Below are 72,089 nucleotides of genomic sequence, written 5' to 3' on the forward strand. Positions count from 1 at the left end.
TTGTTCTGTCATCTGCCACCACTGAGAACAGCCTAGCTCCATCCTCTTTGGAACCTCCCTTCAGGTAGTTGAAGGCTGCTATCAAATCCCCCCTCGCTCTTATCTTCTGCAGACTAAATAACCCCAGTTCCCTCAGCCTCTCCTCGTAAGTCATGTGCCCCAGCCCCCTAATCATTTTTGTTGCCCTCCACCAGACTCTCTCCAATTTGTCCATATCCCTTCTGTAGTGGGGGGACCAAAACTGAATGCAATACTCCAGGTGTGGCCTCACCAGTGTCGAATAGAGGGGAATAATCACTTCCCTCGCTCTGCTGGCAATGCTCCGACTAATACAGCCCAATATGCTGTTGGCCTTCTTGGCAACAGGGGCACACTGCTGACTCATATCCAGCTTCTCATCCACTGTAATCCCCAAGTTCTTTTCTGTAGAACTGCTGGTTAGCCAGTCAGTCCCCGACCTGTAGTGGTGCATGGGATTTTTACTTCCTAAGTGCAGGACTCTGCACTTGTCCTTGTTGAACCTCATCAGATTTCTTTTGGCCCAATCCTCCAATTTGTCTAGGTCACCCTGGACCCTATCCCTACCCTCCAGTGTATCTACCTCTCCTCCCAGGTTAGTATCATCTGCGAACTTGATGAGGGTGCAATTCATCCCATCATACAGATCATTAATAAAAATGTTGAAGAAAACTGGCCCCAGGACCAACCCCTGGGGCACTCTGCTTGATACCGGCTGCCAACTAGACATCGATGAGTTGATCACTACCCGTTGAGCCTGACAATCTAGTCAGCTTTCTATCTACCTTATAGTCCGTTCATCCAATCCATAGTTTTTTAACTTGCTGGCAAGAATTATGTGGGAGACCATATCAAAAACTTTGCTAAAGTCAAGATATATCACATCCACCACTTTCCCCGTATCCACAGAGCCAGTTATCTCATCATAGAAGGCAATCAGGTTGGTCAGGCATGACTTGCCCTTTGTGAATCTATGTTGACTGTTCCTGATCACCTTCCTCTCCTCCAAGTGCTTCAAAATCGATTCCTTGAGAACCTGCTCCATGATTTTGCTGGGGACTGAAGTGAGGCTGACTGGTCTGTAGTTCCCCGGGTTCTCTTCCCTTCACTTTTTAAAATATGGGCACTATATTTGCCTTTTTCCAATCATCCGTGACCTACCCCGATTGCCACGAATTTTCAAAGATAATGGCCAATGGCTCTGCAATCACATCAGCCAACTCCCTCAGCACCCTTGGATGCATTAGATCTGGACCCCTGTACTTCTGGACCCCTGTACTTGTGCACGTCAAGCTTTTCTAAATAGTCCTTAACCTGTTCTTTCACCACTGAGGGCTGCTCACCTCCTACCCATACTGTGTTGCCCCATGTAGCAGTCTGGGAGATGATCTTGTCTGTGAAGATGAAGGCAAAAAAAGCATTGAGTACTTCAGCTTTTTCCACATCATCTGTCACTATGTTGCCTCCCCATTCAGTAAGGGTAACATTAAGTTTTTTTTTTTCACCTTCCCCACAGCAGGATCATGGAGGAGGAGGGGTGTTAGTTGGGGGAAACATGAAACAGGATTTTGGCTATGATTTCACAACTCAGTATGCTAATGTAGGGTGGATCTCCAGTGCAGGTACTCCATAGGGACAGGATACACCAATCAGATAAGTGGTTTGGTAACTGATTTAAATGAGTCTTTGTTGAAGGAGTGGATATGGGGCAAGAGGGCAGTTTAGGGCTCCTATGACTGGCACTGTAGAAAGGCCCCCCCTTGCCCTTTGTCATAAACATACAGTTAAGGGTTAATTCCTCCTTTACCTGTAAAGGGTTAAAAAGTTCACATAGCCTAGCTGACACCTGACCAGAGGAACCAATGGGGGGGGGGGGCAAGATGTTTTCAAAGAGGGAGGAGGGAAATCAGTCTTTTGTCTGTTCAGAAAAGTTTGTGCCAGAGTGAAGGATCTAGGAATCAGCCATCTAATGTTTCTTAAAAGTAGTAAGTGTTTAGAGAAGGAATGTATTAGATTATGTTTATTTTCTTTTGTGACTTTCTTTTTGCATAGAGGGAGAACCAAATTGGGTTTCTTTGTGCAACTAAGATTTTGCCCAGAGGGACATCCTCTGTGTTTTGAATCTGTTGTCTGTGAGAGTAGCTTGCATGCTAATCTCACAGAGGTATTCCTTTCACCCTTTTTCTTTAATTAAAAGTCTTCTTTTAAGAACCTGATTGATTTTTCCTTGTTTAAGATCCAAGGGTTTTTTGGATCTGGGCTCACCAGGAATTGGTGGGAAGTGAATCAGTCTCAATCCTGCCAGGAAAAGGGGGATAAAGACTGGGGAAATATTTGCGGGGAAGACAGAGTTTCCAAATGACTCTCCCATAAACATTTGTTTAAACTATTTGGTGATGGCAGCTACTAGATCTAAGCTGGTAAATAAGCTTAGGGGTTATCTCATGCAGGTCCCCACATCTGTACCCTAAAGTTCAGAGATGGGGTGACACCTTGACACCCTTTATAGCCAATTTTAACCCTCATTTAGGGGGAAGGAGCAGGGGGAAAGTGCAGTCACAGAAGAGGGTGGACAGGGGACCAGGATGGGTAAGATGGAGAGCCAATGGAAGCCTTCTGGATATATATTGAAATGATCATGTAATTAGTTACACTGTATGTGTTTATCTGCCAGGTACTCCCAAACAGTTAATAATAAAATTGTGGCCTAATTAAACCACATTCAGGGTGTCCTGTCCTTCTTCCGCCACAGTCAGATAACAGAACATGACACAGGAAAGCACAAATGCTTCCTCTTCCCAGTTGTATTGATAGTCTGACATTTACATTACAAGGAAGAATTGCTGTTAAGGGATGTCAGTTTAGCCGACAAAAGCTCTCACTTGGTATCCAATTTAATTGGAAGCTAAAAAGCCCTCCTTTTAATCTAAGGAACAAAGATAGTTAAATTTTATACACAAAATAATCATGCATTGTATTTAGAGTATATAATCTAACAGTATGTTTTTAGGTATTAAAGACTATTAACTCAACTAATTATCCTCGTATAGCTTACCTATTAAAAATTATTATGCACTAGCTAGAGGAGATTCCCCAGTTTTTCCCTAAACTGCATGCATTTTATATTCCTTCTTAAAGCTGGTAAAGTTATTATTAAGAGAAGATTAATGGTTAACATCTATGGCAGGGGTCTCAAACATGTGTGTGTGGCCCGCCAAGCTCCCCGCGCTCCCCTCGCCGCTCCCCCCCCCGCCCCTCTGCCTACCCATGGGATTGCCTCCTGACGCTGCGAGCCTCACGCTGCTCTCTGAAGCAGCCGGCAGCATGCCCCTTCGGGCCAGGGGGGAGGGAGAAGGAGGCAGAGGGCTCCGGCATTGCCTCCTTCCAGGCACCACCCCCCGCAGCTCCCATTGGCTGGGAACAGGGAACCGCGGCCAATGGGAGCTTCGTGGGAGATACCTGGAGGAGCGGCAAGAGCAGCACAAGCAGGGAACCCTGAGCCCCTCCCCCTCCCCCAGGGGCTTCAGGGACATGGTTCCAGCTGCTTCCTGGAATGGAGCAGCGTGGAGCCGGGGGCCAAGGCAGGCAGGGAGCCTGCCCTGGCCCCAGTGAGCACCGCTGCCACCCCGGAGCCACTCTAGGTAAGTGGCACCAGGCTGGAGCTCACACCCTGAACCCCTCCTGCACCCCCAACTCCCTGTCCTGAGCCCCCTGCCACATCCCGCACCCCTCCTGCACCCCAACTCCCTGCCCTGAGCCCCCTGCCGCATCCCACACCCCAACTCCCTGCCATGATCCAACTGCTGCACCCTGCACCCCGACCCCCTGCCGCACCCCTCTTGTACCCCACACACCAACTCCCTGCCCTGAGCACCCTGCACACCTCCTGCACCTCAACTCCCTGCCCTCAACCCCCGCTGCACCCTGCACCCTTTCTATACCCTTTCTGCACCCCGTGGGGGCAGCATTGGGGTAGGGACTTCAGGGAAGAGATTGGAATGGGGCAGGGAAGGGGTGGGAAGAGGTGGGCGGGGCGGGGCCTAATTGGAAGGGGTGGGGTGGGGGCGGGGCCAGAGGAAGTGTGGGGGGGTCAGTGATGCGGCCCTCAGTCCAATGCACTAGTCCTCATGCGGCCCTCGGGGTCATCTGAGTTTGAGACCCCTGATCTAAGGCAAAGTTTCATGCTACTTTAAAATCCAGACAGACACAATTCATATAAAACCTTAAGCTATCTCTCATGCAGCTGTGGGAAAACACATTTGTTTTATAAAGTGTATCATTTTTATGCTTCAGCTAACTCCCTTCCTTACACGCAGGTTGACAAGTGATATGGTGTTCCTCATGGAATACCCTGTGAACATGCTAGTTCTCCAGTATGTCAAAGAATGTAAGTTACTTAGAATCACGATTGAGATATTGGGAATTATCAAGAAGATAATTGAGGTTTCTACAAGGGTATCAAAAAGGTGTGGCAATATATTAAATTAGGCAGATATTTCACCTGAGATCAATGTTAAGGTGCAATGATAAAGGAATTGTAAATATGACATTATGGAGCATAGTTTGTATTGTCTCTTGCTGACTCCACATTGAATTTGCTCATTTTACAGGAAAAATAATGTTTGTTTTTCACTTAATTGCTAGCCCTGGAAACTAAACTTCAGAACTTAAAGTGAAACTGATTTCTTTTCAATTTCTGAACCACCACCATTAAGAATTTGTAGTCAGAATGTAGGTTAACAATTCTGTTGATGAGGCGTGAGCCAGGAAAGAATTCTTTCCAATCTGCAATGGTTGTATTGGCTCCGTAATGGTACCAGAAGTTCTTCAAAAATTTGTCATATACAATTGATCACCCTAACATTGAGAAATATGCAATGATGTTAAAACAGAAACAGCCAACATTTTTTCTAATGTTAATGTTAATAAGTTAAGAAGCGGGGAAATACTGGATTTTTGATGTTGTTGCAAAAATGTTGAAACTTCTGTTTATATTTGCAGTATATTCATGAAATTAGACACAGGAATTTATCTCAAAACAGAATTTTTGTATACTTTTGCACTGAAAAACCAAAAGTGCTTAAACACTTGTCCAATCCAAATGAAAATAGTCTCACTTTACACACAAAATTATTTAGAAAAAATAAGATTAATCTTAAATCCATAATTTGAATGAGACAGTACTCAAATTTAAAATTTGTAAAGTGCAGCATTTATTTTCACAAATTCTAAATTACACAAAAGAATATGCAAGCCGCAGCTTCTAATATTCTTAAGCCTGTTTTCTTTGTTCCAGGACAGTCTACAATCTAAGACATTTTCTGTGAGCATATGTTAGTGGTTCTTTAATTTATTTATCTAATTTATTTTATAACCCAGAGATTTTGTTTGGCTGAATGGCTTATCTTGCAGAGATGGAAGAGAGAAGGAACAATAAATGCAAGTCTATAGAAGCTAGGCTCTGATGAATTTGTAGACACCATTTTCTGACTCCAAGAATCCTTTTCTCTCTCCTTCAGATCACCTAGGTCAGGGGTTCCCAAACTTGGTTTGCAGCTTGTTCGGGGTAAGCCTCTGGTGGGCTGCGAGACACTTTGTTTACCTGAGCATCTGCAGGTATGGCCGCTCGCAGCTCCCAGTGGCCGCGGTTTGCCTTTCCTAGCCAATGGGAGCTGTGGGAAGCGGCACGGACCGGGCCACCACTTCCCGTAACAAAAGTACTCAACAAAAGTATTTTATCCTTTTCTCGTCTGAGAAAATTCAAATAGGGTTGGGAGAGACAAGGGAAGACCAACATAAAAGAGACTCTCAAGGACATGGATTTGATTTAAATAAATCATTTCTATATATTTCCTAACAAAGAGGCAAGAGAAAGACAGACAGATTTCCATGTGTTTTTACTACAGAAACTGGAGTGCAGAAACAAACATTAAGCTCCAGCAGATCAAGACCTCCATTTTGTATTGAGCAATTTCATGCTCCAGAAGTTGTTTCCTTGAAATTTCAAGGTAAAATTATTTTTATTCTTGTTGTTGTGCATCTGTATTATAGAAGTTCTGACCAGAGGCCCTAAGCAGGATCAGTGCCATGTTGCAATGAGAGCTGTCAAACATATTTAAGAGGCAGTGCCTGCTCAAGAAGTGCTTGTAGTCTAAGCTCTGATCCTGCAATTGGCAGAAACTTACAGAGATCCACTGAAATCAATCAGGCTCCAAAAATGTTCAGTTCACCAATGTAGATTCATAGATTATAAATCCAGAAGGGGCCACTGTGATCATCTAGTCTGACCTCCTGCATAGCACTGTTTGAACTAGAGAATATAGTTTAGAAAAACATCTAGTCCTGACTTAAAATATTGCAGAGATGAAGAAATTAAATTGTTCCAATGGTTAATTACTCTCACTCTTAAAAAGGTGTGCCTTATTTCTAGTGTGAAATTATATTGCATCAGCTTTCAGCCACTGGATCTTGTTATACCAGGGGTCGGCAACGTTTGGCATGCGGCTTGCCAGGGTAAGCACCCTGGCAGGCCGGGCCAGCTTATTTACCTGCTGATGCAGCAGGTTCAGCTGATCGCGGCCCCCACTGGCCGCGGTTCGCCATCCCGGGCCAATGGGGGCGGTGGGAAGCCGCGGCCAGCACATCCCTCACCTGCGCCGCTTCCCGCCGCCCCCATTGGCCCAGGATGGCGAACCGTGGCGAGTGGGGGCCGCGATCGGCCGAACCTGCTGCGTCAGCAGGTAAATAAACTGGCCCGGCCCACTAGGGTGCTTACCCTGGCAAGCCGCGTGCCAAACGTTGCCGACCCCTGTGTTATACCTTTATACGCCAGACTGAAGAGGCTTCTATCAAATTTCTGTTCTCCATGTAGGTAACTTATAGACTCATCAAGTTACCCCTTGAAATATTTTTTTCTTTCTTAAGATAAATCGATCAAAGTCCTTGAGTCTCACTGTAGAGTATATATTCCAATCCTTTAATCAATCTTGTGGTTCTTCTCTGAATCCTCTCCAATTTATCAACATCCTTCTTGAATTGTAGGCGCCAGAACTCAACACAGTATTCCTCTAGTGGTCCCATCACTATGGATTTCAGATGCTATATAACTTCCCTACTCAATATTCCCTTGTTTATACATCTAAGGATCGTATTAGTCCTTTTGGCCACATACCACCCAAGTATTTTATACAAAGTGAAACAGCTTCAACAGGGAAGTTTGAAAAAGAGCCACTCCGGCACACTGAGTAGTCTGGTGGCTAGTAGAGTTGCCAACTCTTCAGGATTGTCCTGGAGTCTCCAGGAATGAAAGATTAATCTTTAATTAATGATTGTGGCATGTGATGAAACCTCCAGAGGTATTTCCAACTAAAATTGGCAAACTCACCCACGTTAGGGGGACGCCAAGGAGAGCAGGGATTCAACGCTCAATCTCCCACATCCCAGGTGAATGTCCTTATGGCACAAATGGGGTGCCATCTCCTCCTCTTTTATGAACCCCACCTGAAAAAACGAGTTTTCCAGAACTATTCCACAAGTTTGTGCCAAATTCACAAATAGTGCAGTCAGCCCCAAACTGCATTTTTGGCAAATAAAGTATTTGCCCCCAAAATTTTCCACCCAGCTCTACTAGTGATGACTGTTTATGGAATGAAAGGTCCAAGGTTCGATACCTGCTCCTGAGTATGTGTAAATTAAATTACCATTTTTATTATTTTGCAAAAATTGTATTTATAAGAAACAAAAAAGGTACCTATTCCAGGCTTTCAGCAATTATTTCTTTAAAACACACATATAGAAGGAAAAAATAAAGAAAACAAATACATGCTTACCCAGAACCCAAACTCCTAACTTAGTGGAGATAAGGAACTACTACAACAAGGTTGGTCAATAGGTGGACTGTGGACCACAAAAACTTCTTATTTATTTATTATTATAATTATTCTTATTGTGGTGTGAAAAATGTTTCTCTCAAGTCTGGATCTTGACTATACCTTGACCAAAAAGTTTGGACTATGACAAAAAATAATTTACTACTCCTGTACTACAAACATGTACAGTAATGAGATGAAAGAAAACCATACTGCATTTATGTTGATCATGCTATGGAGTCATTATATGATTGCATGCACTATAAGACACTTGAAGTCACCCATGCTGCTCACAAGAACATGCTATAATTCCAAAAAGACAGAGAGGCAGCCCTTATAAACAAACTCAAATGAAACACCTTAGACTCTGAATACATTATCATGAAAATAATTTGTTTGCAATAGTTAGAGGGGTAAAAATATAGAGCAACCCTTCCAATCAATTGATTTTATAAAGTGAACAGTTCAGTCTATGTGAGCACAAATATGGAAGTGCATACACTAAGTTGCATTAACAACAGTTTCCCACACAGTTATTTCCTATCCTAAGTATATAAACAAAAGTGTAGTACAGTATTGTATATACGCATGTGAAGGCAAACTCTGACTTTTTAAAATGATGAACAGCATGTGTATCCATAGTTTTGATTTTGGGTGTCTATTGCAATGTAGTGCAAATATACCCCCTGGTGTTTTTCATGGATTTTCAGTTTTGTAGCTTTAAGTATGATTAATGGTATTAATGGGCTGCTTTTTGTAACATATTCAAAACAGATTTCCCCACTACTAATGAATGCCTTATTTCTTTAACTGTTATGATTGGCCTTCAAAGGCGGAGAAATAGTCTTTGAAAATGTGATGGAATTGTGAAGATTTATTTTGATATTGTGATATTGTAGCAGTGCAGCATTTGAATAGTGTGACTGAAGAGGCACATTCAGTATTAGTCCTCATCTCAGTTGTGAATAAAATGCTTTAAAACATAACAGTCGTTTGCAGCAATGGTACAGCAGATGAAAAGTCCTTGAAAGACATGCACAGAATGGGGGAGGGGAAGTAAAATGAATTTATATATATAAAATGAAATATCAACCAACATCCCTATTAGGACAAATCTGATGCTACTTTTAGTGAGAATTCAAAATTCCAAACAGATACGGACAGTAGGGAAAACTGTATCTCAGATTGTCCTAAAAGATTTTCTGTGGCTATTTCTATAGTCCAAATACTTTGAACAAGACTGGTCCTATACCAGGGATCAGCAACCTTTGGCACGCGGCTCGCCAGGGTAAGCCCCATGGCAGGCCGGGCTAGTTTGTTTACCTGCCGCGTCCACAGGTTCGGCCGATCGCGGCTCCCACTGCTCGCGGTTCGCCGCTCCAGGCCAATGGGGGCTGCGGGAATCGGCGCAGGCCGAGGGATGTGCTGGCCGCCACTTCCCGCCGCTCCCATTGGCCTGGAGCAGCAAACCGTGGCCAGTAAGAGCCACTATTGGCCGAACCTGCGGACGTGGCAGGTAAACAAACTGGCCCGGCCCACCAGGGGGCTTACCCTGGTGAGCCACGTGCCAAAGGTTGCCGATCCCTGCATTAGGGTATTTGCATACACCATGGGAAAAGTTAGATCAGGGGTAGGCAACCTTTCAGAAGTGGTGTGCCGAGTCTTCATTTATTCACTTTAATTTAAGGTTTCGCATGCCGGTAATACATTTTAACTTTTTTAGAAGGTCTCTCTCTATAACTCTATATTATATAACTAAACTATTGTTGTATGTAAAGTAAACAAGGTTTTCAAAATGTTTAAGAAGCTTAATTTAAAATTAAATTAAAATGCTGATCTTATGCCGCCAGCCTGCTCAGCCCGCTACCAGCCTGGGGTTCTGTTCACCTAGGCCAGCAGCGGGCTGAGCGGGGCCTGCGGAGGGCAGTGGGGATGTGTGTGTGGGGGGGGTTCAGGGCAGAAGGTTGGGTGTGTGTGGGGGTTCAGGGGTCAGGGCAGAGGGCAGTGGGGATGTGGGCAGGTTCAGGACAGAAGGCCGGGGTGTTGGGGGGTTCAGGGGTCAGGGCAGAGGGCTGGGGTGTGTGGGGGGTGTAGGGCAGAAGGCTGGGTGAGGGGGGTTCAGGGTTCAGGGCAAAGGCCTGGGGTATGTGGGGGGTGCAGGGCAGAAGGCTGGGGCTGTGGGGGGGTTCAGGGGTCAGGGAAGAGGGCTGGGGTGTGTGTGGAGGTGCAGGGCAGAAGGCTGGGTGTTGGGGGGGGGTTCAGGGCAGAGGGCTGAGGTGCTCGGCTCATGGGGGTGCTCCCAGCCCCGTGCCCTGAGCGGCTCATGGCAGGGGGCTGGAAGGGATATGCCCTGTTCCACCCCCTTCCCCAATTCCCTTTCCCTACCTCTTCTCTGTCTCCTCTACGGAGCAGCGACTACGCTGCCACTCCTCTCCCTCCCCCTCGCAAAGGCCATCAGATGATTGGTGCAGGGAAGGAGAGGAGGAGGGCAGGAAAGCACCACGCTGGGGGAAGAAGCAGGGGAGGGGGGAAGCTTGGCTGCCGCAGGATCAAGCTTCTGCCTCCTGCCCCCGCAGGGGAGAGCGGTGGGCGGGGGGGCTGAGTGGGGCTGGGGACTGGGACCCCCCCACACTGCTCTCCCCTGTGGGGGCAGGAGGCAGAAGCTTGGTCCTGCGGCAGCCAAGCTTCTCCCCTCACCCACTTCTTCCCCCAGCATGGTGCTTTCCTGCCCCTCCTCCCCTCCTCCTCCTCCTCTCACCGGGCAGGCAGCAGCGTGCCACTCAAAATTGGCTTGTGTGCCGTGTTTGGCATGCATGCCGTAGGTTGCCGACCCCTGAGTTAGGGCAGGAATTATAATTAGCTCAATTATATTTATTGTAATAGATTACTCTTTTCCTATGGTGAGGTGTAGGATGGTGCAGTCACTTCCCAGGTCTCCACTGGCAAAGAATTTCACACCATCTTTTGCACAAGAGATTATAAGAGCGCGCTCCAATATGGCTGAGATCTCTGCAAATAAGCTTCAAGTCAGCACAGATCATTCACTATACATCTGTACTCTTGCTCTGAAAATCCAAGTTGTTCAACATCCAAATCCATTACCTTCATGCTGTACTCTGAATTTTTCTCTTGACCTGATGTCTCAAATCCCAGAATCTGGGTATCTGTATGTGACAGTCTGTATCCCTATGTTCTCCCTTTTTACAAGACTATGATACATTTGTACAAAGTATGCGTTCTGAGATATCGTTTGAAAACTCATAATTTGCTGCACATTATTGTCCTGGTCAAATATGTGTGGCAACATTGTATGTAAATTTCTTAAATTCTACTGTATAATATTGCTGAGACGTGTTCCAAATTTAGAAAATCAGGCACAGACCAATTCCTCAGAGACTAAGGGCAAACTGACACCTGAGCCAGATGTCTCCAAAATCAAATGGACTATCACATGCTTAAGCAGCCATTCTTTGGCAGGAAAAAGGGTGTGGGTGAGAAATCTATATTTTCACAAAGAAACACCCAGAATTTCCCATCCCACAGACTTGCTGTCTCTTGAACCTCGCTGGAAATGATTTTCAAAGAAAAAAAGATCTATAAGAAAGGGGAACAGATGCCCCAAAAGATCTCTGCCTTCATCTGTACTCATGGCATCAACAACACTTGAAGGACAAAGGAAGCATTGTTGGACTGGGGAGGGATCATTGCAGAAAGAAATTCAGCCACTAAGACTGCTAAAACATGTGGTAACAGAGAGACTTTTGCTAGGTGTTGTATCTTTTATTTCTTTGTAACCAATTCTGAATTTTATTCCTCATTATTTGTAATCACTTAAAGTCTATCTTCTTATAGTTAATAAACTTGTTTTATTATTTTATGCATGTGTTTGGATTGTAGTGTTTGGGAATCTCCATTTGAGATAATAGGATTTGTGCATATCATTTTCTATAAATAAATGATGGACTTTCTATGAACTTGTATTGTCCAGAAGGAGAGAGCTGGGCCATATAAAATGCACATTTCTTGAGGAAATCTGGGACTGCAAGTTTGCTGGTGTTGCCCTGCATTGTAATTCAAAAGTGGCTGGCTATAACACTTATACATTATAGCTGGGATTAATTTATATGTTGGAGACTGTGTGTAAACAGACCAGGAGTGATTACTCTCATAGCAAAGCAGTGTAAAAGGTACCTCGGGTTGGAGAATTGAGGTAATACAGCTGGCCATCAGTCCAGATTGAACCCTGGGTAATGTCAAATGAAATTAAGATGATTCCTAAATAAAATGCCACCCTATGATTTCTTAGCTGCTTATTCTATATATCCATAACCCATGACTATAGGGAGAAGTTCTAAAAAAAGCAACATTCATCAAAATACTCCACCACCTCTACAATTTTGGACAATTTTCTACAGAAGGGGAAGTCTTAAAACAGTGTGCAAAACCTGGCCCATTGATGCACAAGTAGCATCTGCCTAACCTTCAACTCTTTATTATTATTTTTTTTACAATAAATGTAATTTCCATCATTTGGTCTGTTCCTGTCTATGACGTCTTTAGAAACAGGGTGAAACCTGTTCCAAAATAGGACGTATTTTGCTACAGCCTATTATTTCTATTCACAATTGCTTTTGTTAAATCATCAGGATGTATCTCCTGAAATCACAATAACCTGATTCCCAAAAAGCAGTAAAATCCCTCTTATTTCATAGTAGGCAATGTTTCCAACATATCTTCTCCTTTATGCATTCTGGTATTTTAATTTTCTTGCAATGGCTGGGCATAGAGGCATTTGGTGATCACTCTCAAGAGTAAATTAATGAAACAGAAAACAGAACTAACCACATGTGCCAATCATTCATAACCTTAACCCCTGTGGCTTCCCTTCTATTTCCTTGTTCTTTTTTCTTTCTCCTGCCACCACATCCTGTTCTTTTTTTCAGAATTTTTAGATTTTTATCTAGATCAGTTATTTAATACAAACACTTCCCCCCCCACACACATCCCATTGTTTCTTGTGATTTCCTTTCCCCCCCCCCCGCATTCATCCTTATTCAATGATACATGAATTTTTTTTTAAGTTTCTGTTTTATTTTATTTTTTTTCAATTATGACAGAGTTCTACAATGACCCCTTAAAGATATTTTTCAGGGTTTCATTCAGTAACAATAGAATGCGTTTTCAACAGAGACTTTTATTACTTGCATTTGGGTGCCAGAAAGTTACCTGCTACAAAAAAATAAATGGAGAATTTCAGATATACCCCTCTATACACTCAATTCAAGTTGATTTAATTGGGCAATGACAATAGGAGGATTGAAGAATATACAGTAAGACATTATTTTGTATCTGTCTTTCCAAAAGTCATACTTTTAAGATAAACTGATATGGCATAGGCATTAATAAATGTTGAAAATGGAAGATTTCTAGAAATCACTAATAATTATGGAACTATTAACTCCTACTTTCTGCCCCTGAAATAACCATTTATATATCAAATTTGAAAGCATGTGTATAGTGCTCATAAATGATGCTAATCAAAACATATACATATGGTATTAGTGACAATTTGCATTATATTTGAAAACAAGCTATTTTTAAAATTATCATCATCATGAGAGCCTCCAAAGGCATAAACGCTTTACTGGAAGTCTTGATAGATACATATGTGTTGACTCACACAAGCTATTTTTTGTTAATGGAAGGAGCATTCCCCTTTTAACAAAGAACAGTAGAATTAACTAACACCATATTTAAATATTGAGAAGGAAACATCATAGTTTTTTACCCAGCAGAATACCTGGCTTTTGCAGGCATCAAGGGATGTTAAAGAGCACCTACGGGGTTTAGTTGTGATGGAAACTACCAGTAATTTTCCCATCAGAAATGAAGCATTTAACATTTCTCCTTGCTCATGTGCAGACATCTGAAATTATAACTTTGCTTTTTTGATTTGCCTTCTTTACAAAATCTGGCTCTATATCTAAAATACTGTAACTGAGTTATGATTTTCTACATATTACAAAACCATTGTTTCAGTTAAATATGAAACCACATCTACTTTGTAGGCACTATTTTGTTACCAACCCTTCTAGATCCCTCCCCCCAAAAAGTCCTCTGTATTTGCAAATTTTGGCTAGAGAAACATTTCAGGAGACATTTGGAGATATTTTAGACCAGGGATCAGCAACCTTTGGCACGCGGCTCACCAGGGTAAGCACCCTGGCAGGCTGGGCCAGTTTGTTTACCTGCCGCGTCCGCCAGGAAGCGGCACAGGCCGAGGGATGTGCTGGCCGCCGCTTCCCACAGCCTCCATTGGCCTGGAGTGGCGAACCGCAGCCAGTGGGAGCCGTGATCGGCCGAACCTGTGGACGCAGCAGGTAAGGAAACCAGCCTGGCTGGCCAGGGGGCTTACCCTGGCGGACCGCATGCCAAAGGTTGCCGATCCCTGTTTTAGACTTTTATTAGAGATTACACTTAGGGAAAATATAGTTCTTAATATTTTTTTTTGAAAATTCAGATGGTTTCTTGCCATGTCATATCTCAAAAATAATTTGGTTTATCAACTACAAATATGTTTTATTCAAGAATCCTTGAGAGCCTATACTCCATAGGACTAGCTTTGAAAGGACTGGCTCTTCTGGAATTTTTCACTAGTCATTTTTCTACAGGCCTTAAAACTTCATAATATTAAAGGCCTAGCTCTCTCTTATCTCCCCCTAAATTTGTCCCTCGCTTTTCCCCTGCACCACAACACACTCAAAATACAAACAGTGTACTCACTTCTTAGGAACTTCTAATTTTCACAGGGACTAAATAGAGTCCTTATAAGAGACTACCTGATTCACAGACATTCTGAAGCACACAAACTTCGCAAGTCCACATCTTACTAGCAGGGTTGAAAGAAGATTGTATATGCAGTTTTGAAGAAAATTCTGGTGCAGCTGTACCAAGATGAAGCTCATTTATGCTAATCCTCATTTGTAATCTTAGATACAATATAATTTACTAATTTGTTCCATATGGAAATGATCCCAATAATTTTATTTGACAATTTAAAAAAAAATAACTAAGGAAGATCCCACATAACAAATTTTCCTTAAATTGAAGTTTAGACTGAGAAGGCATGATTAACCAGAAAGCAAACACCATAAGAAGAATCTAGTTAAAAAAATTAACCAAGCTCTATAAAGCCAGTACATTCTAATTTAAGATTAAATTTAAAAATACTACTACTATTGTAAGTATGGAAATTCATAATATACTGAACAACTTTAATTCTCTCCTTTAAAAATTCCGTTGGTAATTCAAAATACTTGGCAACTTTTGGCTCATAAGTCTATCCGACTCCCAAAGACTGTAGTATGAGTAGGGAAACCCTTGGGGACCATTTTCTAATTGCTCTTCAGAAAGTTGATTGGATGCCTATGGAAACCTCTGTAACATAATTATAAGTTATGAAAGGATGTGAAGTACACAAACCCCTTCACATTACTACAATATTATAACTATCTTAAAACTTCAAATGAAAATAATTTCTGAGTTCAGGTTTTCACAATATCTTTGTTGCAGGTGATCAGCATCTCTCTGTCTAGCACTTATATATAGCTTCTCTAACAGCAATGAATCTTAGTGATTCTTCTCACTACTGTAGTTTGGTAGAGTTGGTATATAGACAGATCTGTGTATCTCTACACTATCTATATCTGTACACTAACTCTACGAAACTATATATTGAACTGCAGTACTGTGAAGAATCACTCTGATGATAAAATATCACCAGTACTTGTGTATATCTGATGGAAGAGTATATGGAATACAAACTAGATGATTGTGTTGTGGAAGTAAGCAACACTTAGAATTTCCTTGTTTTTGTGAGATTAAATCAGAAGCCTAACATGTTTAATTTAGTATTTATATTTAATTTTAGAAAGGCTCTTATGCTGGACACTTTGGTTTGTAGTTTGTTTCATGGAGACTTTTCTATGACATGAAACTAAAAATTCCATGCCACTAAAAAAATAATACAAACACAATGCAAACTGCTGCAGGGGGAAATCAAATCTATTTTTATGCTGGAAAAGAAAACAAATACTTTACTTGAAGACATTTTATATGCTTCATAAAGCTTTGACTAAGCATAGCTTAGTGCCTAAGTTTTATAGTATTTGAGAGTTCTCTTAGGCATCATTAGTCCTAAAAGTGATACCATGTTTAAATTAAAGTTAAATGACTTGTTTCTGGAAAAATAATAGATTAAATATGTAGAGGATTAGAGAAAATGGAGATCAGTTTGTTTTGTTTTTTACTTTGTTCTCTGAGGGGTATTTTGGGGCATATCATATTTGTTTAGTCCAATGTCTCTGTTTCCCATATGGAGAAAACTGCAAACCAAGCCAACCAAAGGACAACATATGTCTGTGTTGGATTGGTTATGGTGAATCTTGGAAAGACAAGTTAATTTAGTGAAATAATTTGGAATATCCAGTTTATTTTTACTTCCTTATCTCGGTCAACTTCAAGAAGTTTTTTTTTTTTTAATGTAAGGTCCCTGAGAGAATATAAAATATATATGTTTTTTGCTTATTTCTGTGTCTGGTGTTACTTTTTTCTTTAATTAAAGATTCACCTATAGGAATACAATGTATCTTTGGAGCCAGTGAATAATCCCATCCCACTCATATCATTCTGATCCAGAGGCACATCAAATTGCTGACAGCCCATTGTGATATGACTCCTGGAAATATTGACTTCAGACGGTAGAGCAGGGGTCGGCAACGTTCGGCACGCGGCTCGCCAGGGTAAGCACCTTAGCGGGCCGGGCCAGTTTATTTACCTGCTGACGCGGCAGGTTCGGCTGATCGTGGCCTCCACTGGCCGCGGTTCGCCGTCCCGGGCCAATGGGGGCGGCGGGAAGCAGCGCGGACCGAGGGATGTGCTGGCCGTGGCTTCCCGCCACCCCCATTGGCCCGGGACGGCGAACCGCGGCCAGTGGGGGCCTCGATCAGCCGAACCTGCCGCATCAGCAGGTAAATAAACTGGCCCGGCTCGCTAGGGTGCTTACCCTGGCGAGCCGCGTGCTGAATGTTGCCGACCCCTGTGGTAGAGTTTTCTACAGTGACAGCATAGCATCCATCTGTCAGTGTTTCCATGCTTTGATCTCTCCTGAGAAAACACACACATACACTTGTGTGTGACATATCTAGGAATGATGGAAAATAAGATTGTACCATTACAGCATTCAGTATTATTATTCTGGGCCCAGAGGAGTGTGAGGTGCTTTATAGGCAATTTTAAAGAAAAAAAGTCAATCCTTCAAAAGAGACCACTGAATTTAAACAAGACTCAAACAAGTGCAACAAACTGTGACAATAGGTAGAATAGGAGAGATAGGAAAGGCTTACAAAATTATAATTGTGCAGTTATATATGATGGACTTGTCTTTATGGCTCAAGAGGGTGTGCACATATATTGTTTTAAAATGTATACAGGTTGCTTAAAAGACAAAGGTCTTTTTGGTAAATGTTGATGTGGGGATCCAAGTATTTGGCACTGAGGAAGATGGGAAGGTATGTGAGAATAGGAGGAGAGGACTTTTGGGATGGCAAAGGGTGGGAGAGGGGAAGATACAGCAATAAGGATCAGATATGTGAGAGGAGATCTAGTTGTTCAAATGTATTCTCAATTTATTGAGTGGTTTTGCTTGTCACTTGAAGGGTATATACAACATAACAACTAATTCAAACACTGAGGAAGGAATTCTCCAGGTGAATCCCCTCATTGAGTTTTCCTTTCCCCAGTGCTGTGGAGATCTGAAACAAGTTCCTCCGCCCCCATCCTTACACAGTAGGCCTCAGCATCCAAACATGAATCTGGTAGATCAGGGATCGACAACCTTTGGCACCCTGGCGGGCCGGGCTGGTTTGTTTACCTGCCGTGTCCGCAGGTTCGGCTGATCACAGCTCCCACTGGCCACGGTTCGCCACTCCAGGCCAATGGGGGCGGCAGGAAGTGGTGCGGGCCGTGGGATGTGCTGGCCACCACTTCCCACCGCCCCCATTGGCCTGGAACGGCAAACCATGGCCAGTGGGAGCCGCGATCGGCCGAACCTGCGGATGTGGCAGGTAAACAAACTGGCCCAGCCTGCCATGGTGCTTACCTTGGCGAGCCGCATGCCAAAGGTTGCCGATCCCTGTGGTAGATCATGGGGGATCCACAGGACCATTCACACCAAAATCCTCTAACCACATTGTCATGGGTTCCCCGCGGGATGCCACCTGGAACTGGGGTACCACTGGGCCAATGTCACGGGGCAGGACTCACCCCTGTGGCACCTCCTGCTGGTCGTCCAGGGAGTTAGCATTTCCAGCCTCCAGAGTGCCCTCTGCAGGCCGGTGTCCCGCTTGCCACTGGGCCTAAGTCCCTCCTGGACCCCGGTGCCCCTTTCAGGCCGGGGTACTGCCCACTGGCAGTACCCCCACAGATCTGGGTCTCCCCGGGGAACCCCCACCCTCTATCCCCACCTGGCCTCAGACTATGGCTACTGCCAGGCTCGATCTAGCCCCTGTTCACTGGGGCAGACTGCAGTGTAAATGCCACTCATCACCGGCAAGGGGGGTTTGGACCTGCTGCCTCTGCCTACCCTTGGGCTGCCCCTCTGCAACCCCAGTACCCTTTCCAGCCTTTAACAAGGCCTGCAGCCTGGAGGGTTTCCCTCAAAATCCCCACCCCTAGGGGAAGGTGGGACTTATGGCCTGGGTTCCCCGAAGTTGGCCCTCGAGGGCTGCCCCTCCAGGGCCGCACGCTTCCTCTCCGAGGCCTCCCAGGCTCGGGCCATCTCCCCCGTGTTGGCCTCTGCTTTCCTGCGGGCCAACTCCACGACCTCCAGCCACGCCCTCAGGTCCGTATCTCCCAGACCCTCCACCCTCAGGGGCTGGGTCCATTTGGTCTCCTGCCCCATGACCACCTGGGTCCTGGTCTCTTGCTGGGCCAACTCGGTCTGGGTTTTCTTAGTGAAGACCTACGCGGTGACAGTCCAGGTCCTGTCCTACTGCGGGGTCCCCTCCGTCCTGGTTGAGGCTTTCACCACCTCTTGTGGGTGGCCCACTGGCTGGTCAGCCCCTCTCTCAGCCACCCCAGCTGAGCTTGCCCTCCTCCAAGGGGGCAGTTCAGACTTGCCTCCCCTTTGCTGCCCCAACTTCTTTTGTTTGTCCCTCGTCAGACCAGCCCTCCCTGGGTTACCCTGGGCTGTGTTCCTTGGAGCAGGGCACTCCCGCCATAGGTGCCCCCTTCACCCACAGGCCCAACAAGCCTGCAGCCACCTGGGTTCCCTCACCCAGCGGACTGTCTGAGGGACTTGCCTTGTCTGGGTGAGGCGCCCTGCCCCCAGCCCAGTAGGGACAGTCCCATCTTATATGTCCACGCCTGGCACAGGCATAACATGTCCAGCGCTCAGCCACAGGCCTCCTGGCCCTGGCTCTCAGCCTCTCACGCCCTTCTCCACCACTCCTCTGAAACTCCTTCCCAAGGAGTTTTACCAGGGCCCACTGCTCCCGTACCAGCTGGCCCAACTGTTTCTGGAGGGCCTTCTGCACCTCCCATAGTCGGCTCTGGGTCTCATGGCCCCCTTGCAGGTCATCAGCCCCCTTCGTCCGGGGCGCTGACACCGGGGCCCACCCAGGGACAACACCTGGGGTCTCCCCATAGAAAATCCTGGCATACCCGGGATCCATCGTCCCTTCTTGTTGCTCCAATCTCTGGGAAATAGTCCTGCAGTCCTTGTGCCAGCTCCTTGTATCAGGGGCGGACTGCCTATGCCCGCGTTCTCCACCACGATATCACGGGGCAGGACTCACCCCTGCAACGCCTCCTGCTGGTCGTCCAGGGAGTTAGCATTTCCAGCCTCTGGAGCGCCCTCTGCAGGCTGGTGTCTCGCTTGCAGCTGGGCCCGAGTCCCTCCTGGACCCCGGTGCCCCTTTCAGGCCAGGGTGCTGCCCCCTGGCAGTACCCCCACAGATCTGGGTCTCCCCTCCACGGGGGACCCCCACCCTCTATCCCCACCTGGCCTCAGACTATGGCTACTGCCAGTCTCGGTCTAGCCCCCGTTCACTGGAGCAAACTGCAGTGTAAATGCCACTCATCTCCGGCAAGGGTTTCCAGGTTGGAGCTCCCCCAGCCTTCCCCCAGCCCTGCTCCACTTTAGGTACTCTTTCCCAGCTCCCAGGAAGCCAGGCCCTTCTCCCTCAAGAGCTAGAGGGAGAGTCCTCTCAGCTCCTGACTTCACTGGCTTTTATAGGGCCAGCTGCAGTCTGATTGGGGCGTGGCCCAGCTGCGGCTGCTTCCCCAATCAGCAAGCCTTTAGCTCGTAGCCCCAGCCCTCTCCCAGGGCTGGCTTCAAGCCCTTTCAGGGCAGGAGCGGGTGACCACCCCGCTGCAGCCCCCCAACCCACCAGCCTGGGCTCCCTTTTACACTGCACTTCTGTGACAAGCTGCAAAGCCCTCTCTTGCTTGCACTTTCACCAGCATACATACAGGTAGGGACACAGCTGCAGTTACATGCAGGCTCTCTGACCAGCTCCCGCATGGGAAGGCTACAGCTAGACCAACTACCAGTTCCTTAGTCATGCACCCCCTCTGGAATATATACGCAAAATTATACCATCTTGTACTGAACGGAGAACTGTGCAGCATAAGCTCATAAAATTCACCCCATCCCTCAATGTGGAGAGGAATATGCAACAGCCTTTTGCCCCTGAGTTATGATTCCCACTGGTTTAAATAAAGCAAAAACATGTTTATTAACTGCAAACAATCAATTTTAAGTGATCATAAGTGATAGCAAACAGTTCAAAGCAGATTACCTAATAAATAAACAAAACCACAAACTGAGTTTAACATACTAGATAGGTAGCACATAAATTAGTAAATTCTCACTCTGAGTGATAAATGGGCTGGCATTCTTAAGGGGCAAGCTGCACTTGCTTACTGCTTGCAATCCCCAGGTGTTCCAATCACAGGCTAAAAATTATTTTAGCCTGGGGTCATCACTTCCCCCGGTATAGGTTTTGTTCCTCAGGTATTTCCAGGTGTGTTGCTGTAGGGAGAGTGATTTACCATCATGATGTCATTTCCCCCTTTTATATCTTCTTCCCACTTGCTGAAAAGCTCTTTTTCTGTGACCTGGGTCAAACAGTTCCCATTGTGTAGTACTATCTCTGAGAGGTTTCTATAGTACACAGTTCCTGGGGTAATCCTTGTGCTTGTGTGAATTTCCTCAATAAGCCATTAATATTGTTTGGCCTTTTTATTGTTGTACCCAAAAGGCTGCTTATCGGTGTTTTCAACCTTACAACATGTTTCAGTAACACGTATATAACCAAACTTCATACCTTCACATACAATGATAGTACATAATATCTTGTTGGATTGTAAGATCTAGCAGATCAAGACATTTAGAATGATACCTCACAAGGCATACTTTGTACAAAACATATCCTAATTACATGACAGTGGTGAGTATTGGGATTCCAGGGTGTCACACCTCCCCCTCTAGTTTTCTACAGGAGTGTTAGTCTCTGACTAATGAAAAGGCCGTGCAACCAATGCTTTTTTTAGGTTTTGGCCATACAACTTCTAAGCATTACCAAACATTGTACTGTCATCCACAAGTGTTCTTGCAAAGTTCTGTGTTCACTTTTCTGGGTTGCCTGAAAACATTTGTGTGTGTAGCATTGTTAACATAATGCAACTATCAATATCTCTAATGTGTATGTGTCTTGGCATTTAGCTACTAATGCCATGAGGTGGTGTGCCTCAGTTTCCCCTTCCAAACAGCAGACTAGGTTTGTTATGCTTACCTTCCTGTTCCAAGCTCTAAGACAGGTATTAGCTGAGAAGCAGTATCATTACAGGACTTCCTGGATACCACTCCTAGCACGTTTAAAAGCTTTTTCCAAGTATCATACATGTTACACCTTTCCAAAGGATTTACCATCAGTACCAAATTATTTGTTATAATGTTTACCATTAACAACAAACTTTGGGTCATAAGAATCAACAGTATTGGCAAATCTTTTATTACGAGTAGGCGTTTCCAAGTATTTTCATCATACCACACTTTTGGTTTAGACCAGGTGTCGGCAATGTTCGGCACACGGCTCACCAGGGTAAGCACCCTAGCGGGCCGGGCCAGTTTATTTACCTGCTGACGCGGCAGGTTCGGCCGATCGCGGCCCCCACTCACCACGGTTCGCCATCCCGGGCCAATGGGGGCGGCGGGAAGCCGCGGGCAGCACATCCCTCGGCCCGCGCCGCTTCCTGCTGCCCCCATTGGCCCGGGATGGCGAACCGCGGCCAGTGGGGGCTGCGATCGGCCAAACCTGCCGCGTCAGCAGGTAAATAAACTGGCCCGGCCCGCTAGGGTGCTTACCCTGGTGAGCCGCGTGCCGAACGTTGCCGACCCCTGGTTTAGACTGTCTGCTTTGTCTAATACTCATTGTGTTTTGCACCTCCTCCCTGAACCATAGCATGAGTTCATATACTGGTCTTTTTCCCCCTTTAGTGTTTTGTCCAGTGTCCTCTTCAGTAGAGGTTTTCAGTTTATGTAGATCTTAGGTGTTTTGGAGAGGTAAGGATGTGAGGGGACCTTGCATGATGGCCAGCCCTCTGTGGGGCTGTGTTACAAACCCAGGCCTACAAACACTTCCTCATTATCCACAGAAGTAAGTTCTGAAATCTACTATTCCCACAGTTCATGCTAAACAATACATGATTTTATTTATTTATTTTATTAACCTTGGCTAAGGAATCCTGCTATGTTCTGCATTTAAATTAAACCACTCTCATTTAATAAGTTATTCTTCAAATATATTTTGATAATGAGTTATTCTCATGACGTCATTTTGCATTGTTACTGAAGATAAGAATGCATTTATAGATTATAAATAGAGCAGGAAAAATATATTTAATAAAAAGTGACAATCATTCTTTAAGCCCAATTTTTGTCATTAATAGATATGACACCTGACGTGTGGTTTGAGTAAGCATAAACATTTACCATTCACAAAAGACAGTTAATATGACAGTCTCAGCACAGTTTGCTACACCTGAAATTGCAACAATATTAGACATCATCCTATTTAAAGACAAAGACCGGCATAATTTATAAACTTGCCAGCTGTACTGTAGCTTATTCTTCTTGTTTCTCCTTGCAAGGAGGTTTGAATTAGCAGCTTTAGCTTTGAGGTTAGGTTTTCTCTAGGTCAAATATAAATGCTTTGGTTTTGATTGGTTGCCACACTGTGCTTTTTACACTAATTCAGACTTTTCCTGAATTCTTTCCTCAACTATTTTACACAAGGGAACTGTTAGCTATGTGGCCAACAAACTGTTTCATTCTTTCTCCTTTCTTCCTCCCAGTGAAGATATTATATGGGTTGAGTTCATCCTAGCAAGTGGCTTAAGCCTGGATTTTACAACAACCTGTGGCATGGGTACCTTTCTACCTGGGACATTTGCAATTGATCTCCCAGGAATCTTTTATTCAAAATCATTCTATTTTCCCCTTCACTTAGCATTGACATTAAATGAACTGGATACACTGGTCTACAATTTTTGAGAATTCGTCTGCTTCAGAGATAAAATGTGCTATTTATTATGTATTTTGATGTGCTGAATTCAAATATGACAATTAAAACAACTGATTGGCTACTGTTTCTAAGATATTTAAGTTTTTACATTTTATGTCTATGTATATTGTGTAGATAGTAGAGTTTTAATCATAACTTGAAAACCTAGGTCTTTTCATGTGTTTATGGTTGCTTTACATGATAATATTTCACCTGTCCTGTTTATGTAACACTTTAAAAATCAGCAAAAGGGTTATATAAATAAAATTTATTATGAAACAAAAGGCAAAAAACTATTCTGTACATAGTTTAGTCCTATTCAGTGTCTACTTGGCGCTTCTTGGCTTGTCTCTTGTATTCATTAAATGGAGCATCTCTTGTCACTGTCCAGCAATAGTTTGCAAGTATTGATGGGCTCCATTTGCCCTGATAGCGTTTCTCCATTGTTGCAATGTCCTGGTGAAATCACTCGCCGTGCTCGTCGCTCACTGCTCCGCAGTTCGGTGGAAAAAAATCTAGATGAGAGTGCAAAAAATGTATCTTTAGTGACATGTTGCATCCAAGGCTTTTGTATGCCTTGAGGAGGTTTTCCACCAACAACTTGTAGTTGTCTGCCTTGTTGTTGCCGAGAAAATTTATTGCCACTAACTGGAAGGCTTTCCATGCCATCTTTTCCTTGCCACGCAGTGCATGGTCAAATGCATCATCTCAAAGAAGTTCACAAATCTGAGGACCAACAAAGACACCTTCCTTTATCTTAGCTTCACTTAACCTTGGAAATTTTCCACTGAGATACTTGAAAGCTGCTTGTGTTTTGTCAATGGCCTTGACAAAGTTCTTCATCAGACCCAGCTTGATGTGTAAGGGTGGTAACAAAATCTTCCTTGATTCAACAAGTGGTGGATGCTGAACACTTTTCCTCCCAGGCTCCAATGACTGTCGGAGTGGCCAATCTTTCTTGATGTAGTGGGAATCTCTTGCACGACTATCTCATTCGCAGAGAAAACAGCAGTACTTTGTGTATCCAGTCTGCAGACCAAGCAAGAGAGCAACAACCTTCAAATCGCCACAAAGCTGCCACTGATGTTGGTCATAGTTTATGCACCTCAAAAGTTGTTTCATGTTGTCATAGGTTTCCTTCATATGGACTGCATGACCAACTGCAATTGATGGCAAAACATTGCCATTATGCAGTAAAACAGCCTTAAGACTCGTCTTCGATGAATCAATGAACAGTCTCCACTCATCTGGATCCTGAACGATGTTGAGGGCTGCCATCACACCATGGATGTTGTAGCAGGCTACAAGATCACCTTCCATGAAGAAGAATGGGACAAGATCCTTTTGACGGTCACGGAACATGGAAACCCTAACATCACCTGCCAGGAGATTCCACTGCTGTAGTCTGGTGCCCAACAGCTCTGCCTTACTCTTGGGTAGTTCCAAATCCCTGACAAGGTCATTCAGTTCACCTTGTGTTATGAGGTGTGGTTCAGAGGAGGAGGATGGGAGAAAATGTGCTCCTGTGACATTGATGGTTCAGGACCAGAAGTTTCATCCTCTTCCTCTTCCTCGTCTGACTCAAGTGAGAATGATTCTGGTGCATCAGGAACTGGCAGTCCTTCTCCGTGGGGTACTGGGCGTATAGCTGATGGAATGTTTGGATAATGCACAGTCCACTTTTTCTTCTTTGACACACTTTTCCCAACCGGAGGCACCATGCAGAAGTAACAATTGTTGGTATGATCTGTTGGCTCTCTCCAAATCATTGGCACTGCAAAAGGCATAGATTTCCTTTTCCTGTTCAACCACTGGCGAAGATTTGTTGCACAAGTGTTGCAGCATATGTGTGGGGCCCACCTCTTGTCCTGATCTCCAATTTTGCAGCCAAAATAAAGGTGATAGGCTTTCTTAACCATAGTGGTTATACTGCAAAAGTCACTTCACCACAAACATAGCAGAAGTTATCTGCACTGTTCACACAAGTACGAGGCATCTCTGCTCACTTTGGCTAAACAGAAATGTGTCCCTTTACAAAATCAAACACTGACAAATAAGAGAGCACGACACTGTATGATTTCTAGAGCTGATATAGGGCAATTTGTTCAGCAGAGTGATGTAAGCTTCGTTATGATTGCATCATCCATGACTTCTAGGAATAACATGATGCAATTCATATCATGTATGATGCAATACCAGCTTCAGATTGCATCATTCATTGTTTTGCCTAAAAAGCAAGTACTGTCCAAACCCAGTCATAGATTTATTCATAGATGCAGTCAAAGATGTATTTTAGTCATTTCTGGTTGAAATTGAGATCCCTTCCCTTTATAACTCACTTATCCTCCGCCATTCCCAAGTCAAGGGTCGTATATACTGACCCAATAGCATATCTTGAAAACTAGAGCCAATCAACAATTTTAAGCATCATTTTCGTTCTCAGTGACCCAGAATTAGTAAAGTTTGACTACATTTATTTCAGAAGCATTTTGGCTGTAGAGCAGTGACATCAGACTATCAAGTCCTCAGAATGATGCAGTCAAAGTTAACCCCAACATTTCAGGCTTTTAACTATCCGGTGGCTCTCTTGTGTATTCTCATTCTTTAAAGTATTTTACATCAAGACAATCCTATATCATAGAAGAAAAACATAAGTCATTGTTGAGGACAGTACACCCAGACCTGGATGTGTTGACCTGAATTTCTATTTTAGCATTTGAACCTCATATTGCATAGTTTGGGTTTTCTTGTTCTTCTTCTCATAACTTTTATCTGTCACTGTTGTCTATTATGTACTATAAATATGATGTTTTTTCTAGAGATTAATACTTTCTCTCACTGTCTCTATCAAAGAGTTCTGTTTTGTTTGTCCTCTGTTAATACAAAAATGGTAATAAATCAAATGTTAAACTTGGGAGATCAACTTGTCCTTAGATTAAGACTAAGCATTGAAAGAATTAATCTCAAAGACATTTATGTTTTCTTTTCAAATATAAATATTTTGGACACTTACCTATGTAACTGCAGATCAAAAATAAGTTTTTATAACAGGATAGAAGGGCAGTATTTTTTCGAGAATTAATAATCCAGTTATAAAACAACAATCTATCTCTACTGTCAAAGTTACATAGAATGGAAAGAGGGGATTGGTAGAAAAAAACAATATTATTATCCTTAATTTAAACTATCTTATCAACCTCTTGATAGTTGCCCATCACATTCCAAATGTTTGACTGCAATTTGCATCCCCTTCAATTGTAGGTATAATTAAATAGAAAACTGATAGTAATTAGATCTTCAATTGATTGACATACATGGACCTCAGTTTAGTAAAGTACTTTTGCAAATTATGGACCTAAATTTATGGTTGCAAAATTGGAAGATGTTTTAAAAGTTTAATCATATCTATAAAAATAAACCTCTTTCTTTTTTATTTATATACCTGCATCTATCTACATATAAGGGTTGACTAACACTATTATAACTTATGTTTATTAACTTTGCCAAATTTAACTGCTCAGGCTGAAAGTTTCTATGCTTGCTCTCTGCAACATTTTTTTTCTAATTTTGAAGCAAAAATAGCTTATACATTTCTTACAGGTTTCAGAGTAGCAGCCGTGTTAGTCTGTATCCGCAAAAAGAACAGGAGTACTTGTGGCACCTTAGAGACTAACGAATTTATTTGAGCATAAGCTTTCCTGGGCTACAGCCCACTTCTTCGGATGCATAGAATGGAACATATATTGAGGAGATATATATACACATACAGAGAGCATGAAAAGGTGGGAGTTGACATTTCTGAGACTACAGCTATCAAACACTGGACAGGGTTCCCCAGTGTTAACCAATTTTTCTAATTATTTTTAATACAACTCTAGGGTTCTTGAGGGATTGGAGCAGGAACTTTTAGTTTGGACGGGGAATATGTTCTGGATCAGATAGGTACCTTTTTCTGGTCCTATTAAAATCCACATAGATTTCTGTGGCTAAGTTATAAACCACAGTAAGTACCATTTGCATGTTTTTAGGAGTAAAGACTCTTTGGCGATTACATGATATAGAATAAAAGATTTAGAGCAAACATTCAGTAAATTAAACCAGGTCTGGTAATTTAATTCATGAACTAGATTACATACATTTTGTGAAACCAATTATAGGACATCAGTAACTAATTTTGGGTCCATTATCTTATTTTTAATTTAATTATAGTAGCAACAGGTGTCTCAATTACAAACCAGGATCATTATACACTTACATGGTCAGCTACAATAATCAGCAGTTTATAACAGTTATTTTAAACTGCATAGCACCGGTACATATAATTTGTCACTACCTGTGATTTTCTGCACAAGGCAATAGGGTAAATCAGCTAAGATGCTAGACAGAGTATTAGGAAATGAGTATGAAGTGCTTTCACACAACTGTTTGCTAATGTGTCTTACGTACTTAAATGGCCCTCCGTTACTGCAGTATCTAAACACCTCACAGTAGTTTAGTGGATCTATTCTCACAACACCCCTTAGATGTATGGTACAGGTATTTACACCCCCATTTTACAGATGGGGAACTAAGTTAGAGAAAGATTAAATGACTTGCCTAAGGTCTCTCTCTCCAATCTTTCTCATTCTCTTTCTCCAATCCCAGATCAAAAACTATTATAATATGTGGGGACTCCTTTTCCTTCAAAGAGAAAGATGCTTTTATTTGTTTTAAGAAAAATGCAGCAAAACAGCACAATATTTTTTATTTGAAAAATGGCTGTGCTATTTCAACAACTATGTTTTATTATATGCATTTATTGTGCCATGAGACAGATCCTACACCCCTTGCTAATCAAAAAAGTCAATTGAGTTTTTGAATGACCAAGAAATGCAGGAATATAAGAGGCTATTTCATATAATTCAGGTTTTAACATTTCAACCATCTTGCACCATAGCAGGCTGAAAACTGAACATTGAAAAATTACAGACTACCCTCTCAGTTACAACTTTAAGATCCAGTCTGACAAACACCAAAGAATATGCATAGTTTTTTATCCCTATGAGTAGTTACATTGAAGCCAATGAAGACTACTCCTTAAGTGAAGTTATGCCCAAGCTTAAATGTTTATAGGATGTTTAATCTTCCAAAGTTGTTTAATCCATAAAGCTCTTTTTAACTGAAGGTTTGTAAGTAAAACAAAACTTATTTCTCAGATATCAGATGCTTTTCTCCCTAATTTTTAGATACAAAATAAAGGCCAGTCTTGTAAAACATTTAAGCAGATGAAACAATGAGGAGTCCTTGTGGCACCTTAGAAACTAACAAATTTATTTGGGCATAAGCTTTTGTGGGCTAGAACCTACTTCACTGGATGCATGGAGTGGAAAATACAGTAGCAGGTATATATGCATAGTACATGAAAAGATGGGAGTTGCCTTACCAAGTGGGGGGTCAGTCTAACGAGACAATTCAATTAACAATAGAATACCAAGGGAGGAAAAATCACTTTTTGTAGTGGTAATGAGGGTAGCCCATTTCAAACAGTTGACAAGAAGCTGTGAGTAACAGTAGGGGAAAATTAGTATGGTAAAATTAGGTTTTGTAATGACCCATCCACTCCCAGTCTTTATTCAGGCCTAATTTGATGGTGTCCAACCTGCAAATTAATTCCAGTTCTGCAGTTTCACATTGGAGTCTGTTTTTGACGTTTTTGTTGTTGAATAATTGCCACTTTTAAGTCTGTTATTGAGTGACCAGGGAGATTGAAGTGTTCTCCTACTGGTTTTTGAATGTTGTAATTCCTGATGTCAGATTTGTGTCCATTTATTTTTTTGTGTAGAGACTGTCCGGTTTGGCCAATGTACATGGCAGAGGGGCATTGCTGGCACATGATGGCATATATCACATTGATAGATGTGCAGGTGAATGAGCCCCTGATACTGTGGCTGATGTGGCTAGGTCTTATGATGGTGTCCCTTGAATAGATATGCGGACAGAGTTGGCACCGGGGTTTGTAGCAGGGTTTGGTTCCTGGGTTAGTGTTTTTATTGTGTAGTTGCTGGTGAGTATTTGCTGGTGAGATCTGGTGAATATCAGGTTGGGTGGCCATCTGTAAGCGAGGACTGGCCTGTCTCCCAAGGTCTGTGAGAATAAGGGATCGTCCTTCAGGATAGGTTAGGTTGTAGATCCTTGATGATGCGCTGGAGAGGTTTTAGTTGGGGGCTGTAGGTGATGGCTAGTGGCTTTCTGTTACTTTATTTGTTGGGCCTGTCTTGTAGTAGGTGACTTCTGGGTACCCTTCTGGCTCTGTCAATCTGTTTAACTTCACCTGGTGAGTATTGTAGTTTTAAGAATGCTTGATAGAGATCCTGTAGGTGTTTGTCTCTGTCTGAGGGATTGGAGCAAATGCAGTTGTATCTTAGAGCTTGGCTCTAGACAATGGATCGTGTGATGTGGTCTGGATGAAAGCTGGAGGCATGTAGGTAGTATAGATGTCAGTAGGTTTCCAGTATAGGGTGGTGTTTATGTGACCATCGCTTATTAGCACTGTAGTGTCTAGGAAATGATTTCTTGTGTGGACTGGTCCAGGCTGAGGTTGATGGTGGGGTGGAAATTGTTGAAATCCTGGTGGAATTCCTCAAGGGCCTCCTTCCCATGGGTCCAGATGATGAAGATGTCATAAATGTAGCACAAGCAGAGTAGGGGCGTTAGGGGATGAGAGCTGAGAAAGTGTTGTTCTAAGTCAGCCATAAAAATGTTGGCATATTGTGGGGCCATGCGGGTACCAATAGCAGTCCCACTGACTTGAAGGTATAAATTGTCCCCAAATCTGAGGACAAAGTTGTGGGTGAGGACAAAGTCACAAAGTTCAGCCACCAGGTTGCCGTGACATTATTGGGGATATTATTCCTGATGGCTTGTAGTCCATCTTTGTGTGGAATGTTGGTGTAGAGAGCTTCTACATCCATAGTGGCTAGGATGGTGTTTTCTGGAAGATTCATCACGTAAGTAGTCCCATTGAGTTGAGCCTACTCATGTAAGTCAGCAGTTCTCAACCATGGGTCTGAGGACCCCTGGGGAGCCCCCCAGCAGGTTTCAGGAGGTCTACCAAGCAGGGCCGGCATTAGACTCACTAGAGACCAGGTCAGAAAGCCAAAGCCCTGCCACCTGGGGCTGAAGCCGAAGGCTGAGCAACTTAGCTTTGTGGGGCCCCCTGTGGCGTGGGGTCCGAGGCAATTGCCCTGCTTGCTACCCCCAATGCTGGCCCTGGCTTTTATACAGGGGTGCTGGAACAATTTGTACAGTAGGGGTGCTGAGAGCCATTGAACAAAACTGTAAACCCTGTATATGATGAAAACAACTTCAAACCCGGGGGTTCAGCTGCACCCCCCCCCCCCCAGCTCACCTAGTTCCAGCACCTATGCTTTTATATTCAGAAAAAAAGTTGTTGTGGCACAGGTGGGCTGCAGAGTTTTTATAGCACGTTGAGGGGTTGAGAACTCCTGATGTAAGTTATCCATAGGCTTGTTTGCAAGAATGAGTCCTAAGAAGTTATATATGAAGATGAACTAAAGTATTTTGGAATTGTGAGAAGAGAGTGGTTTAGTGGTAAGGCTGGTTAAAAAAAATCAAAGTGCAAAATTTTGACACAAAAGGACATTTTTTGAGAAAAATTTCATGAAAATATTACTATTTTCCAACCTGCTCTAGTTAGTGGTTTTAACCAATGACAGGGAATAATCAGTTTTTTAATCCTCAAACTGCTTCTGTTATATTAGGAAACTAAAAAGATGTATCTGCTTTAGTTTCATCATTTGTAACATGTGTCAGTTCAAATTGCTCCACCAGAAGCCTCCACCAGAAGCCATTGTGGGATTACTGCTGAAGAATAGCATCTTTGTGGTTGGCATTCCATGTGCTTGAACCAAAGCCTATTGAAGTCAATGGAAAGTCTTTGGCCAGCCCTCCACAGGAGCTGCACCAGTGGAAGCTCCCACGTGGATATGCTGAATAAATGTATCCTTGACTCTGCCACTTCCTGAGTTAGCACCACCCATCTTTGGAGCTATGGTGACAGATCATGACTTCCCCTTCCACAGTGGAATGGAACTGAAAGCAACTTGCACTGTGGTACCCCCTTCTTACAAGCAGACTTTCTGGGGACCCTGTATAGTATGATTCAGGCATAAATCTAGCCATATGTCTGCTTATCAACCTCACAGGGCTGTTGAAAGGATTGACAACATGGGCCAAATTTTACACACACTGTACAGCTCCATGAAACTCAGTTGTATAGCACATCAAGTTAGGTAGTGCATACAGTGGACTAACATCACTCCATTGATTTTGTTGTAAGTAGCCCTCATTTACACTGGTGCAAGTGATTTCTGAATTAGGTCCAGTATCTTCCTATGCAATACTGAGGTTTATTACCAAAGGCCCACTTAAGTGAATAGGACTTTTATGTTTTCAGTGTTTTTTTTTTCTTCCAGTTGGTCTCAACCTAGTATGTACTAGTAGTTGTAGTTTTAATTAATAAAATCCTAGCACATTGATGGCTACAGGCAGATAAACAACAACAAGGGGTAAACTACTGATAAAGCAAGCTGATGCAAGGGCTCGGTGAGCCATTTAAAAAGAGTTCCACCCCATCAAGCAAGAAGACTTACACACAAGAGTTGTTCATTTTTCCCCTGTAGCTCACTGATTTCCCATTGTCAATCACCAACTAAGAGTGGGAAATAACCCTTTAAAGCAGATCCCAGGCTCCCTTAACAGGCCAGTGCTCATTAACACAGGAGAAGTCTGAGAGTTTTCTACTTTTTCTGTCACGGTGTATTTAAGGGTAGGAAGGAGACTATTTTTAAAGAGTAACAAAATAGAAGAATGTCTGTTCGTATTTGATGGGAAGAGTTATTATGTTAAAGGGAGGGGACTGACTTGTTAGTGATTTGGGACTTCATAATGATCTCTCACTTTTACACCTTTGCAAATCCAATGACTTCAAGCAAGTCACCGCTGATTTCTAACATTGGAGTTTTTCATTTTTCAATTGGCTTCAGGGGAGCACTGATTTAGTAAGAAGTGCAGAATGGACCCTTATTCTTCGTTTACACCATGCAGTGAGTCAGAGATGGAATAAAAGAAAAACGAGTGAGGCATTGTGATACTAAGATACACCATTCTATCTCTGACTTTTCTTTCTTGGGGGATTCAAGTCAGATTATGAATACCATTTTTCTTTTAACATACTTACAATTTGCTCAAACAATTCTGTGAGCAAAGCAAAGGGTTAAAATAAATGAAGTAGCAGAGTCAAAATGTTGCTGATTGTGTTCTGCCATTTATGTTCATACTAGTGTTCAGAAAAAAACAGTAAAACAAAGCAAAGAACAAAATTCATTAAAACTACTTGGAACTTCTCATTAAAGCTTGTCATTCAATAATTCTCTCGGCAGCAGTTTACTGACAGAATCTGTACACGATCAATAAAGAAACAGGACTAAAATGCTCTCTAGACCTATGATTTAAAAGTGAGAGAAAAAAATGTGCCAAGAGCACTTGAGGATAGTTTATGAGATGTTTCCACCGAAGAAATAAAAAATGCTATTCCAAAGAGAGCCTTTTTATTGAAGGGATATTATTTGTACTTTAGGAATGTAATCTTGTTTTTCCTCTTCTCATAGGTTTTTGCATTTCCAAAATGCAAATTTGTAAAGAGTTACACATAGATTTTAATGCAAATATCACAAGACAATATGACATAAATCTCATGTCAGACAATGGAAAGAACAAAAAACCTGGAGAACTGGAATAATGATTTTAATGACTTACAGTGAGCTTTCTGCATGGGCATTAGAACATGGAGGGAAACATTTGTTCTGCTAATAGGACTTAATGAAAGCAACACTCTAACCGTAAGATATGGCTGATAGTTCAAGAACCTTTTTTTTCAGATTCTGTTTAGGTATAGAGATGAGCCCAAAAGACAACACCCTGATTTGCTACACTTCCCTCCCTTCCACTAGAAATCTGAAGCCTGCATCCAGAACCAGATTGTGAATTTGAGTAAATATAAACCTGTGGGCCACGCTTTCCTGATTTTTGGGTTAGGAATTGGAACCTTGACTTTCTTTCCCTGGGCAAACTGATTACAGATCTGTAGAAGGAAAGAATTTTTGCTATTATTTCTCTTTTAATGTGGAAGAGAAGCAGCAGAACTCCACCAGAAGTTTAACATAGTCCTGACCCCATAAGGGCAGTGAATATTTTTATGTGGGCGAGAAAGAAAGATGAGGAAGAGAGAAATATAAAAAGGAATGAAAAAAGAGAAAAGAATAGAGCAGGAGAAAAGGCCAGTAATTGCTTAATGGAAATAAATACACAGAAAAAAACAGATTTAAAATAAAAATGGGCTCAAACTGTAATCTCTAATGCAGTCTCTATTCTATGTCCTGGTCTTAACAGTTACTCGGAAAATTTTGGATATAGGTAATGGCAGAAATTGAGATAGTCCTTCATGAGCTTCAGAAATGGAAGGTTGGTCAGAGTGGCAGCATATGAAATTGATAGTGTTGAGTGACCTTTTCTTGATCATTGTTTGGACTACTCTGTTAGAGTGGGTGGTAGATTCTGCTTCAAAGAAATAGGTGATGATTTCTGGGGCAAGCCAGAAAACAAGCATTCTGTTTTGCAAAAACTGAAGTTTTGAATTTATTTATTTTTTGAATTTTTACATGAAAAAATTTAAAGAAAGGGCCAAACTAGGACACCTAACAGGTCAGGGGTCAGACCACTCACTGGGTATGTTGGAGAAACAGGTTCAAATCTCTGCTCTGACTGATTCAGGGCATGGACTTGAATGTGGATTCCCCACATACCCAGTGAGTGACTTATTAATCAAGTTATTGGCTACTCTGGGAGTCTTTATCTCTCCTCTTGACCCAAATACATTCCAGCAAAATATTTTGGTTTTGATTAAATGAAATTTTTAATGAAAAGATTGTCAAAATTTGATGAGTACTAATGATTTCTGTTAGTAGAATTCCTAAGTGATATCAGCTTTCTTTCACTAGCCATGAAGACCAAGGACCACAGGCAAGGGCAGTGGCTTGGGTATATCTTAGAGCTTCCAGGACTTCCTTTTGCATGAAAGGGCAAGTTATTGTTCTTGTGTCCAGAGAGGCCACCCCAAATGCAGGAGGTGTTATCTGTGTAGAGGGCATATAGGTCTTCATAGTGGGATGTGCTGGTTACTGGGATTTAATGGAAGCATTCCAGTTTAATAAAATAACGTACTGCCCAGAACAGTTCTGCATGACTTTGCTGCCACTGTGGTGACAGACATGTATCATAAATTGACATCCTCCTCAGCTGAGGCCTAGTCTCACAACCCTTCCAGAAAAAAAAAAAACCAAAAACTATACAGTTTAATAGAAAATTTATATTATGTCTACAAATTTTGTGACCCATCTGAGGAAGTGTAATAATTATATCCTTTCTACAAAGGTCTATTGTGGAACTTCAATATCTGACAGCAGCTCCATTGGACCTTTTAGCAAATGCCTGGTGGTATGCACTGAAAGGGACTTCATTTTAATGGACTCTCTCCTGCATTTGAGGCTAGAAGAAAACAGGAAAGGCTACTCCACCATTAGTGTGTCTTTGTTTCAAGTCTCTAATGTACCTAGTATCCTTGGGTGAAATAGGAAGTGAATATGGTCAGGCAGCTAAATATTCTTTCTGAGGGTTATCTGAAAGCTGACAGAGCACCAATACCCTCCAGAGTAGACTATAAGAACCTAAGAACATAAGAATGGCCCTACTGGTTCTGACCAAAGGTCCATCTAGCCCAGTATCCTGTCTTCCAACAGTGGCCAGTGCCAGGTGCCCCAGAGGGAATGAACAGGTAATCATTAAGTGATCCATCCCCTGTCGGTCATTCCCAGCTTCTGGCAAACAGAGGCTATGGACGCCATTCCTGCCCATCCTAGCTAATAGCCATTGATGGACCTAGCCTCCATGAATGTATCTAGTTCTTTTTTGAACCCTGTTATGGTCTTGGCCTTCACAACATCCTCTGGCAAGGAGTTCCACAGGTTGACTGTGAGTTGTGTGAAGAAATACTTCCTTTTGTTTGTTTTAAACCTGCTGCCTCCTTTTATTTGTTTATTTATCTGCCTATCAATTTCATTTGGTGACCGTTAGTTCTTGTGATATGAGAAGGAGTAAATAACACTTCCTTATTTACTTTCTCCATACCAGTCATGATTTTATAGACCTCAATCATATCCCCCCTTAGTCGTCTCTTTACTAAGATGAATAGTCCCAGTCATTTGGTACAGAAGCTGATTTAAATGATAGGTTACAGACTACAGTTAGTAGTTCTGCAATTTCACATTTGAGTTCCTTCAGAACTCTTGGGTGAATACCATCTGATCCTGGTGACTTATTACTGTTTAGTTTATCAATTTGTTCCAAAACCTCCTCTAATGACATCTCAATCTGGGGCAGTTCCTTAGATTTGTCACCTAAAATGAATGGCTCAGGTTTGGGAATCTCCCTCACATCCTCAGCCAAGAAGACTGATGCAAAGAATTCATTTAATTTCTCCACAATGGCCTTATCGTCCTTGAGTGCTCCTTTAGCATCTCGATTGTCCAGTGGCCCCACTGGTTGTTTAGCACGCTTCCTGCTTTTGATGTACTTAAAATACTTTTAAGTGACATAGATGTCATTGAGGGCATAATTTGGTTTGTAGGATCTTTATTTTTGATGATGAAATGCAAGGTGGAAAGAACACTTCAAGGCAGCTGGGTCCCAAAGTAACTGACTTTGCAAACATTACAGAGAAATAGCATAGAGTGTGGGGGAGTGTAACAGGGTGCTCTGCTCACTGCTAGGTGGTGCCGCCTTCCTGCAATACTGGGGATTAGCTCTGGCTGGTTCAGTACCCCCTTTCTTCTCTTTCCCTGTTGCAGCGCCCCTCCCGCTCCCAGAGTTGCAGTACAGCTGCTTTATGACTCAGCCCTCTGGCCAGCTAACTCACTCTGTGTTTTCCTCTTCTGGAGCAGTCGTTCCAAGTCTCTCTGAAGAAACAGCATCAGGCAGTCCTCACTCCTGCTGCCCTGACTATGTCACTTTCACAGTCTGTGCATTCACTGCCCTAAGCCACACCACTCTTCAGTGGATGGTAGAGGAACCCAGGCCGGCCCTCTACATTGGGTTCCAGCCCATGGCCCTGTGGAAATCAGTTAAGGTCTATGGCTACATCTACTTTACTGCTCTCACCCCTGTACTACTTCCCACCATGATTCTCCAAGCTTTTCATTCTCCAGCCTTCCTAGTCAGACCCCTTTCTCTTTGGCCTGCTAGGTGCACCCTTCGTCATGGGTTCCTATTCCCCTTTCTTCTCCCTTTCCTCAGGGAAAGAGTCCACAGGCTTTCTCCTTACCAGCTCCCACACTGATACTAGCCTCTTGGCTTCATAGGTTAGCCCTCGCTGTTCCCTCACAGTTGAGCTTCTTTCTAATTAGCACCTTCCACACAGCCTAAATCTCCCTCTATTTGCAGCTTAATCGGGCCCATCTGGCCTAATTCAACTCTTTCAGGGCTTGCATGGGAAGGACACCCCAACACAGGGAGATCTGGTGCTAGAGCACTTAGAGGTGTATGAGAACAGCTTGATTTCCCATAGATTCACACAGCCAGCATGTGGAAGCATGGTACCCAGAAAGCTACGCATTTACTAACTGAGCTAAAGTAGTCATTTATTATATATGCTGCTTCACAGTGTAATCTCTTATTGTTTAGCAGTTGTAGAACTGTCAGATTAAAAATAAATATTTCATGGCTTGTAACAGTAATGAGTTCTTGCTTTGATGTATAATCCATTATTAAAACTTTCCAACTGTTTTTAGATCAACTTATGTGGGTCAGCATTAGGCCTTCGCAAAATATGGCTTTCTATCCAGATGGTTAGAGGTTGTCATTAAATTAGCCTTAAACAGTCAGCATCCCATTAGTTTATCTTATGTACTATAAATGGCAGATGAATTTTCTTTATACTGATTACGCAACTTAGAGCATCTGCCCATTTTCTGCTTCATTGTGCCCTGTCTGAAATGGTCATTTCCCCAAACCTGTCATAGCCAATCAAAAACCTGCTAGGTCTGCAAGAAGGCTGCAGGCACATGGCTATTCAATCTATATTTTCACCAGAGGATACATTATCCATTATGTACAAGAACAGGAAAATATGTAAAATAAAGCTATTAATATGCTGAACAGTAAGAATCATAGCAATTTTACATATTGCAATAGTACTACAGAAAGCAGTAGTGTGCCTATATTTTCCAATTGGACAGTTATTTTATGAATGGCATTTAGTTTTCTTTGAAGTGGGAGGAAGATATCAATCCTGAATATTGTGGTTCATATTAAATGTTTAGCAATGTCTTTCAAAACTGTAACAAATGTTATTGTATTTGTCACTGGCTGCAAAGTAATCATACATTTCTTCAGGAAGTTCTCAAAATTCCATGACACAATTAACTTCAGAGCTAATTAAATGCAGAATGACTTTAGTTGCTGCTGTTGTAAGCAAGTTAAGGGGGGGAGGCTACACTCAGAATTAAGACAATGATATTACTAAGCAATTTTTAATTCCAGAAGTGCTGTACAAACATTAACTATTTCATCCTAGTACAAGAATGCACTTAGTCACCAGAGGTGATATTCACAAGTGTTCTCTACACAATTCTACATAACAATTTTTAAAGTGAAGTTTAGTGATGAGACTTGTGAGGAACTTCTCCTCTGGGAGGAATGTCATCCATCATTTAATGAGGTGTCAGGAACAGTAATAACAGAAGCTAGGAGATTATAGCAGTAGCACACTAAGGAATAATGTATGGGAATATACCATTACACTCTGTGAAAAAAAGAACACTCTCTTGTTACACCAGTACTTATGAGAATAATAAAAAAAGGGTGACAGTTGCTAAAGCACCCTCTCTTCAATATTTAGATGGTAATTAGATGATTACAGTGAAATGATTAGAGAAAAGACAATGGTTCAAATCCTCAGATGTTTTATGGGCTCTCGCAAACTGTTGCAACTTAAGAGTATCATTTTGGAGGCTCTGCGTTACATTGGGGGCCATTTTAGGTCTGCTGCAGACTCATGCTTGGGGGTCTGGAAAGGTAGCCTACAGCCAACTTTCTTTCCCAGTATAACTCAGCTGCACTGAGCATGAACTAATCACAGCTGAAAATGTGGCTATGTGTGTATATGTTTTGACACTATTTTCTTATCATGCAGAAACACCCAACTCCTAAACTTAATTGCACTCCGCCAGATAGACTCCCTCAAATATCTATACTCAAAAAGGGATCTTGCACTCTCAGGCAATGTTAGAAGATCACCAACAATAGACTGTAGTTCAACTATGAATGTAACATTAGTTTTTATCATTGCTAGCACCAGAACATATAAATTGCCATTCTGTATCAGACAAGTGGTCCATATCAAATGCTTCAGGGGAAGATGTGATAGCTCAAGCTGGGAAGCTGTAGAATAAACTGCCTATCAGGGCAGTTTCTTTCCAACTCCATAAGTTAAAGGTCTCATTATGCCCTGAAGAAGGATGATTAATAACCCTTCCAACCTTTTTTTCATGTTAAATAAACATTACATTTAGTGACAGTTAAGGTTGCCTCAAGATAAAAATCTTGAAAACATGGAAATAAGAAGTTAAGGATGAAGTCTCCCTAAATTCTTTGCCTCATTCATATTGACAGCATGTTAGGCAATATCACCCTAATACGCCATAGGGCTTTCACTTCCTGTTCCAGACGATACGGAAAAGTAATTCATACTCTACCATCATCAAACTCACACAAAACCATAATGGTGACCTCAGCAATGTTACAGAAGCCCAAATAGATGGACTGCGGGACAGTAAGATATGCTACTCTGTTGATACTTTAATGGGCTTCCCCTCCCCCGATGGCTGGGTTGCAGGTGTGTGTGTGTGTGTGTGGTTTGAAAGAAAGGCTTAAGGAATGGGAATTGAAAAAAAAGTTGGGTGGGTGGTGCTATTTGCCAGCTCTAAAGGAGGGTAAGGGCTTTAGATGCATTAAAAATGTTAGAGGGGAATAATCATTTCCTTCGATCTGTTGGCAATGCTCCTACTAATGCAGCCCAATATGCCATTAGCCTTCTTGGCAACAAGGGCACACTGTTGACTCATATCCAGCTTCTTGTCCACTGTAATCCCCAGGTCCTTTTCTGCAGAACTGCCGCTTAGCCAGTCGGTCCCCAGCCTGTGGCAATGTATGAGATTCTTCTGCTCTAAGTGCAGGACTCTGCACTTGTCCTTGTTGAACCTCATCAGATTTCTTTTGGCCCAATCCTCCAATCTGTCTATGTCACTCTGGACCCTATCCCTACCTGAATCAAGATATTCAAATCTGTTTTATTTTATATCATTTCTAGACAACAGTACAATTATATATTTTAAAAAAATACTTCATAAACAAACATTACCCAAGTGTAACTGATAGTGTCACAATCAGCACACGAAAAGCAACATGTATAGCAAAGCACAGAGCCCAAAATGTTTCAGATATTTTGTAAAAGGGGTCTCAGCCCCCCCCCGAGTCCTGTAAAAGGAAACCTGTAACACAACCATAATTATTATGCTAATACTGCTGCACAATAATAGATATATAAATGCCAACTCCTTTTCTTCAGTAATGTGGCATTTGTGGGTGTTGGCGCAGAGAAGAAAGCAGGATTCAAAACACTTTGACTAGAAGTCACAGAAAGAGGCAGTGTTTTGATTTTTTTTAAAGCTCCAATCAATCATCTGCAAATAATGCTTATGATGGGGGAGAGACAAAAAATAAGGCAGGTGTAAACTCCAGAAAGAGCAGTGTTAGTCAACCTGGAAAGAACCAAAATCTTTTTTTGGAATATCATTTCTGATAGAGGAAACAGATTCTGTGGTGTAGTGCAGATGTCATGGTAATTTGAGTTTTGCAGTCATGGAATACCTGAAAGCCTCATTACTTTATGCCCTTTCCCTGATATCAAATAAGTATTCAACTGTAATGGGCCAACGCAGTGAAGTCAGTTTACTGATAGCGTTACTGTATTGTTTCTTTAGCATAATGGAGTATTTTGAAAGGGCTATTGCAAATTGCAAGTTAATACCATAAGATGCAAATGGAATATATTTAATTTGTCTGTCTTCTTTCTCAATATTTGGTGTTTCTCTTAAAATCCCAACACCCAGATTCATGTGATCTCTTTTAATGGAAGTTGAGATTCTCATGTCAACTAAGTTTCTTTCCTTCACATCTATGGATAAAAGCTTGAAAATATGAAGGCAAATAAAAAGCCCCCAACATTTATCATTACTTAAAAAAAAAAAAAAAACCTAATTATTTTGGAGGATTGACTCATGATTTTTGAACACTTGGAGTTGGCAATGCTACTTCTGAAATATTTAAGCCACCTGATGTTACCACTTTAGCCAGACAGGAACCATGCTGTCTCCAGTATCATCCAGACAAATACTTTTAGCAAGGAAATTAAAAACAAAAAACGAGTGCTCTATTTTGAGGTATATCATCCTGAGATAGTTATTAAAATTCAAATAAATAAACCTAAAATTGCTCAATTCACAGGGTAAATGTAATAAGAACATGGAGCTTAGGTATAATTAGGTTGGTAAATTATTTATTAGAGCTCTGTTTCAATAATAAATGACAAACAAAAGTAAAGTGACTATCTGATAGATTAAAAGAGTATAAGATAGAAAGTAACAATTGTTTGTTTATTGCCTACTGAAATCAGAAAAAAAAAATAACCCTTCCGTTGAGTCTTATTCACACAGTAATTGATTTATTTAAATGCCAGACAGGTACACTTAGCCTCTCTGCAGTGGAAACCAAAAACTTATTGACAGACTACCTGACTGCCCATTGTGTAATTCTTACTGTATTTTTAGACTGTGTACAGCAGTTAATACCGCAGAGATAAATACTTTATAAAATCAATAGACACTCTGGATAGATGGATACATACAGATAGACCGATCATAGAATTATTTATATAGTTCTACTCCTAATTCAATACACTGAAAACTCCCTCACAGAAGCCATCTTACACTAGGGCCTAGGTATCACAATACATAGAATCATTACACATCCTGACTGGGAGATATTTATTAAAGAAAACAGCTACATATACAGAACAAACAAACAGCGTAAGAACATAAGAATGGCCATACTGGGTCAGACCAAAGGTCCATCCAGCCCAGTATCCTGTCTTCCAACAGTTGTCAATGCCTGGTGCCCCAGAGGGAATGAACAGAACAATGTAATTATCAAGTGATCCCTGTCGCCCATTCCCAGTTTCTGGCCTTCTCTAAACTCAAGTTCCAGCTTTGTCTGACTTGTTTACCCGGAACTATACTCTACCTGAAACTCTAGAGAGCCCACAGATGAATTTAGTCTCAATAATATACCACAAGTAAACATATTTTACTGGAGACAAAAAAAATTCCTTTATGTTTGTCATTTATGCACCCAAATTAGTGTGTTATCCTGAAGCCATATTTCATGTGATTAGTTCATTTCTTAGAGACTGTAAATTCCAAATGTCTGGCACTGTATCTTTAATGTCAAACACATTGTGGAATTCAACCAGGTATTGGGAATCTATAAAATGTTGGGATTCCCAAAAGGCAGAGAAAGCAGTGTATAAATTCATTAGTTTTCTAAATGACCATCAAGAGAAATGTAATCATATGTGGGGTGGATTCTTTTTTTAATCATATCTTCTCAATAAATGACAGATGTGAGAATTAACTACCTCCTTGGAAATAAAACAAAATCCAGAACTAAGGGAAAACTTAACAGGATATAACTTAACAGAAAGAAGAGAGAAATATGGAGCAAGCAGCTGCCATTTTCAAAAGGATCACTGCAGGATTACAGGTGCTTGTCTCTGTCAACTTTAGAAGGCCAACCCCAGAAAGGCATGATGGTGGGGGGGGAAATGTTATAAATATAGTGAGAAGGATTAGTAAGGCTCAAGTAATTACAGAGGCAATGTTCCTGGACAAGTAACTACTGCTATTTTATGGTGAGATTAAGGGCACTGGCAGTAATTTACACTGAGTCTTCTCAAATACTTATTTTAACTCTTAGTTGGTTTCTGAATTCACTGTAGCTTACTTTTATTGCATTATTTACAGAGCACAAATACTGCATTCAGGACTGTACAGGAAATGGAGAAAAATGAAATCTAGGGAGATTACAGTAGAAATATTACACAGGTAGTACAGTCCTCACATAGGAAATCAAATGAGTTAGTGGTGCTTAATCATAACGTAGAGGTGAATCAGGTCTGCAACATTGTACATGTATCAACCTTGGTTTACAGGCTGGTATGGCCAGCTGTGTCACCAACCCATCTCAGCTCATTATACTTGGAAGTGGCCTAAAATGAGGGAATGGAGTAGAATTTTGATGCATTAATAGAATTATGTTTCCTAATTTATTTAAAGAATTGGGCATGTAACCAGTTTTGCTGGTCAAGTAGCAGATTACTTCTCCCCACCAGAATAAGGAAATGGGGAAACAGACAACGAATTAGCATATTACAATCTTGCCATACAGGCCAGATTGTTTCACCTGTACCTTGAGTAATTCCTTACTTCATCAGGAGCTCCATTAAACCAATGAGGCTATTCATATAGTAAGGAATTATTCAGTGTGAAAAAAAGAGAGCAGAAATCTGGGGATAACAAGATAGAAACGCATAAGGCTCTATTTTGTCTCTTATGGCCTTGTCTTTACTAGGAAAAACAGGTGTGTTCTTAATGCAAGTTACCTAACTCAAGTTAATTAACAGAAGATAAAACCGTAGCACAGACAAGGCAGTTTCCAGTTGTCACGTGAGCTGGAAAGTCAAGTTAAAATCTATGGAGCACACTAGTCTGTAGATCAATCTGTCAACTCAACTACAAACTGCTTTGTCTGCACTAGGGTTTTGCCGCTAGTTAACCCGAGTCAAGAAAACACCTTTTTTTCCTAATGAAGACCAGGCCACTGAGGCTGAACTGCATTGGGGAATAGGAGGCAGCCCACAACCCAATTGACAGTAGGTAGAGGCATTATACAAATAATTTCTAGAGTGCTGGGAGAAGCATGGTAACAGGTGCTGGAGTCTGCACGTCTGCCTGCATAGGCCAGGGTGGTGAGACCATGGCATGGCATGCTCTACGCACTGCTGATATAGCACCTCCTCCTGGCCATTCTGGGGATTAATTCCATGAGGCTGATATCCCTTCTTGTAGTTGCACACCATCTCTCTCTTTCTCTTGCTCCTCAGCCCCTCTCTTTCACTCCAGGAGCTGCAGGTGACTCTTTATGACTCAGCCCTCCAGACAAGTCACTCAGCATTCCCCCCTTCTGGGGTAGAGTTCTTCAAAATCTCTTATGTACAAGGGGCATCCAGCGTCTTCATGCCCAGTGCCCTAACCCTGTCACTCCTGCACTCTTCCAGTTCACTTTTCCACCATTACCACTTTCCCAGTGGCAGGTAGGGGAACCCAGGCCGGTCTTCTACTCTGGGTTCCAGCTCAGGGACCCTACAGCATGTAGCTAAGGTGTGTTTGGTCCCCAACCTTGCTGCTTACTCCCTGGGTTGCTTCTTATCCCATGGGTTCTCTTCTCCACTCTATTCTCTTCAGGGTATGTCCTTCCCTCCAGACCAGGACCCCAAGGGCCTACTCGTTCCCTATATTCCCTCTCTCTACTAAATAGAAGCTGACCACAAAATTCCTCCGAGCAGCCTTTGCTGCTACTAGCTTCCTGGGTTTATACTAGCCCAGCCCACCTCTGCTCAGGTGATCTTCCTCTCACACTTAATTCCCCCATCTTGCAGCCTAATTGGCTATTTGGGCCCACCTGGCCTACCTCAGTCCTATCACAGTCATTGTGAAGCTACAGACAACCCATTAGTGACAGCTTATATGGGGTGACGTGTATAGGAATTGCATACTATTCGTTTAAATGGTTTGGGAGCTTTCTAATGGGTCTCTGTATGCTCTATTGCCAAAAACACTGCTAGATGCTAACAGAGCAACAGTGCACATTTGTGGCTAGGCCTGTATGTTTGTATATAGTTACTAAAACAGTTATTCAGTACACACAACTATGGCTGTGGGGTTTCTTCATATTCTTAATGTTGTGTAGAGAGCAAAGACACGACAAGATCCACTAGTGCTGCTGACAGTACTGTCCAGGCATTGCTTTGTGCTCCCCAGTTTACAGGTGGAAAGAATAGGATGGCTTTCTTCACCATCCCCTTAAGCACTTCCACAATCATGTACTAATTTAAAACTGCTACCTGTTTCAGTGAAGCCAGAGTATTGGAATTATTTCCTCTGAGGTTTTGAACTGATATTAAATGTTACATTATTTAGTTGCTATAAATTTAAGAATCAGTTTGCCTAATTTTAAAGCCATATAAGCTTTAAAGATGCACAGAAGTTCTTCATTACTGAGTATTCATTTCACTTAGAATGAACTGTGAAATGAAGCAATGAAGGAAGCAGAGTAAAAACAAAACAAACAAAAGAAAGTGTGATAAAAAGAGCAGAGTGGTGAGAGAGAAAATATAGAAAAAAACAAACAAACCCCAAAGTATATTTGTACCCACTTCCACTGCTTACGTTTAGTTTTGCTCTCTGTCTGGTGTTTAGCTAGAAAAACATTTTTTTTTTAAAGTTGAATCTCCCTAGGGGAAAAAGCTTTTACAATTACAGGAATCAAAAGTTTGACAATTCAGACTAGTACTGTGAACCCAAGGAATAGTTTGAGAGGTTTACAAAAACCTGCAACTTCACAAGCTTCACCCATTCCTATACAAAACATTCATTTCTATAAACATATCACATACCTATCTACATCTTCAAATTAGCAGGATGGCTCAGGAGCAAAATAAGCCTCCCCTTTGTCCAGTGGTTACAGAAAATTATATAATACATTGATACATGGTTGGACAACTGTTGTCCAGTTTAGAGTAGTTCTCAGGGTTCCTTTGGGACCTAGTGGATATCACAGATACTCTGAATTCTGATCCAGGTCATAAGTTATTATGGCACATCCAAGTCCACCTATTATCCAAGTGCAACCTATATGTCACTTATTTCTGTATTACTTCAAAATCTTTTGTCATGACAGGATAATGTAATATTGTTTGCTTTCCTCCTGTTTGAAAAGGGCATGGGATCAGAATATGCCTCCCCCTCCCTCCTCTTAGGATAGCTATTGTCTTTGTTTGACAAAGCATGACTATTCCCATAAGCTTTTTGGTGCAGCTATTCATCCTGAGAGACATGCCAATATACAAGTTGACTTACAATGTACTTATATTTTGTCATGTGAACTCAACGGACCATCAACAATATTTATATTATTAATCAGATATTTATTAAACACACAACAATAAATAAACTAAAACTTCTACAAAAAGTTGACCATTTCTTGGTGTATGCAATGCCCTGCTCACTTGATTTGCCCCATTCCAGTAGCAGAAGGATGATTTCAGAAGAGTGTTGCTCCAGGAATGGAAGCCACTTTTTGAACAAGAGTAAGACGTGTTGAAGTGGGGATTATCGAATTGCTGAGCCGCCTGATGGGCAAGCAGACATGTTCATACGTAATTTAGCTTCTATATGTGGGGTTCATTGGAAAGAGAACTAACAATCCCCTTTCCATTTCCCTATTACGTACTGGTAATCATTTAGTGTTGTGTTCAACAGCAAAAATAAATGTTGCTAAAAATCTACCTGAACTTAATAATAAAGTACAAAATGATCACTAATGCAAACAGCTCTCACTCTCCTTGTGTGGGGTCACTGTTAGAGAAAGAGCATGATCATGTACTGTTAAGATAAGTAAAATATTTTTAAGAATGATTTCATTTTGTCTTTACATAATTAAAATTCCCCTCCCCCTCAGACAAACAACTTTATTCTTACATTAGATTTATGACTGTCTGGCACTTATCTGCCTCTTTTGTGCAATGGTGGTGTTACAACCAAATAAGACAATCTTAAAAAGAGGCTTAGGAGCTGAGCAACACACACAGATGATTTCTAATTAAAGACTTGCATTTCCACTTTCTAAGTCATACAATAATGTTATTCATTTGTTTCTCTCTAATCAACAGTGAGATCAATATCTTTTTCCCTCTTCTGTATTAAAGGGTCAAGTAACCAAGTTAAAGTTCATTGGGTAATTACTCACGATTATCAAGCATGAACAGCTATTGCTGAGGGACATGTTATCTGAGAAATGACTGAAAAGTAACTATACAGAATGCAATTAAAGATAAAATTTGATGATGTAAATAGAGTAAGGATGTAAAACAGACAGATAAGCCAGGAAATTAAAATTTCTAACTCATAACTATGAAAAAAAAGTGTCAGTCTTGCTGGTGTGATTTGAGAATGCATATTGAATTTTCTGACTTATGGCCTAAAGCTTGGCTCAACAAGTAATTTCCTTCTAAAAGGGTTCACATTAATGCTGTGAAAGAAATATCCCCATATATTCCAGGTAGAAGTAGCCCCATTTGCAAGCTCCGCTAAATGCTCTGCAGACTACTCTAAATAAAACTAATCTACTGAGCGGGGTACATTGCTACCATTTCCAGGTTAGGTGATGTATATGCACAATGTGTAGACCATGTCTCATTACTCCTTAAACCTTGCGCGAGAATGCCTCTGGCTTCTGTCATTCACAGCCATCAGAATGATCACTCCTCGAATGAATCAGAATTGGGGCAAACAACTGCTGTCATATTATTTTTGGAGATGCCTATGTGCAGAGTTCTGCCTTGAGAGTTCATAAAACTGTCTTAAAGTTAAACAATTTATATTATTTCACTAAAATAATAGAGCATACATTGCCTAACATTTAATGCAGATGAGAGAGTGCACATCAGTAATTATGCATACAGGAAGCTTTAAAGATGTACTAAAATAAACAATTAATTGCCCATTAAATATTAGAAGGGCAGGACAATCCAGCAGATAAAATAATAAACTGAGAGTGAGGAGAGCAGGGTTCCACTACCAGCTCTGAAAATGACCTGTTGGAACTTTTGACAAGTCATGGAACCTCTCTGTGCTTCTGTTTCCCTTCCTATTACTAGCTTGTCTTGTTTATTTAGACTTCTAGCTCTTCAGGGCAGGATTGTCTCTAACTTGGTGTTTGTACAGCACCTAACATAATGCAGCTCTGATCTCTGATACTGTGATAATATATATAAATTATACACAAAAGCTATATGAAAGAATATAAACGCTGCAAAGTCAAGCATTAGGCAATGTCATTGTTTAGGTTGCCTGTGCAACCTTTATTTGTCCCCCATGTGTGTAGGCATTTTAATTAAGTCTCTTTAATTATGTGATCACATGTTTTTGCCCACAGGACCCCTGTCTACCTTCACATAGCCAGTTTTTGTTTCCTCTCCAGTTCAGTCAGGCTTCTTCCTCCTCCATATTTCTTGGGTGCCAACTGGGGGAGCATTGACAATACAAGTGAGACAGACCTCCTGTGCTCAGTTCTCATGTCTGGTATCACAGCAACATACAGCAGCAATTGAAAGAAAGGTCATGCTCCGCCCTGGTTTGGAGAATTCTCAGTGATGACAGAATGTTAGAATTTAGCTCTAACAAGTGACTATTGAGCATATGTGAACTTAGATCTTTGCCAAATTTGGGTGTTTTCCACACAGGTACAGCAAAAAAAGCACATACTTCCAGGATGACACCCCTGCAACAATTCAAGTCCCGGCTCGAGTGTATGGGAGTGCTAGAGTATCTCAACAAAACTTTAAACAAAAAACCAAAACATGGACAAAATAATATATTTTAACTTAATATTACAGAACCATTTTTGTTTAAACTTTCCAGAAAAGTTTAGACTGAGACAAACATCTAACATGGAAAATTTCAGCCTGAACAATTAAAGTTTGGCAAAAGTTATAAGCAACTGAAACAGAATCTTACCATAGAAAGAGTCAGTTAACCCTAACTACCAACTCCAGCTATAATTAAATAAGAAATAAAATAGTTATAATAATAGTGTGTTTAGTAAATGGCGAGTCGACAGAGATTGCACTCTCCTCCTAGGGATATGGCTGGGACACATCCAACAACTCCAGGGGGTGAGAAACAGCCAGGAGTGGACATTCAGCCATTGCCCCTGGCCTTTCTTTTCCCAGACTCAGGCTGAAAGGTGTTTTTTTTTACAGGATGTAGAAAGAGGCCACTGTTTGTGGCCATTGAGAGTGCAGGAGATTGGCTGTGGCAGGGGAAAGTAGGGAGAAATTGCAAAGTTTTGTACTTTTGACAAATTGCTTATTTGTTGTTTGTCTTAATTATTTATGAAGAAAATAAATATCAATTTCAATCAGCTCCCAGTTCTGACCAATAACCTGTGCTTCCCAGCTAGATGGGCTGCTGTGGAGAGAGGGAGCCTGGAATCCAGGTACCCTTTTAGCCTGCCCAGGTTCTGTTTAGCCCAGCAGCTGGAAGGCCAAGGAGCCAGGGAGACAAGCAGGTGAACTGGAAGAAAATCAGCCAGGATTCTACCAAAAGATTCATACAAAGCTCAACTTCCCCACAGAAAGTTTTGGTTTTGACAAATTAGCTTTTTCTGACAGAAAAAATTGCATTGGGAAATTTCCAACCAGCTGTACTTGTAAGCTCTTTGTGTCAGGGACTGTTTTCTGTTCTCTGATTTTACAGTGCCAAGCACAATAGGACCCTACTCTCAAATGGGACTTCTGAGGACTATTGAATATCCACAATTATGACTATGACTGAATAACTATGACCATCATTGTGACTAATAACTGGTGGACAGACACAAGGACAGTCAGGATAATTTGCTGGATGCTTATCTTGCATATTGCTAAAGGAAAAGGGCACTCACTCTCCATAAGCAATAACAAAACCATGCTATATTTTATCAGACCCTATAAGCGAAGAAATCAGGAAAATCTGGAACATCATAGTGTAAATGCAAATCAAACCGTATGGATAATTATAAAATAAATGAAATCAAGGCACTTTTACAGTTCGAATCTGCTATATGACAACTAATGGGGTATGGAGCAGAACAAAACCAGTTTGTCTTCACTTTCAAGGCATTTCACAACTTCATTTCTTTACCTCCCTCCTGGTCTCTCTAGTTGCCCAGGCTTCTCTCTTGCTAGTTTGTTTTATCTGCATTGCCCCCTAACATTTGTATTTTCTTTCATGTTTCCCTGCAACAAAATTCTGTTGACTAAGGAATCCAGTATCCTTCATGGAGATACATTATTGCCATCACTGGGTCTATAGAGGGTCCCATTAAAATCAGTGGGATTTCTCACAGATCCAGGGTTTCATTATACTGGACCCTTGAGCAGTACTGGGGACTGTTGCAGTGAAAGAAATGTAGGGAATTATTTATCTGCAAATCAAAAAAAAAGGCAAGAGGAAAACAGAATTGAGAAGAGATGGAGCTGCTAGTATTTCTGTTTTTAAGAAGAGGGAGAGAGGAATAGAGATGCACCAGGAGCCAAATTCAAGAAACAAAAAGAAAAGTATAGAACTAAACAATAGAAAGGAGATGATAAAAGTTTACTTAGCTAACTTAATGAACACAAGTTTCCAGAACCAGATGGAATGAATCCCAAGGGTTCAGAAGGAACTGGCTGAAGAAACAGATGAACCTCTAACAATAAATATTTAATACATTTCAGAAATCAGGTGAGGTGACAAAGCACTGGAGGAAGACTAATGTGGCTTGAGTCTATAAAGAGAGAAAGATGACCCAAATAATTTGTGGCCTATGAACCTAATTTCTATTTTAGATAAAATAACTGAAAACGTAATGGAATCAATTTGTGGTCAAATAGAAGAGAAGGAAGCGCTGCTTAATAGATTTTGGAATACAGTACATTCCAGACCAACCAGGTCATCTTTTGTAATGATTCTGAATACATTTATTGTTATTTTAATGCAATTTATGTATTTATTATTGTTTTATTAATACCAACAAAATTCAAGGTTAAAACACATATATTTTGTTTGTCTAGTTCAGTGTAGCTCACTTAGCAAGGATTGATCCAAGAAAAAGGTAAAACCGCAAGCACAACTGGTATATGTGACCAGTCTGAGAGTCCACTACATTCAGTGAAATTCCAATGCTCTCCAAGATACACAAGTCCATACATGATAATGAGGTCACTTACAAATCTTATGGGACTAAATGTGCCAAAATGCCACTTTGGCTGCCTTGAGTTCACTCCTATCATTTTTTACATGAGTCCTGTGTAAAACCTTTGATCACTTGCACAATCTTGCATTGTTTCCATTACCAAAATGTTCCATGCTCTTAAAAAAAAAGTTTCTAAGCAGCCAATATTTCATTGTTTCAAATAGAATGAAAAGAACATCATGGACACACTACAAACTATTCAGTTCACCCTATGACCATTCTCATCTTAATGATCCAGTCATTCATTCTGGGACCAGTCTACCACTGCAAAGCCTTGTAATGTTCTTCAGAATGCCCTTTTTATATTGCCCAACTTTTGTCACTGTTGTTGGAAAGATAGCATGTTTTGAAAGAGCACTTTTCACTCTATTGCATATTTAGTCATAGCTGTTAAGATCAGCTGCCATTTCCTCCTATTAAATTTTTTCAGTACAGGTGTCAGCATTTTATCGGCAGACTTGCCTTAGTCATGAATACTCAAAGCTGGGTACACAACTTTGCACTCAAAACAAAATAGGGACTCAAATTCAGAGGCCATTTTTGAAAATATTGTCCTAAGTGACTTGCCCAATGTCTCACAGGAAGTCTCTGGCAAAGACAAGAACAATCCCTGTCCAGTGGCTTAACCACAAGACTGTTCTTCCTCTTTGACATGAACAGTTGTATTATGCAGAAAAACCAAAAACCCATTAAATTCTAACCATTAAATTTAATAACCCCAACTGACTTGTTTTATTCATTAGCTTTAGTAAGGCATAATGAAGTCAAGGATGTTTAGTAGTTCCAGTTTTTATCTCTTACAATGAATTATTGGCAAAATTGTTTGCGGTGTAGAAGATAAATATTAGCTGTCTGGGCTTGGTTCTCCCCCCCTCCCTTCAGTCCTATTAACAAATAGTAAGTACTTTTGTGAGTCCTTAATTTGTGGACGAGACCTACACTGATAAACATTCTCCACTGCAGTTTCTTTGCCACAGATACAATCCATCACACATTAGTAAACAAAAAGAGGTGCAGGACAACTAGATTTGGTCTATACTTAAAAGTTTTATCAGCATTACTGTGTCAGTTAGGGATATGTTTTGTTTGCTGACACAAGTTCTAGTGTGGACACAGTTATAGTGGTATAAAGGTGACCTATAGTTATTCCCCTATAGTTGGTTGGCATTGCTAGGCTAACAGAACTAAGATTGAGCAAGCGTGATTCTTTGCCTTCCTGCGCATCACCAATGGAATTTTTTTACTAAGCTGCAACCAGTTATACCTGAGCAAACTCACTGAAGGCAATGGGGCTTGCACAGTTGTCACTGAGGGCATGATTGTAAGACAATGGAATCACCCAAGTGTAACTGAGAGTCTATCTCAGCTTTTATTAGATTTGATGGCATGCAAGAAGGACTTTTAAAACCCAAGCTGTACTTTTAAAACCCAAGTCAGGTTGCAGGGCTCGTGATTAGGGGAAAATAAACAAAATTTTATATTATAAACTGAGAACTGTTGTACGGAGATGAAAAACAAGGAACCAAACAACAGTGATTATAGACAATAACTTCTCAGAGCAGAGCTGCACTTTAAGCCTACCTCCCGTGAGGCTATTTGCCATTCCGACAACATCACAATGCACTAATCAGTTCTCTTCCCTCAGAGAAATCCAGATTTGCCCAGTATCCTTCTCAATCCTCAGCTTGCACTACCTGCAGGACCTTCTTCCCCATCGTTAGTTTCTCTCTCTGACAGTTGAGCTGTGAACCAGCAGGACAGAAGCACAGCACACATACAAGATCAGGAAGAGAATGAACATGAAGCTGGAGGCAGGTGAAAAGTGAAACACAATCACCTTGGGAAGATGGAGAGAGTGGCTCTGGTACTTTATAGGCAGAAGGAAAAGAAAGAGACCACCTGCTGATAGAGAAAAAAGACAGAAGAATAAATTCAGTTTACCAGTGTAATTTGAGAGTGAGTGAGTGGGTGTGCACGTCACACAAGGTATGGTGACTGAATGGTAAGAGTACTTGATTATAAACCTGAATATCATGGGCTTGAGGCTTGGGTCATCTCTAGTTCACCCAGCTGCAAAATGGGTACCTGATATATTGTGTTAAGGCAGTGAAAGGTGGTCAGATGTGATGCTAGCCACATTACTCCCTTATGTACCATTGGCTATGAAACTGATGTCCCTTAGTCATGTCAGCCCGATGAGACACTGGTTTGGAAGAACTTTGACAATAAATACGCAGGATGGCAAATTAAAGTCAAGTCAGAGCAAAGCAGAATAATTTAAAATCATTGCTTCAACTTTGGTTTGATTTCAAACTCTCCACAGATTTTGTATTTTAACTGTGCCATTTTCTATATCTTCTGAGTTGGAGGATTCTGCCTCATTTCACTTTGACAGGATTCCTCGTTGAGGGAGGATAAACATGACAGTCGGTACTGTTCTGCTCTTTGAAACATAGGCAACAGTTTCCAGCTAGACAAGAAAAAGTTCTTAGAAAAGTCTTGTATTCTGTTCAACATTTTCTCCTCCTAAAAGACAGATTTAACAAAGAAACAAAAAAGAATCCATGTGTGAGAGTGTACTGTCAACTCCTGTTATGTTTACTTTCTTATAAGAGTAGACAACTGCCCAGTGCAGAGTGTTTGTTTCTACATGTTGTTATCTTGTTTACATCTTAGCCATCAGAGACCATATTTGTATTCTGTTAATCTCCCACTCTCTCTTTCAAATAAAAAAAAATCACATTTGACAATACTTTATGTCTGAAGAATAGTGAAGAAAGTAAGCGACAGCTTTCTCCTGCTGTCACTTCAATTTTGCTTTTGCAGCAGTAGCAAAGTGACAGCTATTCATACTTTCATGAACAAATAACCATATAAATTCCAACTCCATATTCCATCTAAGGTGGGGAAAGGGAAATATTATACAAAGAGACAGCTTTCTGTTCTTTTTCTCTCCTGATCTCAGTAAAAAAAAACCTGCATTTTGCAAAGCATGGTGGTTTTGTGTGTGTGTGTGTGTGTGTTTAAATAAAGCTTCACAATTTTGCAGTCTTTTTGACTAAATTAAGGCTGTGATTCAGGAAAGCATCCCCATTCATTAAAGCACTTTGCAAATGCATATCTTGAATCACGCTGAGGACACTTAGGCACCTGATTAATTCATCCAGAGTCAGGAAAACACTTGCGCATGTGCTTAAGCGATTTCCTGAATCAGCAGCTAAATTGATTTACTCTGGAAGAACCAACAAAACAAGAAAATTAAGCTATGTCTGAAACCTCTGCAGTATTTTCAAATGATGCAGTAAATTGGCGGTGGGGACCAACAGTATATCTATATCTGGTCCTATATAGTTTATATTGGACTAGACACATTGACTGATAGAAATAGTTTTAGGCAAAGCACACCATGGTAACTAACTATGAATGTAAATCAACAGCTGGAACTGATAACTATTTATCACTCCCATTCAGCTAAAACTCTATCCAATATTAACACTTCTGATCAATTTATTCCATTTACTCTTCATTATTTATCCTCATGATGGGCTTGATTCTCAATTCATACTAATATAAATCTGTAGTAGTCCCCTTGACAGCAGAATTACATGGGTATAAAGTCAGTGAAAGTGAGGTCAGGGTTAGGTCCACTGCTTGGCCCACATAATGGGTACTTGATATTGTCATGCATGTGGTACAATCTATTCAGTACAGGAATTAGTACTGTAATGCTGATTACTTTCCAACTGTAAATAGCAGCATTCTTGGTGAGATTGTATTTGTTTCTGTATGTCCTCTGGATCCTCTTGTGGGCTTTTGGATACATGCTTTCTCCAATGTTACCAGGCCAGGTAGTAAAACATGCATCAACAGATAACGCTCTTTACTGCAGAGGGGGTTCTGGACAACAGGGTTTCCTTTATCAAAAGGAATTTGATTAAAGACTAATTTGTAGAGATACAAAGATATTTGTAACTGTATATGAATTTACAGTTCAAAGGAAACAATTCAAGTAAGGCCTTTAGCATCCTTTTCCCTAGGCCCATGTTATCTCTCACATGGGTTCCTGTCTAGGGGATAGAATCCTGCTGGTTTATACTAGTGGAGTTTTTCATACATCATTTGGGGCAGGGAGCATAAGGTCTGCCCCTCTCCCTGTCACTCCAGGAAATCACATGGGATTCATTTCCCAAAATGATTAAAATTTATGGTTTCTGGTTTGGTTTCTTAAAAAAAAAGAAGAAAAGAGAAGGAAATATAAAAGATTTAGACCAAAATGAAAAAAAGTCTTTAAGTATAAACTGTCTTATCTTCAGTAGGATTTTACCTTAACTTAATTAAATCAGGTTAATTAACTTGAGTTAAGAACACACCTTTTTTTATACTAAAGACAAGGCCATGGAGAGAACTAAACATCTTTATTGGATGAGACTTATTTATTAGTTAGTTAACAAATCTGTTTCTCTATGCAATATTTGGCATATTATGATTAAAATGTACTGTCCCCAAAAGAGTTTCGAATAATTCAAATTACCTGGGACAATGAAATATATTACCTCCACTGGATAAGGCAGAGGGAAGCAAAATTAGAAGACATCTGTGGAAATAGAGGAAAAGAAACTATGGTAGCACATATTCTGGCAAACCTCCCACCACACATATCTACCTGCATTGCTTCAACAGTCCGTGACTGTACTGTGCTTATGCTTACTTTCTCCTGGGGCCAATTCCTCTTCTTTTCACACAATCTTCCCACACCTTTTACCTCCTCTTCCAGCTTCTTGATCTTGTTTATTAGAATTCCAGGACAAGGCTGCACATAGAGAGGGAAAATATGTATTGTGGAATCCAGATTTCCTAGTGCAGAATTATACCCTTAGGAAAAATTCCAGAGGAAGTCATTTGATGAAAACCTTTTTCTTCCCATATCTTTAAACACAGTCATCCTTCCGTTCTGAATGAGATGAAGGGAAAAATAAGCTATGCATTATGTGTGTTATTTAATAAGCATGTGTCTATTACTACTACTTTGGTTAAAAATAAAAATAAAAGCTAATTTTCCTTGCCACTAATAAGCAATTCAGTTAATGTTAACCGAGCTGTTGGTGAGATACATTTTGACGTGCAGAAATAGGATAGCCGAGTACTAAAAATACTGTAGCTTCACCAGCACACACACAGAGATAAAATCTCTCACCTCAAAATACAGCATCTGGGTTTCTTATTTTAGACACCGATAAGATTCATATTTTCAAACTCTGTTATCCCAAAGTAGGCACTTAATTCTACCCTTGGGCTCTATCAAGAAGTGGTCTGATTTTAAGAGGTGCTCAGTATCTATAATTTCTATTTTATTTAATTGGACCAGAGGATTCTCTTTAAAAAAAGAGTCCAGGAAAGGGGATAAAATATGAATTTAGAAGCCTAACTTTAGACTGACAAACGCTGAACTTTTTGGCCAAAAATTTAATAAGTAGCTGCTGTGTCTTGATTCTCACTCATGCCTCATAGAGTTAAGGGCCAATTATGCAAACCTGGGAGTAGGGATAGTTGGTTTACATCCAAGACCTGCTGAGATTCTAAGCTTGACTAGAAATACTTCTGCAATTGAACAAATGTTAGTGTCCTGTGTGTAGAAGACAAAACGTAGTTACAGATCAACACAAATTAATATATATACACCTAATTTTTGTATATCCTTAGGAATTGTGGTAATGCAAACAGTACACATACATTACACAGGCATACACACCTGCACACCAAATCAGTAATATGGAATCCAGTCTCTGTGTCCAGTATGCATGAGTCTCAGTTATTCTGATATTCCATCTTTCATGGGTTGAGAAATCAAACCACTCACTTCCATTCAATACAGCAGTCAAATTAGCATATCAGCAGTGGTTTAACACGTTCCCTATCTACCTTATTCTCCACGATTATTTATAAAATAATTAAGAGACAAATTATGGTTCCCAACAGTTTCAGACATGTTTGTCACTCAAACAACAAAGCTAGGTTTCAACCTGGCTAGGTTAAATGCTGGCATAGACATTGCAAGTCTATTTTTTCAGGGACACTTTAATTATGTGTGTACAACACATGACTATTAATAATATCCAGCAATTAAAATATATTGTATTTTTTTGTTTACAGCACTTTACAAACATTAATGTCATGAGACCCCATGTGTGCTAGTTAAGTATGGTAATGCCCATCTTACAGAAGGTAAGGTGGAAATTCATTCAGAGAGGTTAGTAGGATGACTTTCAAAGGTGGGCACTGGAGCATGCATCAGGGATTTATTTATCAGGGACTCTTAAAATTGGGATAATTTTCAAAGCTGAGGGTGGATAGGCCAGGAATTCTGAAAATTAGCTCATGCTTTGTCTGCCTCTACTGGGAGTTCCGACCCTAGCTGCTCATACTTTGGGATTTTCAAGGGGCAACTGTCACATTAGGGTAAGGTACAATTTTCACCAGTTTAAAAATAAAAGTGAGTTTCTGCACGGCTCTTAGTTCTTAGTACTCAGTTGGCAGCCAGGAAGGGACTATATGGTGATTACCACAACTCTTAGTAAGCTGGGAAGAAGAATTTAATAAAAAAAATGTGAATAATATTTGGGATTTTTTAAAGACCACAACTAGATGTCCAAAAAGGCCTCAAACCCCAAATTGAGGTAAAAGTCAGTATTGTTTAAAAAAATAGCCTTGTTTATAGGGCAAGTGGGGGCAGCTATAAAAATAATGTAGAACAAATAGAAAAGAATGGGGAATTTGGTAGTAATGAATATAAATCAGAAGGTAGGAATTGTAGAAAATCGATAAGGGAAACACAGAGACACAAGGAGAGAGCTATGGCCAGCAGGATAATAAGAAGGAGTTTAAGTATACTAGGAACAAAAAGAATCCTAAGTATTAGTCCATTGTTAGATGGAAATGGTAGAATTAGCAAGGATAATGCAGAAAAGGCAGAAGTGTTCAATAAATATTTCTGTTCTGAATTTTGGAACAAAAATCAGATGTATTCATATATGATAACACACTTTCCATTCCCCTAGTATGTTATAAGGAAATTAAGCAGCACCTACTGAAGTTAGACATTTTTAAAATCACCAGGTCAAGATAACTTGCATCCAAGAGTTTTAAAAGAGCTGGCTGAGAAGCTTGCTGGACTGTTAATGTTGATTGTCGAGAAGTTATGGAACACCCGGGAAGTTCCAGAAGACTGGAAGAAAGTTAATGTTGTGTCAATAGTTAAAAAGGGTAAATGGGATGACCCAGAAATTATAGGCCTGTTAGTCTGACAATCCTGACCAAGATAATAAAGAGGCTGATATGGGACTTGATCAATAAATAATTGAAGAAGGGTAATATAATTGATGCAAATCAACATGGGTTTATGAAAAATATATCCTGTCAAATGAACTTGATTTTTTTTTAATGAGATACGTTTGGTTGATAAATAGTGTTGATGTAATGTATTGAGACTTCTATAAGACATTTAACTTGGTACTGCATGACATTTTGGTTAAAAAACAAAAAAGATACAAAATTAACATAACACTCATTAAATGGATTCAAAGCTTGCTAACTGATATGTCTCAAAATGCAACTGTAAATGGGGAATCATCACCACACAATCATGTTTCTAGTGGGCTTCACAGGGATCAGTTCTTGACCTTATCCTATTAAACATTTATATTAATGAGCTGGAAGAAAACAAAAAATCATCATTGATAAAGTTTTCAGATGACACAAAAATTGGGGAAGTGGTAAATAATGAAAAGGGCAGGCCACTGATACAGGGCGATCTTAATCATTTGGTAAGCTGGGTGCAAGCAAACAATGAGTTTTAATATGGCTAATTGCATATCTTCTAGGAACATACTTACACAAGAGGGGAATCTGCCTATATGCTGATCAAGTTACCCCTTCACCTTCTCTTTGATAAGTTAAACGGATTGAACTTGAGTCTTTCACTGTAAAGGAAAGTTTTCCAGTCCTTTAATCATTCTCATGACTTTTCTCTAAATCCTCTCCAATTTTTCTACATTCTTGTATCATGGACACCAGAAGCAGACACAGTATTCCACTTGTGGTCTCACCAGTGCTAAACACAAGGATAAAATAACCTCACTAGTCCGAATAGGTATTTGCCTGTTTGTATAGCCATGTGGAAGTAAGGGTCTTTCAAGTTGAGTGCAGAGTATTAATCATTGGGATCCAGAGACAGGATAATAGAAACTAGAGTGTCCATGCCAATTTGTATAGGTCTTTCAGATCCAAAATAGGTCTGAGGACTCCCTTGGATTTTGAAATAAGAAAACAATGGGAAGAGAATCCCTTTCCCCGATCTGAGGAGGTACTTCTTCTATGGCACCCAATTGTAAAAGAGACAATGGATTTTGGATAAAAACAGTCTTGTGAGAATAGTCCCTGGAAAAGGATGGGGAAGGGCAGTGGGTTCCACAGTGCTTAGGACCCAGAAATCCATTGTAATAGGGGTCCAAGCACTTTGGAAATGGGATAACCTGTTGCCAAAGGGAAGTATAGGACAGATTAAATCATGACACAATGGTTCACTGTCCTCAACTAAGAAGTAAATAGACTTTGTAGAGGATGCACTCTATCTGAATGACATTCAAGCAGAGGGAAGAGTAGATGGTCTCCTCTGGGACTTAAATCATCTCTTCAATTGCCTTGGAGGGTAAAAGAGATATCTCTGGGTGTCTGAGGACAAAACTGATTATTCTTAGGGCCTGGTGCATAAAAACCTAGAGATCTAATGGTTGCCCTAGAATTTTGTAGAGAATGCAGTGATTCATCCATTTTCTTCAGATGGAAGATCTTCAGTTGTCTGTTGGATCTCTGCAGGAAATCCAGATGATTGCAGCCAAGTGACTGCAGATCCAATCACTCTAGCGATGGAATCCACACCATCCAAGGCCCCTGGAAGGGAGGTTCTGGCTACCAGATGACCCTCAGTTATCATCGTTTGATATTCCTCTGGTAGTTTATCAGTACATATATTGCCATATCATCCCTGATTGAAAAACCTTGTCTGGCCATGAGAGCATTTACAATCCTGAACTGTCACCCTGATGTTGAATACATTTTCCTTCCAGATTTTTTTTTTTTGAGTCTTTATTTTTTTGGGGTGGATTTACTGTGATCCTGGCATGACTGCTTATTGACTGAAGTCACCATCAATGAACCTGGGGTAGGGTGCAAATAAAAATGTTCATAACATTGGGAGGGCACATAATTCCTCCTCTGCATTCTCTTTGCAGTGGGTGGAAGAGTTGCTGGAGTCTGCCATAAAATTGGTGAGGACTTCACGATGGCTTCATTAATTGATAAAGCTACTCTGCTAGGCCCTGAGGTATGCAAGATATCCACTAATTTATGTGGATTCTCCTGCACCAACTCAATTTGTATACCAAGATAATTATCCACCCTTTCAATAACTCTCGGTATGTCTTATTATCATCCTGAATCAGAGGCATGGACTCAGATACTGTCACCTCATTAGGTAAGGACAATGACATGTTAAGGTACACCTGTACAGAAATATCCTGAACAGATGGATGCACTGAGGATGAATCAGCTGGGTCAGGATCAGTCTGAGACCCCTCTGGAACTTGATCAATAAAGGTCATACTGGGTCTGGCACTCACATCAGCACTGGATATCTCCTATTGCTTCGGAAGTGAGTTAACCAAGCAAGGAACTGGAGAAGTATGTGAAGCTGGTGATATGTCCAAAAGGGTCATTTATAAGGCACAGGTCCCCAGTTAAAAGTGTCCCATTATCCCTTATCTCTAGACCTGCTTCTAGAACTCCTATATTAAGACTGGGATGCATAAGATCTCACCTCTGCATCGGAAGAAGAGTTAAGAGTAGTCAAACAGCCATGGTGGAACAATACCATGTGGTGCAGGTGAATATCATCTGAGACCAGACATGATGGGCTGTGGGTAAAGCATCAGTGGATTTCCCTGAGGCCTTATCTACACTACAGCCATTTCAGCGACACAGCTATGGCACTGCAGCTGTAGTGTCAAGGGTTCCTATATCACTGGAAGGGGATTTGCAGTCGATGTAGTTAATCCACATCTCCAAGAGGCAGTAGCTTGCTCAATTGAAAAAAATTCCCATCAGCGTAGTTGCCTGTACACTGGGGGTTAGGTCAGTCTAGCTGCAGTGCTCAGGGTACGAAATTTTTCACTGCCCTGAGTGACGTGGCTAGATCAATCTATTTTTTTAAGTGTGGACGAGGCCTGAGATGGTACCAAGAGGTTATATGGGGAAGCCTTCCTCATTGCAGGTTTGCTGCACCAAAGCTGAAGTTGAATGGCATACCATTGTATGAAGAAGACAGTACCAGAGCTTGTGAAGTAGTCTGTACCAATAACTATCTCCTGTACAACTTTGAAAGGCAAAGCAAGTCTTTAGTTGCTGCATACACCTCAGGTATTGTCAGTACCAAAAATGCAGTGTGCTCAATTGCCTGCTGATGTGCAGACAAAGTAGACAGCACAGGCAAAGGAATCAGAGGCACAGGCAATGGTTCAGATGTCAGTGCTGGAATCAATAACTCTGCTTGTGGAGCCAGGATAGTATGCAATACTGGACAGAGCCTAGCGGGAGCTGGCACTAGCCTATCCAGAGCTGGTGCTCTCCCACCAATATCTGTTTTACTTCTGTAGGGGTCCTCCGGGGAGTGAGATCTCCTAAATGAGGAAGATCTCTTAGACTTAGAGGCATGCAGGTTTTTTGACTTCTTCAGCCTCTTATACACTACCAGGGAGGAAGAATGATACCTCATTTTTTAAGTCATCCAATGGGGAGAAGCAACAATACATAGTGGAATGTTCTGATATGGAGCACAGCCCCTCATGCTCTGAGAGGCTGGGTTCCAAGGGAGAGACACTAGGCAGTTTCCATAAGAATGTGACAAAGTCTCACTCTCCTATATTTCTTGGTCCATGTTTAGAATCCCATGGAAATCGTGCACTCATCCCAAACATGGCCCTCACTTAAAACACTTTAGACCAGGGATTGGCAACCTTTGGCACGTGGCTCCCCTGGCGGGCCGGGCCAGTTTGTTTACCTGCCGTGTCCGCAGGTTCAGCCGACTGCGGTTCCCACTGGCCGCGGTTCGCCGCTCCAGGCCAATGGGGGTGGTGGGAAGCGGCGGCCAGCACCTGCGAACGCGGCAGGTAACCTGCAGACGCGGCAGGTAAACAAACTGGCCCATCCCATCAGGGTGCTTACCCTGGCGAGCCACGTGCCAAAGGTTGCCAACACCTGCTTTAGACAATGGGAGTCAGTGTCACTGACAAGCATAGATTTCGTATAGCCAGAGTGGGGTTTAAAATCTGTAGACTTAGGCATGCCCTAGTATTGAGCATGAATAATACTAAGTACAAGTTGAAAACAAACAGAAAAAAATAAAACAAAAATTAAGGAAATGAGTACCACTATCTGTAAACAACTAAACTAAGTATTTACAAAGTTTAATGAACTTTTCACTAAACAAGAGGAAAAATTGTGCAAACAGCCACACACACTCTGACTATCTGACTACTGACCCAGGGCAGTGAGAAGGAATGGGGGGGGGGGAGAATTCTGTTCAACTCCACCCCTTTATATCATCAGCTAGCAGCATGAACATGTGGAGAGTGCATGCATCACCCAGATGGGTACCACCTTGGGAAAAAACATATCTCGCTTCAGTGTACTGAGTATGCCCATACCTCAAGTAGAATGGACACATGCAGTCTCTCAAAGAAAAACCTTTGCTTCACCAAAAAGTGGAGGAGGAAGGAAGGAAAGGTCGTACAGCAGTAGCTGAACATAGTTTTCTCTGATATCCCAGTTACATATTTTTACCTATGGAGACTTTACTTTTGTTCTTTGTTTTCCTTAATCTAAAGAATGAATGTAACAAACACACATTCAGTTGGAATTACTGATAATTCGTATTTGTGATTTACAGTAGAAAATAAGCTGATGCTCATGAACGGCCTTCTCTAAACAAAAGATAGGATACCAAGGATGTAGAATAAGAATATCAAATGTGATTCTGCTACTCAGATGGTACGTAAAACAGATACTATCAAAAATTCAGAAGGCACTCATATATATTCATTCCTAGTTGCAAATCCAAGTGCTTCTGCAAATATGGCTTACATTTGTTATACACAATACAAATAAGGCCAAGAAAATGATGGTTTTATGTAGCTGTAAATAGAGAATGTTGAATTATTCATTGTGAATAATTTATTGAAAGAACTTAATCCCGTGTTCTGTTTATGGATTATCTGTGAATAATCATTTTTATGATGTTCATTATTAGAACTTGTTCTACGAATAGCTTGTGTATTTACTATTTTTAATTCATTATGTGCAACATGTGATTGGACACAAGTGACACTTCTGCTCCTATTTGGAAGGCCTATGCCAAAGAGGAGTTTGTTTTTCTGTTCCCAAATTATCCAAAAACATTCATAATCATTAGTCTAATCCATTCATTGTGCTAACATGATCTTTTCCAAATGCTCACAAGAGCACTTCGGAAGCAAATATACTGAGAGCATTTATTCACTTATTTTTTTCTGTGAACAATGCTGTGAATAAAGTACCTTCATCCAAATATCCACAAATAAGCAAATAAAATGTGGCATGAATAACAATAAAGTGAGTCAGTGGGTTTTATTTGCAAGACTATTTGTTATTACTTCTTTGCTGTGTTCACCCATCTCTATATATCTAATATTCTCATTCTTATCCCTGCTTACAGTAGCAGTATATCAACTTTAGGTCTGTCACCATATGCTTCATGAGGTGATGCTAATGAGAAACAATGCATTGTTCCTCAATATGCTGCATATAGATAAGTTATAAGTGACTGAAATGAAGGAATGCTAGAAAGAAGCCATCCTGTAATTCCCAAGGACATTTCCTTTTTCTATTTAAAGTATATGCTTTCATTCTATGTCTCATAACTCATTATCACAATGTCTTTTTGGCAAGAGCCATAGTCATTTTTAATAGATCAGGCTACCTGGAGACATTTCAATGTATGTTTACTGGGTTAGATCTAGATTTAGATCTTACCTATTTAATTGTATTGACATTGATATTATCTTAAACAAAATTAGCCATAGCACACTGACTGTGATGGTGGCCAGGGGGAAAGTGGGGCAAAAATTCTTGTATTACTTGAGTAATCTTTCAGCCAAAATTTAGCCCAAAAGTAACAGTGCTATTCCACACCAAAAAGCCATTTCAAACAGAAGACCCTCCAGCGCTTTTGTTTGGCAAAATGCCCATCTGACTACATATACTTTAGTGTGGAAAACCCCATTCAAGTCTCTGCAAATAATTACCTTGGGTAAGTTTATTTATCCTATTTCACTTCTCAGAAAGAATGAAGGCAATTACTAATATAAATATCTTTTAACAGTAAGTTTCCCAATCCACTGTTAGGCAAAGCCATTTGTCTAAATATGGATCAAACTACTGTTACTTTTTCTTTGGACTAATACAGATACAAAATCCCCATGCAGCAGCTACAAAAAGATAGGTTCAGTCTCTTAAATTTTCATTAGTATCATTGTCCCTCATCTTATCTTCTGAGCAAAAAGTTAAAGGATAGGATTCTCTCCAGAGACAAAATACATTAGGTGAAGCACTCAGCTCCTCACAGACTGTGTCTCTTTAGTCACTAACAATAAAAATTCCAGGCCTCTCTCTTTGTTCTACTTTGGGCAGATAATCAAACATGGTCTGTTGGGATCTCAGCCTATTTTATTTGCTGGTCTGAGAACATGACTAACTTTTGAATAAGAAAGTGATACCATTCAAAATCTTTTGGTTTCTTACCTTGTCACAGAAAGTTTTCAAATCTACCCATACACTTATGTTTTCCAAGTGCTCAAGAATTGTTCTCTCTGTTCAGCACTCTAGCTCAGAAAACCAGGCTCTACATACTTTTATTGGGATCTATGACTTTTGTTGTTGTTGTTGTTGTTTGAGTGGCACCAAACATAACAGATTCCTGTCCACCAAAATCACACCCATGCACCCAGGTCTCACCTGAAGTATTAGTGATGGTTTGCAAGAGGATTGTTTACGGTACCCCAAACTGAACTGATTTATTTGCAATAAAAACGAAGGGTTGGGGATGGTGGACATGGATCTTCAAAGGCACCATCAGCCACTTGCTGGGAAAGTGGAGCAGCAAAGGTAAGTGACAAATAAGTTAGAGGGTACACTGAGTCCCTAGAGGGCTTAGTGTGTATTCTTCAAAACTGTAGCAATTCTACAGTATTCACAATTACTAGAACACACCTGCAAGGTAGATATGTGTAAGTAATCCTATTTTACATATGTAGGAACTAATTTACAGAAAAGCTTTGATGTGACTAAAAATGCAGGGCCAGATCCTCTCAAACGGTCTTTAGTGCCATCAGCAGTATCCTTGGCAGCACAGTCTCTCAGCCATAAACTTCTCAAAATGGAGGTCCTGTAGCTATCATTTTCAAATACCAGAAACCAGCTCCTGTGTGATTTGAAGAAAGAGAGGGAATAAATAGCCTGTAATCTATAGGAAACAAGCAGGGATAAGCTGTTAGCTTTAGTGATTGGTTTAATCTTCCTTCAGAAGAAAAAGGTTTGGAAAGTTTTCTTAAATGAATTTGAGATTAGCCTTGCCATTTCTAATTCCTGTGAGATGTATTAGCTATGTAAGATTTATTTCTTAAAAAAAGAAGCTGTGTACCATAGTTTTTTGTTTTGTTTTGTTTTTACCATTAAGAACTCTGCTATTAGTCAGGCAGCTATATTTATATTCAGTGCCGGGCAGCCTGTTATAGAAGGGACACATAAACGTTGTGCTGCCTCACAGAGACTTTGCTTTTGTTCCTTCTTGTTTTATCGGTCTTAATCTAAAATAAAGGTCACTCTGATGGAAGGTACAGTTTGTTCATTGCACAGATACATCTTCCATATTATGGGATGCCTGTAATGTCTAGTTTAGTGGTGCCAAAAGACCAGCTCTTCTAGCTATCAGCAACTGTACCAGAATCATCTTTAGAACAGTGCAAAATATTCAGATTTAAATTTGAATACCAAGTATTTGCAATTCTCAGCCCAGGCTTCTAAAAGTGCCTACAGCAGTGGTGGGAAATCTGTGGCCCATGGACCGCATGCAGACCATCAGGGTAATCTGCTGGCGGGCTACGAGATAGTGTTTCCATTGACCGTCCGCGGGCACTGCCGCCTGCAGCTCCCAGTGGCCGCGGTTTGCCGTTCCCGGCCAATGGGAGCTGCAGGAAGTGGCGCGGGCTGCAGGGATGTGCTGGCCGCCACTTCCCGCAGCTCCCATTGGCCATGAATGGCAAACCATGGCCACTGGGAGCTGCGGGCAGCCATTCCTGCAGAGGGTCAATGTAAACACTATCTCGTAGCCCGCCAGAGGATTACCCTGGTGGGCCACGCGTGGCCCGAGGGCCACAGGTTGTCCACCACTGGCCTGCAGCAACTTCCCATGGAAGGGGTAAGTCCCCAAGGGGGTAGTATTGCTCTAGGAATTCTTGTGCATCATTCCTACTGCATCAGGGATGAAATAAGAGTCAATGTGCAGCCAGCCTTCATGCCAGGGGCCAACAAGAAGATCCCACATGTGGCTATGGCCAAAGAGAGACGATATATCCCAACACTGATGACTGTCCTCTGACCAGATTTCATGGAGGTCTGAAGGTGCTTGTGGTGGGGCGGCGTAGCGGGGCAGTAACCCTACTCCTGTGAAAGGTTTAAAAGCCAGTCCTTGGAGAGGGCTGGGGCTGAGAGCTGGGAAGAAAAGGCTGATTGGGGAAGTAGCCACAGCTGGGGCCACCCCCCAATCAGGCCACAGCTGGTCCTATAAAAGGGCTGTGAGCCAGGAGCTTGTACACAGAGTCTCTCTCTAGCTGTGGAGAGAGAATAGCCTGGTCTGCTTGGGAGCTCAGCAGGGTAGCTAGAGTGGAGCAGGGCTGGGTAGCTCCAGGCTGGAAACCCCCTAGGCTGCAGGCCTTAGTAAAGGCCAGAAAGGGTAGTGGGGTTGCAGAGATGCAGGCCAGGGTAGGCAAAGACAGCAGGTCCAAACCCCCCTTGCTGATGATGAGTGGTATAGACTGCAGTCTACCCCAGTGAGCGGGGGCAAGCAAGACATCAGACAGCAGAGGGTGCTCTGGAGCTGGGAAAGAGCTAATTTCTGGACAACCAGCAGGAGGTGCTGCGCCGGTGAGTTATCACCCTGCCACATGTGGTGGAGAATGTGGGCATAGGCGGTCCGCCACTGATACAAGGGGCAGGGCAAGGACTGTGGGACTATTGCCTGGACAGCAGAAAACAGAGGATAATGGATCCTGTATGCACTGGGGTTTTCTATGTGAAGACTCCAGGTGCCATCCCTGACTCCATGGGACCCGTCGGAAGGGGGCAGATGACCTGCAAGGGATCCAGGAGGCCCAAAAGGGAATATGGGAGGTGCAGTGCGCCCTCCATGAACAGTTGGGACAGCTGGCAGAGGAACAGCGGTCCCTGGTACAACTCCTCCGACAGGAGTTTCAGAGGAAACAGGGAGAAGGGCAAGAGAAGCTGAGAGCCAGAGCCAGGATGCCTGTGGCAGAGCACCGGACCTGCTACGCCTGTGGGCGTAATGGACATGTAAGACGGGACTGTCCCTACTGGGATGGGGGCAGGGCATCTCACCCGGTTGAGAGACAGGGGCAAATCCCTAGGACAGTCCGCTGAGGGAAGGAATCCAGGCAGCTGCTGACATGTTGGGCCTGTGTGCAATGAGGCCACATGCAGTGGACGTGCCCGGCCCGACGTGGAGGGTCCGGATCAGTCCCAGCGAGAGGGCAGGACCCGAGATGGACCATGAGTGGTATAGACTGCAGTCTGCCCCAGTGAGCGGGGGCTAGATGGTGACTGGCAGTAGCCACTGAGGTGAGGTGGGGGTAGAGGGTTGGGGGTTCCCCTGGGTGGGGAGATCCAGAGAGTGGGGGTACTGCCAGTGGGCAGCACCCAAGGTAAAGGGGCACCAGGGTCCGGGAGAGACATGGGGCCAGTGGCAAGCGAGACATCAGCTGGAGAGGGCGCTCCGGAGTTGAGAAAGAGCTAATTCCCTGGATGACCAGCAGGAGGCGCCACGCTGGTGAGTCGTCACCCCGCCACAGGCGACTGCCCCACACCGGCAGGAAAAGGTTAAGGCAGCCTTGGAGAGGCTGCACAGAACCCTGCCAATGAGGAAAGGGCTCATTGGGAGAGCCAATCAAGAGAAGGCTTGCTGGAGCAGACCATATATAAATGGCTGCTCAGCAGAGCAAGGGGCAGTCTCTCCCTGCAGGGCAAAGGGGAAGGACTGCCTGCTGAGGAGCACTGGAGATACTGCAGTACTGGGCAGGGTAGGAGAGCAGAGCAATAGGGGAGTTCTTGGCTGACTATGGCCAGACTGAAGCCCTGAAGCAAGGGCAGGGAAGGTGCTAGGGCTATGGGGGAAGTGGCCCAGGGAAAGTAGACAGTGGGAATAGGAGGAGGGGCAGTAAGTGGCTGCCAACTATAGGGTCCCTAGACCAGGACCCAGAGTAGCAGGCCAGCCTGGGTTCCCCCTACCCCTTTACCCCTACTTGCCAATGAGGAGAGTGGCCTAAATCCAGACTGCAGTTTGCCCCTGAAGCCAGGGGCTAGAATAGAAACTGAACTTGGCTGCTGAGGCAAGTGGAAGGACTGAGGACCGCCTGTCCCCCATAAGGGGGAAGACAGCAGGCTGGGGCACAGACAGAGGGCCGTGTCCTGAAGAGGACACCGCGGTCCTGGAGTGACACGGATCCAGAGGGTAGAGACGGTGGAGGAAGTGGAAGTAATGGCAAGTGAAACACCACAAGTAAAAGGTGCCCTGGTGGTCCAAGAGAGCTAATTCTCAGCATGACCAGCAGGAGGTGCTGCGGCGGTGGGTCTTCACTGCTACAGTGCTGCACTTCACTAACAAGGGTTCCACAAACTGGCTTGGTAAGCTCTGCATCTGATAAGAAGGAGGGATGTGCCTTCCAGGAAGGAGGGAAGATGTTCTTAACAGGGAGTTGTAGGGATTAATGTTTGCACAGCACTTCAAACACCTAAATGCAAACTGTTAAATATTATTAAGAACATAAGAATAGCCATACTGGGTCAGACCAAAGGTTCATCTGTATTCTGACAGTGGCCAATGCCAGGTGCCCCAGAGCGAATGAACAGAACAGGTAAACATCAAATGATCCATTCCCCGTCATCCATTCCCAGCTTCTGGCAAACAGATGCTAGAGACACCATCTCTGCGCAGGACCTATCCTTCATGAACTTTTTTGAACCCTTTTATAATCTTGGCCTTCACAACATCATGTGGCAAGGAGTTTCACAGGTTGACTGTGCAATGTGTGAAACAATACTTCCTTTTGTTTGTTTTAAACTTGTTGCCTATTAATTTCATTGGGTGAGCCCTAGTTTTTGTGTTATGAGAAGGAATAAATAACACTTCCTTATTTACTTTCTCACACCTGTCATGATTTTATAGACCTCTATCATATCCCCCCCTTAGTCATCCCTTTTCCAAGTTGAAAAGTCCCAGTTTTATTAATTGCTCCTCATATGGAAGCTGTTCCATACCCCTCATAACTTTTTTTTTTTTGCCTTTTTCTGTAACTTTTCTAATTCGAATATATCTTTTTTGAGATGGGGCAACCACATCTGCACTCAGTATTCTTCAGAAACATATGGACTATGAAAGCAAAAGTGTAGACAAATACTTCTGCATCCTGAAGACTACTGCAAAGTCTTATAGCACCAAAATTTTAAAAAATACAACAAACAACTCTTTTTCGTACAGAATCATTAAAATTTGAGAAGATAAACAATGCTTGACTTTTCCATGGACCTGAGCTGATATTTGAGGTGACAGTAACAAGATCATTAATGTATTCTGATTTTTGGAAAGTCTCAGAGATCTCTGCAATCCATTTGCACAGTCCTGTGAACTCTTTTTACTGATATTTAAAGATTTCAAAAACCTTAATTCTGTTGAAAATATATATAGTTATAAAAGAGGCTAAGGGCATTAAGGTTCATCGGTTATTGATGTAATCACCTAGGATGAAAACTCCAAAGAAAGCTGAAATGCAATACAATCACTGCATTGAGACAGTCATTAATGGTGTTATGGGTTAGGCACCCAGCTGATATTCCTTTGTGAAGTAAGGTTTCCCAGAGGAAGAGTAGGGGTTGTATACAAAACTGTGTGTTAAGCAATCAGCAGATCATTCTTGGAGAGAGACTTTGTCTTACAATTCATGAGACAGTTTGGGTTATAGACCTGTAAGGGCCATATAAATGAAGGAAAGGCTGAGAGACAGTGGCTTCTTGGGCACTGGGCTGGAGTCTCTGGCTTGGGATTTCAGCAAAAGTCTGTGTGCTGTCTATTCAAGATAGCAGGACTTTGTGTATATTTCTGTAAATAAATTGGTTACCACAAGGATTACCCCAGCTCAATATAACTGATTTGTCATCCAAATGGATCCAACTCATGATGGCCCTGACTTTCTGTTTTTGCTCAGCCACAAGGTGAGAGTAAAAGGTGGTTGTTGCTCCTTCAAGATACGTATGCTACAAAGTTTTTTAGTGGGATGTTGTATATTATTTTAATGCAGACAAAAAATACTGTCCTGTTTCATTTACAATATCTACGTATACTAAAGTTCATCACCTTCCACAGAATTCCTAAGCAAGCTGACTGCAAAAGGGAAAAAACAAATATGCAATGAAACATATTTACTAATTAGAATAGTCACTGCTAAGATCTTTTCAGTCAAGTAGCAAAGATTTGCCAAGTCAAAAGCCAATTCTGCTCATTTTCAGTAAATACTTACACTCTTACTCAAGTTCCCACCTGATATTAAATGGAAAAACTGAGAGCATTGATCAGTCCATTGCATTCAGCATGGTTTGACTGTAGAATTTTAAGCAGTAAAGTGTATTTTTATGAACAATAATGCTGTAGCACCCTAAGAGGAATATGTATGTCTCATTCTTTTCTCTTGTGCTGCTTGCAGACAAATGCAAGTGCTCTCATTTCCTGATAGCATATATTTTAACAATTTGTCCGGGCATTCCTCATTTAAAATAGCAAATCAGAAAAAAAAACACAACACCTTAGTAGCAATAATAATTGGTCAGTAGAGAATATAGAATGAAAAGAAAGATTAAGAGAGAAATAAAGTGATGTCCTAAAAGGGCTCTTCCTAGCACTAGCAGGTGTTTGGGATTAGAGGCCACTACTTTGCCTCCAGTTAGAACCTCTTCCAGATGCTGAAAGACCCATGTAATGGAAGTTTGTCACAGATTCTCTGCTCACCACTGAGGCTGTGCCTGGAGAATAGCTCTGTCCAGTCTGATACCCCTTTCAGTCTCTCATTCAAGCTGTGGCCCCTCTCACAGTCCAGGAGTTTCAATCCTTCCTTTTTGTGACTCGGGATGCTTCCTCTTCATGGCTTCACCCTGTATCCAGGTCATTGTCGTTTTCCTCTTCTGAGGTATCAGTCTCACTGGAATGGCTGACCAGGTATCATTCACAGAATCCTCCAATTCAAAGCTATGCCACTTCCACATTGGCAGGCTGGGGAACCCAGGCTCACCCACTACTCCGGGTTCCAACCTATGGACCCTCAAATCAGCAGCCAAGGTTTGCACAGTCCCAAATCTTGCTGCTCTTTCCATGGACTTTTCCCCACTACATCTCTACCTGCTTTTGCTCCACCACCCTTCTTGGTAAACTCTTCCTTCAGAGCTAGGATCCCTAGGCTGCTACTCTCTCCCTGGGTTTTTGCCTTTCCTTCTCTATGTCCAGAGCAGGGATCGGCAACGTTTGGCACGCGGCTCGCCAGGGTAAGCACCCTGGCGGGCCGGGCCAGTTTTATTTACCTGCTGACACGGCAGGTTCGGCCGATCGCGGCCCCCACTGGCCGCGGTTCACTGTCCCGGGCCAATGGGGGTGGTGGGAAGCCGCGGCCAGCACATCGCCGTCAGTATAGATTTGGCAATGCTTACCCTATTTGCCATGTATAATCTCATATTTTATTGTATAAATTCAAAATCCACAACTGGAGAGACAACCATCCAGCTATAGTTTAACTTCCCATGTCAAAAGATTTTAATT

This window comes from Emys orbicularis, chromosome 1 (genome assembly GCF_028017835.1).
Source record: "Emys orbicularis isolate rEmyOrb1 chromosome 1, rEmyOrb1.hap1, whole genome shotgun sequence".
Lineage (NCBI taxonomy): Eukaryota > Metazoa > Chordata > Testudines > Emydidae > Emys > Emys orbicularis.